The sequence below is a fragment of the Rattus norvegicus genome, chromosome 19 (assembly GCF_036323735.1).
Source record: "Rattus norvegicus strain BN/NHsdMcwi chromosome 19, GRCr8, whole genome shotgun sequence".
Classification (NCBI taxonomy): Eukaryota; Metazoa; Chordata; class Mammalia; order Rodentia; family Muridae; genus Rattus; species Rattus norvegicus.
In genome coordinates, this window is record NC_086037.1 from 62,745,530 (window position 1) to 62,817,227 (window position 71,698).

At 46.5% G+C, this 71,698-nt stretch overlaps 1 protein-coding gene across 4 annotated transcripts; it reads right to left on the reverse strand.

Moving 5' to 3' along the window:
- Positions 1–23,379: 23,379 nt before the first annotated feature.
- Mphosph6 (M phase phosphoprotein 6) lies at positions 23,380–33,345 on the reverse strand. 4 transcript variants are annotated; one of them, NM_001129881.3, is made up of 5 exons: positions 33,241–33,345; positions 28,941–29,053; positions 26,172–26,262; positions 24,425–24,522; positions 23,380–24,050 (listed from the first exon to the last, which is right to left on the reverse strand). In NM_001129881.3, exons 1-5 carry the CDS (start codon positions 33,289–33,291, stop codon positions 23,918–23,920), a joined length of 486 nt encoding a protein of 161 aa, NP_001123353.1. In that variant the 5' UTR covers positions 33,292–33,345; the 3' UTR covers positions 23,380–23,917. The 4 variants fall into 4 exon arrangements, with proteins under 4 accessions (NP_001123353.1, XP_063134347.1, XP_063134348.1 ...); XM_063278277.1 differs by having other exon boundaries at positions 23,381–24,050; positions 33,077–33,322; XM_063278278.1 differs by lacking the exon at positions 33,241–33,345 and adding an exon at positions 31,826–31,964 and having other exon boundaries at positions 23,381–24,050.
- Positions 33,346–71,698: the final 38,353 nt, after the last annotated feature.

Sequence of the window (71,698 nt, forward strand, 5' to 3'; positions counted from 1 at the left end):
TTCCCAGTCACAGGGCTGCTGGTTTCCCCCCCCGCCCCCCGACAGACATCCCCCACCCCCACCCCATGTGTTGCTTATCTCAGGTTCAAAGCAATGAGGCCAACTGTTTATTGATCGGAAGCTCCCAAACTATGATCCCAAACAGTAATTTCTGTTTTATAAGTTGATTGTTTCAGGTGTTTGTTATACTCCAGGAAAATATGACTCATACAGTTGGTACACGGTATGTCAGAACCAGGAGAGTCAGCCCTAAGGTTGGAGACATTGTTTCCTAATTTCGTTATTGTGTTCATATATTTTTTATCCCACACACCCTGATAAGAATGTAAAATGTGTTTGTTCTGAAACTCCTGGCTGCTCCTCTATTTCAGTCTGACCAGGGCACACATGCCAAGTCAGGACCTGGCTGTTTCCTTAGCCCATGTGACCCTGAGACAGGAAGGAACCAACTTTTGATTCCCCATAGCATTGCTAGCTCCTTTTACCATACAAGTATTTGTTTTGAGACAGAGTCTTGTTATGGAGCCCAGGCTGGCCTCAAACTTGCTATCCTCCTGCCTCAGCATCCTGACTGCTGGGATTTCAGTGTGGACTATCACACTCAGATCAACGAGTTTCTCTGTCTGTCTCTTCCTTTCTTTTGTTCTACCTAAGAGTTAACTTTATATTAAATTGTGTAGGTAGGTGTTAAGTATTTGAGTGTAGATACCCACAGTGGCCAGAAGAGGGCGTCGGATCTCTTGGATCTTGAGTTGCAAGCAGTGGTGAGCAGCCAGGCACCAAAAGGGTCTTTTCTACAAGACCACAGTTCCTGCTCTTCACTGCCGAGCTATTGCTGCAAATCCAACAGGATTTTCCTTGAGCATTTACCTTGTGTGAGCCGAGAACAGGAACTCTAGGAGCCCAGTAACCCGTTCCTTACTTTAGCTGTTTCAGCAAGAAGTTGGAGGAGGACCGGACCTTCGCACAACATTCCACCCACCAACCCGGCCACCGCTGGTGCTTCTGCAATGAACAGGAAACACTCGCACTGACCAGGACCTGTAAGAGAGCTAACAGGTCTCCACGAATGACCGCGACCTTTCAGGATGCCAGGGAGGCTCTGACCCAGATATCCTCTATGCTTAGACATACTAGAAGTGACTACGGCCTGAATCTGAGGAACCAGGCTCCATTCAGCCCAGACTAGGATGTTAGCACCAGGTCTGCGGGCGCTAGACCACAAGGGGGAGCCAGTGTTCTCAGGTGAGGAGCAAGGTCAGGATCGCGAGCACTTGGTTTTGAAATACCAGAGTGTTCGTGTGGACAGGCAGGAGAAAGTGAGGGTGCGCCTGGCCCTTAGGAGGGAGGGTTGGGACCTATGGAACAGAAGCTGTGACTTATTTCACGTGATTTCACTGTATTTCACAGAGCACTGAGTGATGGGTAACCTTGAAAGCCAGCTCATTCCTTTCTTTGCCATGAAGAGACACCTACCTGTACAGTGATTGACTCTGCTCTGGCCGTCTTGGTCTCTGAGATTCTGTCTGTCTCACAGATTCCAAATCCAGTCAAATCCAGAGTTCCTTCCTATTCTCCCCACATTCCAACACAGCCCCAAGCCTCTGTAGTTCCTATTAGAAATTAGTAAAAGGGGGTTCACTGGAGGGCACAGTTCCAAGGATGCCTGGCTTGGTAAGGAGTTTAGACTGGGGTCAGGCTCTCCTTAGCCTTCGTGAAGAGACTGAATGTAGGGGAGGAGTTAGCTTATAAAGCAGGAAGATGAGGGGACTTGGCTGCCTAACATTGAACTTGTGTGTGTGTGTGTGTGTGTGTATGTGTGTGTGTGTGTGTATGTGTGTGTGTATGTGTGTGTGTATGTGTGTGCATGTGTGTGTATGTGTGTGTGTATGTGTGTATGTGTGTGTATGTGTATGTATGTGTGTATGTGTGTGCATGTGTGTGTATGTGTGTATGTGTGTGTATGTGTGTGCATGTGTATGTGTGTATGTGTGTGCATGTGTATGTGTGTGCATGTGTATGTATGTGTGTATGTGTGTGCATGTGTGTATTATATGTGTGTGTATGTATGTGCATGTGTGTATGTGTGTGCATGTGTGTGTGTGTGTATATGTGTGTGTGTGTGTATGTGTGTGTGTCAATGAGGGTGCTGAGGGTACTTGGAAGAGAATGGGGGACAAGAGACGCCAAGAAGGACCCCAAGACAAGAGTCTGATCAAGGCAACAATTTTATTTTTTCCCAAGGCTGAATTTATACCATAACATGGGTAACAGAGGGAGGGGGAAGTGTGAAACATTTACACAGGCCAAGGACACAGTGTTCGTGTGGTCAGGGAATCGGCTGATGTTGACAGGATGTTAGAAAGGTCACAGGTTTGTCATATCTATTAGTCAGCAGGATGTTGGTTTCTCAGAAAGGTCACAGGTCATCACATTGGGCATCTTGACGTCAGATGTATTTCTCAGCAAGGTCATAGCTCTGTCATATCATTATTCATCCTGACCACCAGGTTTGTATTAGTCTTCTGCAGCTGGCTGGGGATTCTCCATAAACCCAGTCACACTTAACGCTAACCATAATAATAACATCAATAATGGAGGGCTTCAAGGGCATCACTTCCAACATGTGTGTGTGTGTGTGTGTATGTATGTGTGTGTGTGTGTGTGTGTGTGTGTGTGTGTGTGTATCATCTGAGTGCACCAGAAGAGCTAGGGAGCTAGGGTCACAGGCAGTTGTGAGTTGCCCGATGAGGGTGCTGGGAACTGAACTCTGGTCTTCAGCAATAACAGCAAGCACTCAACTCCTGAGCCCTTTCCTAGGCCCATTAGCATCATGTCCTTTAGAGGCTGAGTAGTACAGAATGCTAAAGGGCTGGGGTGAGCTGGTTGTATTGTGTTGGCCACAATAGTAAAAACATGAAGAATAGCTCTAGCCCAGGGTAATACAAATCTGCAGGCATTTTCATTTTCTGTAACCAGTAAGTTTGCCTAAAATAAATGAAGCTGATGATCCAAGTGTTATTTGAGGGTGCAGGGCAACCCGGATGGTCAGACCTTGATGATGGCATGCTAGGATTTCCACGTGTCTACCGAGCACCACAGGCTGGGTGGATGGAAGAGTGAAAATATGACTGCTTGGGTTTGGAGGCTGAAAGACCAAGGTGAAGGAGTCAAAGGTTTGTTTTCTTCTATGATCGTTCTTGTGCACTTAAAAAATATTACTGCATATGCTGTGTGTGTGTGTGTGTGTGTGTGTGTGAGAGAGAGAGAGAGAGAGAGAGAGAGAGAGAGAGAGAGAGAGAGAGCAGGAGTATGTAGGTCACAGAATATCTATAGAGGTCAGAGGATTGCTTTCAGGTGTCGGTTCTCTCTTTCCACTGTGCAGATCCTACAGATCGCACCTGAGTGGCCAGGCGTCAAGCACCTTTACCCACTGAGCCATCCCTCTGGCCTTCTGTTTGCTTTTTTGTTTCTGGTGGCTGGATCCCAGACCTTGCATGGCAAGACAAATGTTCTGATACTGTGCTACCTCCCCAGCCCATCTCACCAATACAGGGTAGAAACTTTTCCTACCTCCGTCTCATCTGGCCTTTCCTGTGTGTTCAGACGTCCTCTCTTAAAGTAACGATGCCATTCACGCTGTGTTGCTACCCACCCTATTAACCTTAGTGACCTCTCCAGAGACATCACTGTAAGAAGGGGTCACATTCTGAGGAGTTGCTAACTGGGCTTCCGGATACGGGGCAGCAATGAGAAACTATCAGTAGTGTCTACCAAAGCTAAAAAGGACCACGTTTTAAATGGTAGTTCCACCTTTAGGTGTAGGCTGGAGAAAAATGCACGCCTATGGGTGCCTAAGACATCCTATGATAGTCACAGTGACAGGGACGTGACTCTGCTCTGAGAACTCAAATGCCCATGCACAGGCTGGGGAATACTCTATGAGGCAAAGGAATCAATGGCGGTCCTGCAACGCAGAACACACAGGAGTTACACAAAAGCAACCGTGGATGAAAGGAGTCATTTTTGTCCCCCAAAGACAAAATGTTACAGAGGGAGATGTGGAGCATGGGCAGATAACAGCTAGGGAAAGAGAAAGGAGCCACTAATGTGAAGCCTCAGACTACTTAGCCTGGTGCATCATGGGGCTGAAGGTGCAGAGTAGACCCCGGAATATAAGGAAGCTTTCATGATATAGGCAAGGGTCGTGTGGTGGAAGGCTTGAAAGTCATGCCAGAGAGTCAGACAACCCAGGAGCGTTGGTCTTCTTGAGGTTTGAACCCCAGGCTTTGCATGTGACATGTATGTGCTCTCTCCTAAGCATCCATGTGCTCTCTGCTAAACTGTGCCCTCAGAGTCAAGAGACCTCAGAAGAAGAAAACAGAACATTCAACCTCGGCCTCAGCGGTTGGGGTAGAATCATCTCTCACTACCCACCGGGGGTCCCAGGACCTCCATAGATAACAAACTCTGCCAGCTAACGCCTGTGAAACGCTGTGTAACAAGCAGTCACACAGTTTAGCAGCTTAAATGGTTGTGGGAAGTTTTTCTGGGGGGTGGGTGAGTGGGTGACTGAGTCACCAAACCAGTGAGATGGAGAGGAGAACGTTTGTCATGTCAGCTGGATGCATCCAAGATCATTGCCTAATGGCGTGTGGCGTGGGGCTGGGTTTCAGGCTCAGTAGGTGGGAAGGTGGAAGCGAGCGAGAAGAACAAGTACGGGGCTGTGTGTGTGTGACAGTAGGTGGCTGGGCAAAGTTAGAATTTTGTTACTCTACTTCCCCAGTGCCTCCAGTTTCCAGAGATCCTGCAAGTGGAGCAGAGAACTGTTCTGAGACTGGGGAATTTCTGTTTTTAATACACACAAGTTTGGAGAGTTCACACACACACACACACACACACACACACTCTCTCTCTCTCTCTCTCTCTCTCTCTCTCCCTCTTTCTTCTTCTTCTTCTTCTTCTTCTTCTTCTTCTTCTTCTTCTTCTTCTTCTTCTTCTTCTTCCTCTTCTTCTTCCTCTTCTTCTTCTTCTTCCTCTTCTTCCTCTTCCTCTCCCTCCTCTCCCTCCTCCTCCTCCTCCTCCTCTTCCTCTTCCTCCTCCTCCTCCTCCTCTTCCTCCCCCCTCCTCCCTCCTCCCTCCTCCTCCTCCTCTTCCTCTTCCTCCTCCTCCTCCTCTTCCTCCCCCCTCCTCCCTCCTCCCTCCTCCCTCCTCCTCCTCCTCCTCCTCCTCCTCCTCCTCCTCCTCCTCCTCCTCCTCCTCCTCCTCCTCCTCCTCCTCCTCCTCTTCTTCTTCTTCTTCTTCTTCTTCTTCTTCTTCTTCTTCTTCTTCTTCTTCTTCTTCTTCTTCTTCATGATCCTGTAGCAGGAACAACGGGGCCACCTTTGTGTAAATGCTGTGGGTTGCACAGCTGCAAAAGCATCTCCTACAGGAGGACCTAACTGAGGACTGCCTGAGAGACCAAGGATTGCTGGTGCAGACAATGCCAGCCAATCGGGAACTGCTGTTTAGAAGATGCTTTCGGGCTGGAAAGATGGCTCAGTGGTTAAGAACATTGGCTGCTCTTCCAGAGGTCCTGAGTTCAAATCCCAGCAACCACACGGTGGCTCACAACCATCTGTAATGGGATCCGATGCCCTCTTCTGGGGTGTCTGAAGAAGACAGGGGTAGTGTACTCACATACATAAAATAAATAAATAGTTTAAAAAAGATTTGTAGAAGAGATACTCTCACTGGGACCAATGGGAGCACCGGTGGTATTAGAGGGGCTTGCAGCAGTGTTCCGATGAGCTCCCCACATTTCTCACCTGCTCCTGGGTGTCTCTGACTCTGTGCTCCAACCCCCAAGGGCAGGTAGGGTCAGGCTGAGTAGTCTAGGGCACAGGCAACATGATCCCTTATGACCCTGCAAAAGGAATCCTCTGAGGGCCTGGATTCTAATTGCTCCTATCCTGTCTGGTGCTTAAGAGATCTATAAAACAAAAATGTCTCTTACCTGTAGGCCTCACTTGCCCAAGGACAGGTAACTTCCTGGAATGCTGGGGGCTGTCGGTCAGGTAAGGTGTCCAGCCGCGTGCTTCCACTTCTGTAGATAAGTTTGGTTGCCCTGACAGCAACAAGATGTGCTTGCTCACACGCAGAGGTATGTAGGGAGGAAGTATGCTAGGATGTACGCTTGTCCCTGATTGAGCAAAGGCTGGTAGTGTGTAGCTTTGTGGATTTGCAGTTAAAAGCTTCTGACTAACGTAACTGGAGTCATTCTCTGGGCATCGCAGGTGTGGACCTGGCCAGTGTCCATTGTCCTGGCCAGTATTTAATAAAGCTATAAATACCCAGTGGCATTGTTTCTGATTAAGAGAGAAGCTTTATATAGCAAGCAGTAGAGTCAGGAGAATTAGACCCAAAGGTCCTGTTAGGGGCATAGAAGGGGCTCTAAGAGGTCCACTCATCACCCTAGTAAGATCCTTCGGTCTTGTCTTTGGTCTTAATTCATTCTAACAATTGTCTAGCATTTCCTCTGCTCTCCCTGTTTGATTTACCTAGAGACAACATTCTCCTAGGAAGACACATATCCTACCCCCTTTTCAGCTGCCCTTAGGTCTAGGCCTCTATGGTTTTGTAAGACTGTGGTGACCAGAGATTCTGGTTCTGTAGGATGACTATACTCCGCCGGGCTAGGCTGAGATAGAGCTCCCTTCTGGCAGCTGGAGCCTGGCTTTTGAGGGCTTCCACCTCCAGAATGGGCTAGTCCTGGCTCATTTTGGTGGGGAGGGGGCTGAAGGAACAGGGGCTACCCAGAGAAAGCCCCTCTTGTCCCAAGAGAATACACTGAGAGGGAAATGGGAACAAGTCCTGTGAAAGACTTCAGGGCAGAATGAACCAGCATGTTACCTCACATGACCCACATGCTACATGGAGGACAATGCTCCCCGTCACACGTTCCAGCCCAAATCTAGAGATGAACAGCATGCTCCTCCCAGGACAAGGGTGTGCATGCAGGGAGGCTAAAGGACAGCATTGAGTCTGTCACCTACCATGAGTGGCCCCACAGGCCTCTGAAGAAATAGTTGTGCTGAGAGAAACATTGAAGAGGAATCAAATGCAACCGTTTCTCATAGAGTCGTAAAAATGAAATAATATTCACACCCATAAGATTTATACACCCTAAGCATACAACTCAAAGAGCCTTTTGCAGTTTTTTTAGACAGAGTCTCACATACCCTGGGCTAGTCTCAAACTCGCCATCAGCTAAGAATGTCTTTGAACTTACCTGATCCTTTTGTCTCTACGTCCAAATGCTAGGATTATAGGGATGTATTACCACCCCCAGCCATGATTTCTTTAAATACACCCTTAAGTATTTATATTCAGTTTTTAATATGAGCACTTGGGAACTGAAGGAAGAAAGAAAGGAAGAAAGTGGTTCAGGATCATTCTGAGCTACATAGTGAGTTTGAGGCTAGCCTCAGCTCCATGAGGCCAAGTCTCAAATAATAATGACTACAAACAACTCAAGATAGCAAAATAAGAAAAAGAGACGTGAAGAAGGATGCAAGACAAGAGTCTGATCAAGGCGACAATTTTATTTCTCCCCAAGGCTGGATTTATACCATAACATGAGTAACAGAGGGAGGGGGGAAGTAAGAAACATTTATGCAGGCCAAGGACACACTATTCGTGTGGTCAGGGAATTGGCTGATGTTGACACGATGTCAGAAAGGTCACAGGTTTGTCATATCTATTAGTCAGCAGGATGTTGGTTTTTTAGAAAGGTTACAGGTCATCACATTGGGTATCTGTTTTTCTTTTTTCTTTTTCTTTTTTTTTTTTTTTTCGGAGCTGGGGACCGAACCCAGGGCCTTGCGCTTGTTAGGCAAGCGCTCTACCGCTGAGCTAAATCCCCAACCCCCCACATTGGGTATCTTAATGTCAGATGTTATCACATGATTATTCGTCTTGACCACCAGATTTGTATTAGTCTTCTGCAGCTGGCTGGGGATTTTCCATGAACCCAGTCATATTTAATGCTAACCATAATAATAACATCAATAATGGAGGGCTTCAGGGGCATGGCTCCCAACATGTAGATTTCTTTGTAGTTAGGAATGGTGGTGCACATGTTTAATCTCTGCCTTTGAAGGCAGAGGCATGAGCAGTACAAGTTCGAGACCAGCCTGGGCCACACAGAGGGATCTTGTCTCAAAGCAACAGTAGCTATAATAAAACCTAGTCCCTGGTGTTGGGGATTTAGCTCAGTGGTAGAGCGCTTGCCTAGCAAGCGCAAGGCCCTGGGTTCGGTCCCCAGCTCCGAAAAAAAGAAAAAGAAAAAAAAAAAAAAAAAAAAAAAAAAAAAACCCTAGTCCCTGGAGTAAGACAGAAGAGACTTCGGAACAATTTGCCTTGTCCATGATGCTTCCCGCGTGATTTTTTTCTTTCCCTTCAAATTATTTTTTTCTTAAATTAAGATCATCGTCACCCTATTTTTAAAAATTAAGATCGTGGGGTTGGGGATTTAGCTCAGTGGTAGAGCACTTGCCTAGCAAGCGCAAGGCCCTGGGTTCGGTCCCCAGCTCCGAAAAAAAGAATTAAAAAAAAAAATTAAGATCGTTATCCTATTCATACTGAACGCATATTCAGACTTTTGCAGTTTTGTAACCAATGTTTTCCAATTACTATTGGATAACTTCTGTGCTCACCGGTGTTTCTGGTGCTGCCCAAGCTGTCTTCGCTTTGTTTTGAGTCTGGGCTTCAGCGTTTCTCACAGAGAGGGCATGCGCAGTTCTCAGGCTTTCCGACTTGGAAAACAAAGGTCACCGTGGAGTTCTACATCCAAGTGACAAGTCCTCCCAAGTGGTCCCACTTCTAAGATGGGCTTGCTGGCAAGTGCTTGAAATCCCAGAAGGCTGAGGCAGGGGGAAATCATGAGCTTGAGGCCAGGTTCATAGCGATGTACACAGTGAGAATCTGTCTGAACGCTAACACTGGCTCCCCCACCCCCACCCCAAACGCAACAGCAACAGACCAAGTAATCAACATAGCAACCAGCCAACAGAAACACCAGTTCCATTTCTAAATTAGACTCCAAGGTCCGGTTGCTAAGGGACCTATCTTTTCTGGGAGTCATCATGTTTGATTTTTGCTTTCCATTGTAGCCAAGTCCTCCTGCTGGTCATAGATACATTTTGTCTGTTGCGTTCAAGTTTGCCCACATCCAACCTTAGGGATAACTATGCGCGGGCTCAGGTCTCCACCGTGAGCAGGCAGGGTCAGAGTGAGGAACCGCCCCCTCCCTCCTCAGGGAGAGCACTCAGCAGGTGTGAGGCCCTAACGAGTGAGAGCTCCGCACTGACTGGAGGGAGGGAGCTCTGGAATTTGTCTACAAAGGCACAGCCAGACCATCTGGAGTCCACTGTGGACGTCATGGAAATCCATAAACATTTTCAGCAAAGCAAGGGCACAGCGGAGTTCCAGATTCATAAAGTGACTTGGCGCTCGCTGCTGGCTTCGCTCTTCTCTTTGCTTCTCCTGCATCTCCAGAATTCCTTGTCTTGCTTTCTATGCCTAGGCCTGTTTCCGCAGCCTCCGGGCATTTACATTTGGAAAATGCTTCCCACAATACAGATAAAAGCTTCCATCATTAGCGTGCAGACAAGAGAGCACCCCAGAGTACTGGCTTTAACCCTGGGTTGTAAATTGTCTTGACTCATAGCAAGCAGAGACAGAATTTGCATTAGGTTTGGCCATCTTCCGTTAAGTTAAAACACACACACCAACTAGTTATTCAAGGAACACGGGTGTGAGAGAAAGAGAAATGAATAGAGACCCATAGTTGAACGGAATCTTAAGAGAGACACCAGCCAGTCACAGCGCAGAGCCCTGACCTTAAGGTCTTAAGTGCCTTTTAATCTGTGAAGTAATGGTGTTTAGCAGATAATCCAACGCTGCTTGGATATTGTATGATGTGAGGAAGTCAGTAGTCACTTTAGTTGTGATTACTGTAAGGGCTTTCACAGACACAGGCACTAAAATACACGTATGACGTAAGTGGTTGGATTACAAATGACACAAGCCGGCGGTGGGTAGGTGACTGAGGTAAGGAGACGCCTGTGAGTGGGTAATTTTTGAAATAGAAAATTGGGGTGTGTGAAAATTTATCTTAGGGCATCTGTTCTTTATAGAGTTGAGATGGACCGTCATAAAAAGTCTTTGGAAGAAATTTGAAGCACTTTTAAAAAGAGATATGAATTTAATCAACATGAATGCCCAGACGAAGCATGAAGAATGTGGCTTCTTCCCAGTGATTCTTTTATCTTACTTTTGAAATTAATTTTTAACATTAGCATGGGTTTCATCTTGACATTTTCATATATATCTTCATCAGTGATTCTGTCCTTGATTTCTTCACTGATACCCCCTTCATTCACCCAACCTTTTATCCAACGGACCACCATCCATCTGCCATTTGCCTGTTCATCCACCATCTGTCCACCAACCCATCTGCTCATTCATCTGCTTGACATCTGTCTGTCCATCCACCCATCCATCCACCCGTCCGTCCATCCATCCATCCATTCATCCATCCATCCATCCACCCATCCATCCATCCACCCATCCATCCATCATTCGTCCATCCATCCACCCGTCCGTCCATCCATCCATCATCCATCCATCCATCCACCTATCCATCTGTCCACCCATCCATCCGTCATCCATCCATCCATTCATCCATCCACCCATCTGTCCACCCGTCCGTCCACCCGTCTGTCCTTCTATCCATCCGTCATCCATCCATCCATCCATCCATTCATCCACCCGTACATCCATCCATCCATCTGTCCACCCATCCATCCATCCGTCATCCATCCATCCATCCACCCGTCCGTCCATCCATCCATCCATCCACCCGTCCGTCCATCCATCTATCCACCCATCCATCCATCCATTCATCCATCCACCCATCCATCCATCCATCATTCGTCCATCCATCCACCTGTCCGTCCATCCATCCATTTACCCGTCCGTCCATCCATCCATCCATCCATCCATCCATCCATCCATCTGTCCATCCATCTATCCATCCGTCCATCCATCCACCCGTCTACTTAGCATATAGTACCCATTCATCCATACACCCATCCCCACCAACCCATCTATTCCTCATCCACCCGTCCATCTATTCCACCATATATTCATTATCCATCCGACAATCCATCTATCTACTCACCGACCATCCATCCTATCACCAATCCATCTGACTAGCCATTCACTTTCCATTCAGCCTACCCATCCAGGCACACTTTTATCTAATTATTCATTTATACTGTCTTATCTCTCCATAAATTAGCAATGAAGATCGCTACAATATTTGGCCCAGATTTTCTGTGTTAATTTGTGTTACTCCCACTAAAGAAGGTGTGGAGATGAGGAATCCTAGCAGCTTATTTTGAGGCTGATGGGAAGACATAGAAGGGATCAAGAAGGAAAAGCTGTCAAGAAGTTGCCTCAGTAAGGACAGCATCAACTGCAACAGCAGCAGTGGAAGAGAACACGTTATGCATACACGTCTCAAAACTATCCAACTGGTGGCTATGGCTGTTTTGATACAGCTTGTGGTCAGTGGCTGGTTGAGTGCCGTCCTGAGAAACTGTTTCTGGTACTTCTAGAATGCAGGGTTCAAGCCAACCGTTCCTCCATAACTCCGGGGAAAAGTTATTTTTTGTAATCTGATCGGTCAGATATTTAAATAAGGCATAGCAGTCTTTAAAAGGGTGTATCTATATCGCATGCAAATTACATCCCACTGCTGACTAAATCGAGCAATAATTCTCCTGGTTGGTTGACAGAGCTGCAAGATAACAGAGACCCTGTGTGGTGAAGATTTGGTCCTGACCTTTTCAAGGGTCCTGAGGATGTTAAAAACTTCAACCTGATGCTAGTCTCTTCCTTGCCCTGTTTTCTCAGAGAAGTCCAATGAAGAAAAGCCTTCCCCTCTCTCCTCCTCCCCCATCTTCCTCCCCTCTTTGTTGTTTTGTGTTGCAGTCTCCCCCCCCCCCCCAGTATGGCCTTGAGCTTTCGCTTTTCTTTCAAAGAATGAAATTCTCGCCTGTAATTCCAGAACTTGAAAGACAGAGGCAGGAGCTAAGGAGTTCAAGGCCATCTGGGGTATACAGTGAATCAAGCCTAATCTGGGCTACAATAAAACAAAAAAGTATTTACTCTCCATCAAAGAAATGAAGAGTGAATTAACTTATATTCAAATTTCTATACTAAGAGTTGACTTAATATGAATTAGAATTCTTGGAATCAGCTAGTTCCGATTCTAACACTTGAAGTTATTAAAACCAATAATCTTCCAACATGCATTATTCATACTTAAGAGCAACGTTTCCCTACTTTCATAATTACTACTTCTGATCGCTTGAATCTATTTAGTAGCTTGCCGAGTGTATGCACTATCTTTATTGATGAGAGCTGGTCAGCTCATGGAGACCAGGCATTTCTTGGTTCCCACCCTCACCTCTCTTAGACACAGATGTGGCAATGACCGGTTTCTGGTTTCAAAATGATCCGCAGGTGCTGTGGAGGGCGTGTTTCCAAGTCGCATTCTCTCAGTCTTAACCCTTAGGTGTGTCTGGCTCAGAATGAAGTTAGAAGGTCTTCTCCTCTTCCTCCTCTTCTTCCTCCTCCTTCTCCTCCTCTTCCTCCTTCCTCCCCCCCCTCCTCCTCCTCCTTCTTTTTCTTCTTCTCTCTCTGACGTATGAGATAGGGTTGGTCTCTCTCTCTCTCAAGACAAGACAGCAAACACACACACACACACACTCACACACACACACACACACAGAGAGACAGAGACAGAGACAGAGAGACAGAGAGAGAAAGAGACACAGAGAGAGAGACAGAGAGACAGAGAGAGAGACAGAGAGACACACAGAGAGAGATAAGTCAGAGGATGAGGTAGGTGTCTTTCTTAATCGCTTCTCTTTGAATCTCCGACTGAACCTGGAGCTCACTGATGGCTAGGCCTCAGGAATACTCCTGATTCTGCCTCCCATTGCTGGGGTTACACTTAGTTTGTATAAACAAACTCTCGATCCAGTCATTCCTTTGCCTTTTGCTGGATAGCCCCGGTCACTGCTGTTCCCCTTGCTAGAGACAGCAGGGACAACTTTGTGGTGTGCATCTGGCTCTTTGGGGATGGCAATTTCTGAAAGTTCAGTATTCCCAGAATGTGGGGGTGGAGGCCACCCTTTGTTGACCGATTCTGAACTCGGCTGCTGCGTCACCACTCTCCGCCCATGGATGAGATGGCCTGGGACTGACAACACTCGCTCCATCTACACAGTTCATCCCATCATGACCTTCTTTCCTGCAACTCTCGGGGCTCTCGACTCACAGTGACACCGGAGGAGCTCCAGGAGTCAGAGAAACGCAAGCGAAAGCAGTGAGGTGTTTGATGAGATGGTGACATCTGTTCTGAGAGCCTCTCACGCTTTAGTGTGTAACGCAGGCTGGCCTCAAACTCCTACTACCCCCGCCTCACCCTCTGACGTGCTGGGCTACAGGCATGAGCTCCTACGCCTGGCTGTGAACCTTTTAAAGTTAATGTTTCGTCATTTCTGGCTGTTAAAATTCTCCTCCAATGCTTTAAAGATGCTCGGAGTCCATCTTGTATGGATGGTGTGGTGGGTCTTGGTGTGGCTCCTCCGTTTTTCTGACAACTTAAGGGGTGGTCCTCCAGCTGCATGCTGGGCCTTGAGGATGTATGCCAGCATTCACCCCAAGACCCAGCATTACTGATGATGCACCAAATCTTCATTTTCTGTACTCCGGGGCCTTGGGTTTGGTTTAAATTCTTCTTTTAAAAAATGAAACAGCTCCCTCTGAAGTTAAACACCCCAACCATAGAAAACCGGAAGAAGCTATTTGTCATTTTATCTTTTGCCCTGAAATTCCTCTGGTCCAGTCTCACCACACAGGGAGAGCTCTGGGTTCATTTTTGGGAGCTTGGCTTGGATGCCTTGCACCCCCACCCCGCACTGCCCCTCTTCCCACTTTGCCTCAGAGTCGAATCCAGAGTGGAATGGGGACTCAGCCAGACAGGAACAGAAGGCTGAACAATAATGGCTCAGTCCCTAACAAGACTGACTCACTAGACCGAGGGTCCGAGAGCTCCATCCCAGAAGGCAGGCAAAAAGCTGGTTTGATAGGGTACACCTCTAATTACTGCAGGGGTGAGACAGAAGCAGACATGAGCAGCTCCTTGGAAGTTTCGTGGCCAGCCAGTCTAGCCTGCTTGGTGATGTTCCAGGCTAGTGCCTCTGCCTCAAATGAAAGATGTCCGACAGTGCATGAGGAGTGAGGTCTACACCTTCCACGCTCACACACATGTGCAGCATCCCCCAACATGAACATGTGTGCATGTGTGCACACGCACGTACACATGCACACACATTTAAAAGTATAAAAATTAAAAAGAAGGGAATTGTATGTCCCCAAATAATGAGGTTCTGATTTCTTGGGGGGGGCGGGGAAATGCTGATAATGATTCATTATAATTGGACCTTGAATTATAATGAATTTAATGGGGGCAGATTTTGAGTTTGTGAATAGACACCCTCAGATACAGGATTACCATAGAAACAGTGAAGGATGCAGAACCTTTGTGGAGCCCAGTACACACTAAATGAGTTCATAGAAGAGAGTCAGAAAAACCACTTGTAGTAGGTTGAGTAATGGAAGGTATTTCTCATTCCGTTCGCTATTACCTGGGAAAGCTCTGCTTTCCCAGAGGAAAGCGGTCCAGAGGGGGACCACTTGAAGAACTCAGGGGCTGGAACTGAATGAAGAGTGAGTCAGGACTCCAGCTTTCCAAAAGGGTCATATTTCACACATGATGGCCCGAGAACTTGTGATGATAAACGGTGATATGCCAAGAAAGCGCTCATTAAATGATTGTTTCTCAAGCTCCTTTTGGGTTGCCATAGATGCACACGCAGTGTTTACCATGGAATTGCTGGCATCGAGAACATCTTTGTCAAAATAATCACTGTGTCTGAAACAGCTGTTCACGTGAGCGGAACCCACGACATGGGTAGAAGGTCGATTTATAAAAAGGCACTAATGAAGGCTGGAGAGATGGCTCAGTAGCTAAGAGCGCTTGCAGAGGGCTTGTGGAGAACATGCTTGGTTCCCAGCATCCACGAGATGTCTCAAAGTAACCTCTAACCCCAGTTCCAGGGGACCCGATATGTTCTCTTGGCCTTTATGAATATGTGCACGCATGAGATAAACACACAGGCGCACATGCACATACATGCATTTTTAAAAAAAATAAAATAAATAATAAAATAAAAAATTACTAGCTATAGAAATACATTACGGGGCTGGGGATTTAGCTCAGTGGTAGAGCGCTTACCTAGGAAGCGCAAGGCCCTGGGTTCGGTCCCCAGCTCCGAAAAAAAGAACCAAAAAAAAAAAAAAAAAAAAAAAAAAAAAAAAAAAAAAACAGAAATACATTACGCTTTTAAAACAGAGTCTCCGGAGAGGACAGGGACTCTAAGGAAGACCAACAGAGTCAACCTGGACCCCTGAGGGCCCCTGAGACTGAATCACCAACCAAAGAATGAATATAGACTGGACTCCCCCCCACCCCCGACACACATATGTAGCAGATGTGCAGCTTGGCCTTCGTGTGGGTCCCTGGATTAGCTGCCTGCCTGTTGATTCTGTTCCCCTAACTGGTCAGCCTTATCTGACCTCAGTAACAGAGAATACAGTTAGCCCTGTAGTGACCAATGGACCGGGGTGGTTTCCCCTTCTCAGAGAAGGGAATGAAGCATCGGGCAAGAGCTGCAAAAAGCGGGGAGGGGGTTGGGAGAGATGGGGACTGATATTGGGATGTTAAGTGAATAAATAAATTAATTAAAAATATTGGGGTCTTATGAGACTAGGCTGTTTTGGAACAGTATCCTCAGAATATTTTTTCCCCTCCAAAAGTATGGCATGAACGAAGCATGGGGCTTTCTTGTCAGGGTTCCAGTCCTAATGCTCTGCCTTTGCTGTGTGGGAGCAGGGGCACCCAATGTCTCTGTGCCTCTTCGTCTTCCTGGGACAGAGGGAGATACATTTCATCCTCTCTTCTCATACCAGTCAGTCCCCGTCTCAGCGTTAGATCTAAGCAAATGATTAAAGTTTGAAATGCCCCGGCGCATGATACTACATCTCTTTCCCTTAGTCGTCACAGTGGGCTGCTCTTGGTCTTCGGGAACACTTATGACCGCAGCCGCTCTCCTCCGAGTAGCATCTCTGCCCCAGTATCATCTGCTCCCTTGTGGTTACGTGAGAGGGAGCTTGGGTAGCCAAGCGTGGCTCTGTGTACCGTCTCTTCGTGTAGCAGCATGGGGTTTCCGTTTCTATGGATTCAGAATCTGGTCTGTAGTTAAGACCAGTCTTCTGGGCTGGGGATTTAGCTCAGTGGTAGAGTGCTTGCCTAGCAAGCCCAAGGCCCTGGGTTCGGTCCTCAGCTCCGAAAAAAAAAAAAAAAACCACAAAAAAAACAAAAAAACAAAAAAACAAAAAAACAAAAACAAACAAACAGAAAAACAAAACAGTCTTCTGTGTTACCCAGAATTTAGTTAGGGTTTACTGCTGTGAACTGACACCATGACCAAGGCAACTCTTATTTATTTATTGGATATTTTTATTTACATTTCAAATGATATTCCCTTTCCTGGTTTCCCGTCCATAAGTCCCCTATCCCACACCCCTCTCCCTACTTCTCTAAGGATGTTACCCCTCCCTAACCACCCTCCCTTCCCGCCTCCCCTCCCTGACATTCCCCTACACTGCCGGGTCCAGCCTTGGCAGGACCAAGGGCTTCTCCTCCCATTGGTGCCTAACAAGACCATGCTCTGCTACATAGGCAGCTGGAGCCCTGGGTCAGTCCATGTATAGTCTTTGGGTAGTGGTTTAGTCCCTAGGAGCTCCGATTGGTTGGCATTGCTGTTCTTATGGGGTTGCAAGCCCCTTCAGCTTGACCAAGGCAACTCTTATAAAAACATTTAATTGAGGCTGGCTTACAGGTTCAGAGATTCAGCCCATTATCATCAAGGCAGGAACATGGTAGCATTCAGGCAGACATGGCGTAGAAGGAGCTGAGAGTCCTAGATCTTCATCTGAAGGCTACCAGCAAAATACTGGCTTCTAAGCAGCTAGGATGAGGGTCTTAAAGCCCACGTCCACAGAGATACACTTACTCCAACAAGGCCACACCCACAGCGACACACCCACTCCAACAAGGCCACACCCACTCCAACAAGGCCACACCCACTCCAACAAGGCCATACCCACTCCAACAAGGCCACACCCACTCCAACAAGACCACACCCACCCTAACAAAGCCACACCCACTCCAACAAGGCCACACCCGCCCCAACAAAAGCCACACCCACTCCAACAGGCCCACACCTTCTAATAGTGCCACTCCTTGGGCTGAGCATATACAAACCACCACAGAGGGTCAGAACCAATGGGTGAATGAATTTATCAAAAGAGGATTTATTAGATTGGTTTGCATGGTTTGGGGTCTGGGAAGTTCATCAGCGGTGACCTGCACACTGAAGAGGCTATAAAACTAGTAGCTGCTTAGTCAGTGAGGCTGGATATGATAGAGGGAGACATCGGCCCTTTCCCAAATGCTCTGTGATGGAGCTCCTCCTCCAGTGTGACGTCAGTGCCTAGCAGGCTGCAGGAAAGTCACGAGTTACCCGGCAAACTAGATTTAATATCCTTCACCTAATAGCTTTCAGGTTTCTCCCCCCAAGCCCTGGCACAGCCAAAGGTATCCATTACCTGGTATCTTGCGGTTCAATTACTTGCACCCGGTCCACAGAGGCACGCCCAAATGGCTGCATTTTAGTTAGAGATAGTCTGAGCATTAGAGGGAGAGAATCTGAAGATCTGATAGTGTTATAAAGCTGGGTGTGGCCACACACACCTGAAATCCCAGCAGAGTTCAAGGTCAGCATGGATTACATAGTGAGTTTTGACCTTGTCAAAAGAAAACCACAATCAAAACACAAGCCTTGGACCCAAGCTGCCGCCTGCACAAGAAACCAACTCCTGATCTACCAGTCAGGCAGCCAATGTGCTAAGCAGCTCACGCTTGCAGAAAGCCAGGGTGCTCCCTCTACTGATAACCTCGACACTCAACAATAGCTTAAAAAACATTCGTTTTTAAAAACTACAAATAGGTTTCATTATGACACTTGCACACACATGTGCTTCAAGATGGTTTTCCTGTGCTGACCCTTTCTGTGCTGACCCTTCCTGTGCTGACCCTTCCTGTGCTGACTGCTCTCCTTGGTCACCCCCACCCCCATTGGTTTCAGTGTCACATGTATTCTTCTTACTCCTTCACCCATAATCCTTTTCAACTTTGTTTCATGACTTCACACACACACACACACACACACACACACACACACACACCTAAAATCTATAATCTGCACGAGAGAAAAAAGCATGATGTACGTCTTTCTGATCCTGACTTATTAACACAATTACTTCCAGTTCTGTCCATTTTCCCGTAAATGTGCTGGTGTTGGTTTTTTAATTTTCATTACATTTATTGTATTCACTTTTACAGCCCAAACTCAGTACCCTCCCATGCAGATCCTTCCTGTTCCACCCCTCAGATGAACAGCTTGGTCTTCATGTGGGTCCTCCAACAACAGAAGCAGGGTCTGTTCCTAAGCCTGTTGCCTGCCTGCCTGTGGAGTCTATTGCCCTAACTGGGCTGCTTCATCTGTCCTCAGTGAGAGAGGATGCATGTAGTCCTGGAGTGGCTTGATGTGCCAAGGGTGGGGGTGGGGTAGTGACTTCATTTCCTTAACCTTGAGTAAAATTCCACCCTTTCATGTACCACATCTTCAGTACCCATTTGTCTGATGAACACCGACTGTCAACTCCATTTCTTAGCTATTATGAATTTGCCACCTTAAATACAAAAACAAACCCTCCAGATATACCTTTGATCAAACAACACATAGCCAGTACTTGAAAAAGTGTTCCACATCCTTAGCCATCGGGAAAACTGCAAATTAAACCGTGAGATTCCATCCGAAGGCAGTTTGAATGGTTGTGATCCAGAAAATCAGTAACAACAAATGCTGGAGAGGACACCGGGAACAGAGAACCCTTATTTCGTTGCCAGTGGGAGTGTAAACTGGTGTAGCTACTAGATCAGAAGGGAGGTTGCTCATAAACTAAAAACAGAATTACCATGGGACCCAGCTAGGTACTAGCTGTGGAACAGTAGGTCACTTGGGCCAGGTGAGGCCTAGCAGCCATGTTCTCTAGTCTTTGTCTCTGCCACCAAAGTCAAATATATGCCTTGAATCATTTGCGCAGTGTTCCTTTGCAGCTTCCTCATGCCAAGCAGCTCAAACAGGGCACACCTGCGCCTTCCCTTCCTTTACATGCTAATGCATTTCCGATCTCCGACCTGACTTTGAGGCTTTGCCAAAAATCCAAGTGGGTTGGGGATGACACAAGTTCAGGCTAAGTAGCTTTTGCTTCATTGCCTGGTTGGTTTTTATTTGCACAGCACTATGCCTTAATAGGTTTTGTGGGATTTATGCTTCATTTATTAAACAAGTATTTATGCCAACTGTGAACACACCTGCGATCTCAGCACGTCAGAGGCCAAGGCGGGATTGCCTGGTAACGGCCAGAAACACTGGCCTAACTTATTATTGCCCGTTGACATTCTTTTTCTCTTCATAGTATTTACCCATGGCCCATGTTTGAAGCTTTTGATGTTCTTCCCCTTTTAAACAGAGCCTCACTATGTAGCCCGAGTTGGCCTGGTACTTGCTATTTGACCTAGGCTGGCATTGAACTCACGATCTTGCTTTTGTCTCCTGAGTGCTGGCATTACCAGACATGTATTGCCCGCCCTGCCCAATAGTTTTAAGTTGGCATGTGAGTGAGAATCTTCACAAGGGAAGAGGAGTCTAAAGAAATGACCGGTGTGTGGTGTTAATAAACTATTTGGACTGAAAGCTTGGGGCAGGCTGTGAAGACAAATGGGACAGTGAAGAGCTAGGGTAGGGCAGTACGGATTCTGGTGACATTCTATGGGGAGGGTAGAAAGCCATGGGATGTCACTAAATGAACCAGGGAAATGGCGGCCATGTTTTCAGCTGAACTTCCGATCTGTTCACGAGTCCAGGGGTCCACGGCAGTTGGTGCTCCTCTCCAAGATCTGGGATGACAAAGGTTTATGTCAGGGATACTACAGTCCTAACTTCCATCCTCTGGTGACCGAGGTTAATTTCCGGCATTGTCACAGAAAGAACATTCTCGCCCAAACATTCTTCATGGCTTGCTGCTTAGGAAGGCAGGTCAGATGGCCCCTTCAAAAAAGTTGCAGGTCCTCAAGCAATTTCAGCTTGAAATAATCAACAGACCGATTTAGCATATTTTAGGATAGCTCCTTGGCCATCTTTACCTTAACAGGAAATGCAAAACAAAGAACTGGCCACTTTAGACTTTAGTACTAGAGAGAGAGAGAGAGAGAGAGAGAGAGAGAGAGAGAGAGAGAGGGAGGGAGGGAGGGAGGGAGGGAGGGAGAGGGAGAGAGAGAGAGAGAGAGAGAGAGAGAGAGAGAGAGAGAGAGAGAGAGAGAGAGAGAATGTGCATGCAGCTGGGAGAAGGCAGGGCTAAGTCTGCAGCGGGGGTCCACAGGGATTTCTGGTCTCCTCTCCGGGTGCTGTCGATATAGCGCAGACAGAGGGAGTCAGGAACCAGGGATGCATGGGTCTACCTTTCCTTCCCGGCATCTGCGTGCCAGGCAGAGAAGGGGAAAGGCAGATACCTGGGCAAGCAGAACCCAGTCTGATTTGGAGTGAGTGCGGAGGACGGAAGGGTTGGAGGAGAGGCGGCCTTTTCTCAGGAGTTTTAAGCTCAACTCTTTTAAGGTAAAAGCCTTCCCCAGTGATCCTTAATGAAGAGATGATCCTTGCTTGCTCATACTGGTTTATTTGATGGCGGAGGCGAATGCATACATTTATTGGGATGAACCAGGGATTAAATAGCTTTTAGGGGAAGAAATGCCCAGGAAGGGAAGCTCATTGGCTAAATGCTCAGGGGCTAAAATACCTCATGGGCACGAACTCCAGGTACTTGTGTTCCATGACTCAGTACCCCTGGTCCTCAGTGGGGTGTTGTGGTTATGTGTTCCAGAGCAGGTAGAGGCAGGCAGGGAATGACTCCACTCCCGCCCTTCTCAATTCGGAGGTTCCCAGGGTTTGAGCTCACTCAACCGTACTGTTTCTTGGTCTGTTTGGTAACAAGGTCCCGCATGCCTTACAGAGTAGTACAGGAAGGTATCCTGCCAGGAGCTGCCACCCGCCCCCACCCCCACCCAGGGGAGGGTAGAAGCCTGGATGTTTGGCAGCTGAAACTCTTGACATTGGATGAGATGCTGCTGTTCAGTCAGACCCAGGGCCTTGGTGTTGAATGGGGTGTGGTGGGCCATGATACCAGGCGGAAGTCATTAGAGTGGGAAGTGGATGCCTAGCGGTACTGTAACAAGCACTCCAAACAGCTTACACTAAAAATCACAGGAGCCCACAAGGGACCTAAAAGCAAGACAGAACATGGTACCTTTGCCTTCAATCCCATCGGTCTCTTTGGGGCTCAGCCTCCTGCTTGGGTCTGTAGAGATGCATGGAGCCTTGAGTGTCTCTACCTAACCCATCTCACTCCTGTTATAGCTGAAGGCACAAAGGCTAAGTCGTTATCTTAAACTGGAAAGTCACCGTAGATATCCAGATGTCCAAAAAAGTCTGGTTCCCACCCCATTGGGATCCTCCACGATGGTAAGGCTGCACCTTGGAGCAGAAGGGATCCCAGTGAAAATGGGTAAAAGGTCCAGTGACCCACAGTGTCTTCAAGGTGCTTCAGGCTAAAATAGCAAGAGCTCGGGCAGGGCAAGAGGTCTGAGTAGTTAGGTGGTCTGAGCTGAATCTGGTTCTACCAGGTGAGCCAGAGTTCTCGCTGTCCCCATGTCCCCTTTACCTGTTCCCTTCTCCAGGTGGACACACTGAATCAATTGCTTTTTTACCTGCTTTTTAACCATTTCTTCTCTTTAGTTGGTGCATTGGGATGGGCTACCAGAGCCCTTCTCTGAAGGGACGCCACAGGCTGTTTTGGTAAGGAGGACGAAGGAACAGGAACCAAGGCAGCGGTGTGAGAAAGAACTCTGTCCAGTTTCATCTGGTCTACTGATGCAGCTCAGAAGCTGGTTGGCATTGGAGAAATGGCAAAGGCTGGGTATGACTGGACACCTTTATCTGTGGGATCAGTATCCGTGATCTTCCCACAGTCAAACATTCAGGGAAGACGGAACATTCACATATTCTGTGTGGCGGCCCCCACTTTTAATCCCAGCACTGGGGAAAAAGAGGCAGGCAGATCTTTGTGAGTTTGAAGCTAGCCTGGTTTCCACAAAAAGTTCCAGACCAGCCACAGTTAAGATTCTGTCTCAAAATAAACAAGAAGGGAAGAAGTTGTACCTGTGTTGAGGGTGCTGACTTTGTTATAACAACACAGCGTAAACGTGAGGATGACGTCCACATCTGTGGAGGATGCAGCACTGTGTTTAACCTGGGGATGGGGCACATACTGCCCTATTCTCTTAGGTGCTTACACATTCTCAGATGTGGTACCCTCCAGAATCCCTAAAACAGAACCTTTCCCTATCAAAATATGACCATATAGAGAGGGTAATGTCTGCTATAGTTCAGCTGAGCCGCTCTCTCTCTCTCTCTCTCTCTCTCTCTCTCTCTCTCTCACACACACACACACACACACACACACACACACACACACACACACACACACACACACGGCTTCTAAACATAACCCATCTTTCTACTTAGCAGACTCCCAGCTGGTATAGGACAAGTTTCTAGGAGACCCGCTTTATCGCTCTGGTCACAGGCCTACCTGAGCAGTACTGAACAGCAAGGGTAACATACAACCCACAGAGCTGAGGTCACATGACCGTAGTCTTCAGAGATCCATGGAAAGGTATGTCCTTCACTCATCACTGATAACAAACTAAATGAATTCAATAATTGTCAGGATGTCTGCACAGATAACTTCATGTGCTGATGCACTTAGAACAGGGTCTAGCCTGCGCTAAATTCTATCTGGCTGTAGCCTATGAAGCTGGTAACTGTACATGACTGACAAAAGGAAACCTTTTATGGTTCAACCTCAGATATTAGGATATTTTCAGCTAATGGCTAGTCCTTATAAGTTATTACTGAGGAAGACTAAAGTTATTTCAAAGTATAAGGAAACAGAAAAGTATGTGAAACATATTTATTACAGAACATTAGAAAAATGATGCAGATGACTGTTTAAAACACACCCACCTCACACTTCTATACATGACAAAGGCCTAAGAGCACATAAGACTCTAGGCTGGAGAGCCATGTCTGTTCCTGGCCAATCACTTCTGAAAGTTCTCAAATATTTAAATCCAATGTGAATGGATTGGCTGACATGATTCACAAAGTGAAACATAACTGTGAGGGCAGTTACACCAAGGCAGTAATCAGTCTACAACAGTCCTTCCTGGACAGCAACTGAGAACATGTGTATGTGTGTGCATTCACACAGAATCAGGCCAAACATCTGGGGAGTGGCCTGTGCCCACATATTTAACGCCCCGAATGCCGTATAAAGGATGTATAACATCCATTATCCATCTGTCTTCAGAACAGCACACTTCCAAACCTATGCGTCTCTTAGAAGGGACAGAGTTTTAACCAGTACAGAGGATGAGAGGGTGAGTTCAGACCATGCTGTGCTCACAGCATCCACTGGATCAGAGGCCGCCATTTCAGTCTTGGGGCTTTAAGAACATCTTCTTAGTTTTAATGGCCTTTATATTTCCATTTTCATCTTCTTCGTAATTTGCTCGGTCCCTTTTCTTGGCAAACTTTTTTCCAATTGTTCCCACCAAAGTCTCATATCTGTTAGGAAGATACACAGCACAAATTTAATTTCAAAGAATAAAAAGAAAAGGAATCAAGACTTGCCAAAAACATCATGCCAAATGCAACAAGAAAAACAAAATTTATAGTGGAAAGAGACTGCATGACTTAAAAATCTACAGAGTTGGCTAAGGACAATTAAATTCTCTGCTGGTTTTGTTTCTGCATCCCCCAAACAAACCGAGACATATGTTTACTGTCACCAGAGCCAGCGATGGAAAGGGCCCTCATGGCCAACGTGCCCCAGCAAGAAGCCAATAGGCCATTAGGAGCAGGCAGAGTAGGCACACCTCCCCACTGTGCCCTAGGGTCACTCTGTAACACCCAGCATCCCCACGGCTCCTGGCTGTTACCTTCTTGCCATTTCTTCATCTGACACGTCGACCTCTACAGTCTCCTCCTCTTCTGCTGCCTCCGCTCTGTTCTTGGAATTCATCTGAAGCATTAACTTCTGAAAGACACAGCAGAGCACACATCAGGGAGGCAGGGGAGGGGCTGGGGTCAAGGCTGTCTTCTGGCAGAGTTTAGTCAGAAAGTCCCTTGTGACAATGGACAAACTGTGACATCAGTGCCAGGAAAGCTATCATTTACAACATGAACCCTACCTGTCACTCATAAGGGGCACACAGCTCACCATGAGAGGACAAAAGGAAATAACCGTCTCCATTTCCTCTGAGTGCACCCCTGAGCCAAATGGAAAAAGCAGGTCCAAGGCAGTAACTGTAGATCCATCCATGGGGGTAGGGTGGTGGGGGTTAGAGCACTTCATCTTTCTTCACACTGTACTAACCACACGTGATTTTCTGACAAACTTTTAAACAATTGTTTCTTTATAGCAAGGGGAGGCATTCATGAACACTTTCAGGACTGATTGAAATCTCTGCTGAGAGACACCATGTCCAGAGACCTGGGCCATTTTCTGAGCTGTTAAACCCAAACCTTCCTACTGAGGAAGCACTTTGGGAAACTTATCCACACAAACCCCAATCTTCCGCCAACAAACTCATAAATCCCAAGTGTTTGCTTCCTTTTGCCTCCCAGTTTCCTGCCCATTTAAAGCTTGGAGGAGGCTGAGCAGACAAAATGGACACCAAACATGGCTATCGTGGACTCTGCAAATATAACACGTTGATTACATGCACACCCTGTGTCCCCCACTACAAATTCTACCTCCCAAACCAACTCTCCATCTTTAAATAAACTTTGGTGTGGGACTGTGGCTTTTTCAAGAGGAATCCAGAAAAATGACTGTCATCTGGGGAGGTTCTGCCCATCAGGGGGCAGATGACAATAGCCAGAGACAGTTTTAGTCACCCCTTCTGAGTTGAAGAAAGCAGGTGTGACACTGGCATTTAGTGGGTGGAGGCCAAAGCCTGGGGGTAGCCTGGACAATCCTTTAATGTCCAGGACAGCCAACATATAGGACAGCCCTAGTGTCACTGCACAGATTGAAGAACCATGGCTAAGCTGGCACAAACTGAAGTTCACACCACACATCTGCATAGACCAAGGCCACAGGAGGGCTCTCAACAAAGGCACTGGAGTTCTTATAATATGACAAAGGCCTGATTTTCTGTGAACTCGAGTCAGGAAAGTCAACTGACAGCCCAGTTACAAGTGAACATTCATTTTTCAAACAGCCTTTTGAAGGGATTCACTGGGATAAAAAAAAAAAAAAAAACCAACAATCTATTTACCAGCTTGGATTAAAACCTGTCCATTACAAAGTCAAATGATACCACTCTTAAGTAGCATTTTTCCATTAAGAGAGAGACATTTACAGATGCCGGAAAATAACTTCTCATAATAGCATCGCATGAACAGTCCTGACATCCCAGTAAAAGACCCAGTTGAAACTCTAACAGTGGCTGCGTCAGGGACCGCACACCGCTATATTAAATTACCCACTCAATTCTTCCATAAAACCAGACTGCCACGCTGCAATTTCTTTAAATAGCTATGGCAATATTTCAAGACTTGTTATTTTTTATATAATGAAGAGAAATGGTACCTGGTGGGGAGAGACTGAAGCTCAAATTATTGGCAGGAAGAAATTCAATTGGAAAAAAATTTTAAATTTGAAGCAATTATATTTAATACCTCAACTTCAGGATTAAACCCCCTGAATGACATCCTTCCGTAGAGAAGATCTTCACACAGGGAGAAGCTCTGCTCTTCTATGATGAAGCTCCTGCACGGGAAACAAACCACGTTAACAGTGCATTTGCTCACAACCAGGCACAGAAGGGGAAGGAGGTCAAGCCTGGGTGGAAATCCATCTTCTGGGTCTTGGAAAGGAGGAACAAGCAAGAGCACAGTGAGATCTCTACCCGGGAAAGGCTGCTCCATCTGGCCAAAGGCACCGGGAGACCGAGCCATGGCCTCGGGCAGGCTTCCTCCCATGTCACACAAAAACCCCGGAATTCTTGATAAACTTGAACTTTTCATAGCTGAAGCAAAACATCAGACTCTGTGACCCCACGTAGTCATTAAATATTCAGGAGAGCAGAAGAGCAATTAAAGCGCATGGCAGGGAACCAACATCAGGTCTGGGCGGCTCTCACAGAAGGCCTGATTGGCTATAAACACCAAAAACTGAAGACTGGCTTCAATGGCTCCTGTTTCAGCATGAGCTTGTGATTTTGGAAGCGACTAGCAGGCCTGGAAACATGCTTCAGAACAAGCTGCAGCGGCTGAGAGAACTTATCAGGGAAAGCACAGACATCATGGACACAAATGCTCTCCTCTTGGGAACAGACCACAGTATGTCTGACTCTAAGAGTGACTCTTTAGCCTTTGGTTGACCAAGTCCCAGGTCAGCAGGCCAGCAAGGGCCAGGCCTCAGACTCCCTTTATGGAGTCCTGCTCTGCTTCTCATTGAAAACTATTCCCTCTGCCAAAAACACACAGGTGAGTCGGGGCCTGGGGAGGCGCAGCCAGGAAGGAAAGAATGGACAATCTGGTCCAGATATGATGCCAAAAGACACTTCTATCACACAGGGCAACAACACAAGCCATCCCGTTCCAGGCCGCAGAGGGAGGGACTGCACTCAGTCAGCACCCCCACCATAGCCAACAGGATAAAACCAAACACAAGTGTTTCCACAATGAACCACTGACAGCACAGGACCGTGACAACTGTGAGGAAATGCCAAGGAAGCAAACTCTCCTTTGGGACCAGGAAGCGGAGCAGAGACTGGCCTTGCTGAACCGGGGAGGCAAACTCAAGACCATGGAGGGGGCTGATACATGGTCAGGAAGACAGAAAGGGACTTGCTGCGAGGTCCCTGTGACTCTCTGGTGGAATTTTAAGTTGCAGGCTCCTGGGAGGACAGATGCTCCCAAGGACAGAGCCTAGATTAACAGCAGGATGCTGTCCACCCCCAAGGTAACCATGCTGCCACACCAGGGCTCTGTCCTTGGGAGCTCCCTGCTCCCAAAGGAGTTTGCGTCCTTGGCATTTCCTCACAGTTGTCACGGTCCTGTGCTGTCAGTGGTTCTTTTTCTGTGGCCTCTGTTAAAAGGTGCTGTGCTTGGTACTCCAAAGGCCCATGTTGGGGAGGTTTGGTCTCCAGTGAGGCCATGGGAGAGTAAGGCCTGGTGGGAAGACACCAGGGACACTGTATTTAGAAAAAGAAACACTTTCTAGAGTTCACAACAGTGAGCATTATGGAAGCCAGAGCCTGACCCCAGTCTCCTGCTTCCTGCCTCAAGACGCTCTCTATACACCGGGTTCTCCAAAGAGCTGAGCGGATACCAGTGTCATGTCCTTGATCCTCCCCAGAATTCTCCAGCTAAACAAATCTCTCCTTCTTCACCCAGCCTCAGGCCCTTCATTATAGCAATGAAACCCAGACTTGCATGCCAGAAAACACAACGTTTGGAGTCCACCTAGATAATCCAGGATAATCTCTGGAAGATCCTTGACTTCATCACAGTAGTTTGCCATTTCTGCTAAGGGTATGTATGTATTCAAGAGTTGAAGTCCTGGGTATTTATTATTTGGGGCAGAGGCATTTTTCTAGCCTACTCCATCTGGGAAATAGTGAATCCTGCCATGTACATTGGACAAATACTGTAACAAACGTGCACAGAACAGGGAGATACTTGAGTTCTGTCCAGCCAAAGAGAAGAGATCAAGCCGCATCCCTGTGATATGTAGCAGAAAGGCCCTAACTAGGAGTATGGCTAATTTAGCCAGAAGCAAAGATGAGAAAATTCAGTGTATCAGAAACACCGGCATGTTAAGCAATTGTCTAGTGGGACAAAACTCAACACTTTATTAAGGAAAACAACTAAACTCAGAGAGTCAGCCCCCCCCCCCACACGCACACACGCTCGCGCGCACACACACACACACACACACACACACACACACACACACCCCTCCCTCCCACTCTTGTTCACACCATCCCTAGGATTGGAAGTAGAAAACCCACCTCTGGTGTGACAGCCTCAGTCCTCTCTGAGCGGGTGACTCAGAGCAAACAACCCCCCACCCTTAGCCCCAGTGCCAGGTCCTCCACAGCAAAACGGGCACCGTGGTGCTGAGTACTCCTGGGTTTCCGTGAGTATGAATTAAGGGATAAGGAATGCTTAGCCTAGGGCAGACTACCAATGCGGCAGTGTTTGTGACATGAATGGGATTAGATGTAGTACTGATTAAAACAGACAGACAAACATCCCCCAGGCTGCCAAAGGACTTACAGGAACAGAGCTGGTCGGGCCTATGCATTAACCCACCCTTGGGACTTGGTGTCCCTGTGGAACATACTCAGGGTGGCAGTTTTTACAACAGAGAACATGGCGCTACAGGACGACTTGGCAGGCATCGCAGGGCTTCCCGACAAGCGAACCCCAGGCACCTACTCTTTCTCCTTCAGCTCCGGCAAATCCAGGTACCAATGCTCATCACTGATCATCTTCCGTTCCTCCTCTTCTAGCTGTTTCTTGGTTTCCGAGTCCAGGCCCCTCTGCATGAACTGTTAAAACAGGAGCAAGCCAGTGTCAGTGCGCTGGCTCATGGGTGGCCATAGGTCCCGGGGCACAGTAACGGTTCTCTGAGCTTCAATGATCCTGGATGTGTGTTAGCTTTCCAGGCTCCCCAGTGGTTCGAGCACAGGCTCTCATGCTGCCCCTGACATTCTTGGTGGCAAAACCTGTAGACCTGAGTAACCGCCCCCTCTCTTCAACTTTTACCTCAGCAGATACATGAAGGCACACAGTCACACATATCTACACTGGACAGAGAGGACAGAACATGGCTGTGAGCCAAGCATGTCTAGGGTTAGGAACACCCCAGGTCATACTCTAAAACTGGCAATTTCACCTCCCTCAAAACAGAGGGTTCAGAGCAGACTCTGGGAAACTACAGTTCTCAAGCTGGACCAGTAACTGTCTAGGTTTTTTTTTTTTTAAGGTTTCCCAGACAGAATTTCTCAGTGTAGCCCTGGCTGTCCTGGAACTCAAGAGGCCTCTTCAGTGATGGGATTAATGAAGCATTGTGATGGTTTATATATACTTGGGGCAGGGAGTGGCATTATTTGGAGGTGTGGCCTTGTTGGAGTGGGTGTGTCACTGTGGGGGTGGGTTTAAGACCCTCACCTGGCTGCCTGGACATGAGTATTCCACTAGCAGCCTTCAGGTGAAGATGGAGAACTCTCATGCCCTCCTGCACCAGGCCTGCCTGGGCGCTGCCCTGCTCCCATCTTGATGATAATGGACGGAACCTCTGAAGCTGTAAGCCAGCCCCAATTAAATGCTGTTCTTTATAAGACTTGCCTTGGTCATGGTGTCTGTTCACAGCAGTAAAACCCTAACTAAGACACGTATGTTTTTCCTCCAGGCCCCAAGGCCCCACAAATAATGACTCCGAGACTCAAATATAGTTACCAATACCTAGGCCAGATAGCTAGCTACGTTCCCTGACTCTCTCATAACTTAATAATCTCATTATTTTATTCTAAGTTCTACCACATGGCTGGTTACTGGGACCCAGTTACATGCGACCATCTTCCTGTGTGTCTGGGGTCAAGTCCCCTGTGCTTCTCTCTATCCCAGAATCCTTTCTTCCTACCAGACCTCCCACCCCCTGACTAAACTAATAGGCTAACAACATTTTTTATTGATAGGTGAATGCTTTTACACAGTGCATAAGAGATTATCTCTACAGAGCACAGTCATGTTGACTCAGTTCTGAGCTAACTGTAGTCAGCTGAGGAGGGCAGTGGGCCCTCACTGGCCTACAAGCCTACAGCACTTACTGTCTTGGCCTTTACAAAGTGCACCAAACCCTGTAAGGTCCAGAAAGAGTCAAGACCACAAACCAATACTGTTCTAACCAAACCTTCTGCCCACATCCTTCTCTCCCACCAGAAGTGCCCCATCCTTGCTATCTGCCCCAGCCAGAGGAATTCAAAGATGCTGATAGGCAAGATGGCTCTGTGGTTAGAGGCCCCTGTTGCCAAAGCTGACAAGCTGAGTTAGATCCTCAGGACCCACTTGGTAGGAGAGACAACTCCTGTAGGTTGTCCTCTGACCTCTGTGTGAGCGCGCGCACACACACACACAAGAAATAAATGCATTAAAGAGAAGTCGGAGGAGTCTAAAGAGGTGGTTAAGTCCTGGGGGGCCTAGGTTCGACTCCTAGGATCCACCTTGGGGTCCACAAATCCCTGAAACTCTAGTTCAAGGGAACCTAACATCCTATTCTGGCCTCCTTGGGCACCAGGTGCTCACATGGTGCAGACACACATGTGGGGAAAACGTTTTAAGTAAAACAGTGGAACAAACAAACCCAAAACGCCCTGAAAGCAGGTGAGGGAGGATTGAGTGCTCAGTGCTCTCCCTCTTGCCCCATCAGCTCCAGCTGAACAGCCACCTGAGCTGTGATGGCTCCCACACCCCCTGCCTTCTCCTAGGGCATCCTGGTTCTACATATGCTCACCGCCCTCCATCCCACCAGCAAGGGCTCTGTCAATCCAGCCGCCGAGGCAAACGCAACCCAGGCAATGCTCTCTCTCACACGCTTGTCCTCTTAGATGTTGTCCACTTGGGTGAGGAAGAGAACGGCTTTAGTTGTCTTCATGGCCAGGGCCAGATCTTGAGTGTCCACCCTGACTTCCCAGCTTATCTGGCTTCTGCCCAGAGCTAAGAGCACTTGGTGCTTCCCAGACTCACTTCATTTCTCTGACATCACTGACTACAAATTGCACCGACTGCTCAGGACTCTGATTTTGCTCACACGCAGAAAGAAGTACTTCCCTGACTAATTTAGGGGCAACTGCCCACCCTCCTTCCCCATCCTGCTCACTCCCCGACCCTGGACACAGCACCCGCTCGTGCCTTCCTTCCTTTTCTTGGAGACATGTTCTCTAAGATAGTTTTCACTTCACCATAAGCACCGACAGCCCACAACTTCTCACAGCGTGGCTTAATAAATCACCTTTAAGATGGTGGAGATCTGACACCACCCATCAGAAACAGTACTCGGAATTCCGATCGTTTCCTGGGCTAGCAGTATGTTAAGAGGAGACTCTACTGGGGTGCTGGGGAGCAGGGGGCCACGGCTCCCAGACAGCTATATCATTCTGGGGGTAAGCTCCTGAAACTCTACAGTGTACTGTGTACTGAAGTACACCATTCCATAGGTAGGACAGCTGTGTTCAACACATTTTTATGACACTGTAAAGCCAGGCTTTGTAATCAAGCGCCCCCTGAGTGTTTAGGGACAGGTGCTAGACACTAATCATTACCATCGAAGGCTCTGGGCCTGATGACCAGTCTTTCCAGCTGTTACTTCTGTTTCAGACCTCAGATGTCATCAGAGATGAAGACTGTTATGTGAATTAAGTGGTCCATTATATACAATACACTGAGAACAATGTCTAAATATAGAAGGACTGTAAATATGTTCTACGAGTATTAAGCTTCGAGATTTAGCTTTTCCCTATTTTTAACTCCGGTGTTCGTCTGCCCTTAACCTTGCTCTCCTTTTAAATTGTAATTAAATTGATTCCATTTAAAACAATTTTTATTGATTCCATTTTTATTGTTGTCTTTTTGACATCTGAGATAGGGTCTCCTACCTATCTAGCCCAAGCTGGCCACAAATTTGCTAAGCTCCTGCCTCCACCTCCGAAGTGCTGGGATTACAAATGTGTGCCATCAAAGCCACTTCAGCTAGTTCAAATTGGTTCGGTTTCAAATTTGAAAATCATGGGACAGGAAGGTTGGCTCAGTGGTTAAGAGCACCCTTGGCTCTTGCGAAAGACCCAGTACTTATACCTGCTTGCTGGCTTAAAAATCCAGTTTCGGGGGCCCCAACATTCTCTTCTGACCTTTGCAGGCAGCTGAACACACATGGTGTTATGTACAGACGCACATGTACACACAAAGAAAAAATAGCATAACCCCCTTTAAAAACTCATTTTGTTTTTAAAAGTTAGTGGAGAATCATTGCCCGCACCCCCATTACTGAAACTTTCTCCATTCCCACCACTAAGACAACGTTCACTCAGAACACAGGAACTTTTAGCTGGTCCCTTTGACTGTAAGCTTATGTGTTGCAGGGTGGGCCTTTCTGATTAACTATCATCCACAGTACAGTTAAAGTAGCCTTTAAAAACAACAACTCAGAAGACAGTTCCTTAGTGCTTATGAGACATAGGAACGAAACTTCAGTCTGGCTTACAATTTATTGGATGTTGTGACCACTAAGTTTTCAGACTCGTTTTACTGCTCCATGTCTTTCAGACGTCTGAGCTGCCTTTCGTTCTTAGAAATGTCCCAGATTTTCTCTTCTTTCCCCTCCTTAGGCTTCTGGACTCATTTCCCCTCAGTTTAGGACACTACCTGACAGCCCTCACGTTGTTCCTACTTAAGGACCAATTCTCGCGAGAAGTCTTAAGTTCTCAGGCGGCCCAGCCACCACCGCACTCAACACTGTAGGTTCTTATTTACGTTGTGCAAGCTCCCTCCCCACAGCAGGCTAATCGAAATCTCACCCCTGACGCCCAATGGCCCTCAGGCTGAGCGAATGAATGGGGTGATGCTCTGGCCGCGGCCATTCAGAGCCAGTCTGCCCGTCGCTTCCGCCCGAGTCCCACTACGGGACTTCTCGGAGCTCAGCCTCCCCGCCAGACTCCCCAGCATTCCCCGACCCCAGAACCTTCATGCGCAGCAAGTTCTTGGATAACTTAGTCTTCCGCTCCGACGCCATGTTGGACACACTTTCAGAGGCTTCCCGCCGCACCGCGCTTGCGCACGGTCAAGAGCGGAGCGAGACGTCGCGTTAAACGTGCCCCGCCCTCGCCACGTCGCCTCCGGGAGTCGCAGATTATAGCTCCGCCTCCACACGTTTGCCCCGCCCACGATTAACCACACCCACCGTGTTGCCCCGCCCCAGCACCCGGTCTTGCCCCGCCCACGTGCCTAGTGCTGGGCGCTGCTTCTGGCTTCTCCCGCTCTCAGAGCGCACGTCTCTCCTCAACGAGCTGTGGTAAGAACTCTGGCCGCCGCGGGGCGACTGCAATCTAGGGTTCCAGGGCTTACCTCAGGAAAGATGATGAAGGGGAGGATGCTGGAGCTGTGGTTGGGGCCTCTATGACACCCGAGGACTCCCTAACTATTTTGGAGGTTCCTTGTGAGTTCCAGCTGAGGCCAGTAAGGTTGCTGCTGGAGTTTAAAAAGTTTTAAAACCACGAATGGTGAGCTCCCCGTGTAGCTTGTTTTCTAACACTCTCAGTAGCCGCTGGCGTCGGTATGCAAGCTCAGTCACATTGTGAAGGGGACCACAAACCCAGGCTGCACAGCAGCTGCACGGCTGCACAAAAAAAGCGCGCTGAAGACTGATAAAATATGCATACACCTGTTCGCTGTGCATCTTTGAGCCTCAAGGATTTCCTTCCGAAACAGGAATAATGGCAGGAACTACCAAGAGCTGAATGCAAGGAACAGCGACAACCTGTCAAGGGGCCGGGGGTGGTTTAGTGGCTGAAAACACTTGCTAACAAGCCCGAGGGTGTGAGTTTGATCCCCGGGACCCCCATGATGAAAGGGTGGAATGGACTTCTGCAAGTTGTTCTCTTGACACTTCCACACATGCCTCACCTCACAATAAATAAATGCAAATTATTAAGAATTGAAAAAAAAAACACCCGACACCTTGTTTTAATAAGCCGAATAATTATAATGGTAAACATAGTATCTTTGGTACTTTCTGTTTAGTGCTTACCGTACCTTCTAAAGACTCTCCCCCCCCAACCCCCCATTCTCAGGTTCCACACTTTAGAAGACACACCTAATACCACTTCAGCTATATGCATGCAATGGTTGTCGGGGTTTTTTTTTGAACTGTGTCTTGTACCACTTAAGAACACTGAAGGACACCATCACTGTCATGTAACCTGCCGGAAAAGTGGCAAAGCCAAGATTCATAAAGCATTCCGGATATTAAAAGCCCTGCAGGTTTTCTCAGTGGAGTAAATAAAGACATAATGTGTTAAGTGGTTACAGAAACACATTTACTCATAACTGTGAGTGAGACGTTGGTGAGCACCGAGGGGCTAAAAACACATTCCCACCCTTTCCTGGAGCTGGCGTTCTGTATGTTGGAAAGTAGTAAATACCACAGAAGGAAGAGAGCAGCTGCAGTGAGTGGCTTTTAGGGTCACTTTAAACGTAGTCCAGGATGGCCCTCTTCAGATCAAAGAGCGAAGGCTTCAAAGTCACGAAAATATCATATGAAGCCTCGGAGGTAGAAAACTTGTGAGCTCACTGGAGAAGTCTACATGCCAAGGAAATAAGCCCTAAAGAAGCCCAAACTATGACTACCTTGGTCATAACTGTAAGAAATACAAGTAGCTGACACCTGACACTCCCCCCCACCCCTGAAGAATTTCATTATGGTGGCCATAGAAAAATGAAGCGTTCACATAACTGTAGATTACAGTTGTGACAAGAGCCTGCTGATCAGAGATGGGATAGCAAGGGTTCCCCAAGCCTCTCTGGCCTGGCAAAGGTAGTATATCCCAAATGGTGTGACATTTAATTACTTCAATAATCCCTTGTCTTCCTAGCCCTCACCCTTCCTTACCCCTCTGACCTGTGTTGGGTTTTATTTTGATATTTCCACCCCACCCAAAAATTTCACTCCAGTCACTCCAATGATACCTCTTCTATTTAAAAAAAAAAAAAGGAGAAATTGTGGGATGTAAAACCATGCCAGGAAGTTTGGTAAGGTAGAGCAGGTTGAAACCTGGAGACTCGGTGGGCACACATCTGAGACTTAGGTGACTCACAGCTCCCTCCCAGATTCCTGGCCTGGTTTTATGTCCTACAAGTTAGCCCAAGGAAAGTCATTCTCAGGGCTGTGTAGTGTATTCCTTTGCTGCAGGTTACCTACTCCCCATCTTGCAAACCTCAAACTCTACCAAGCAAACAGTAAGTACCAAGCGGTCATACCCACTAGTGTACTTCCTAGAATTCTGACTTTTGACTCCTGTGCAGGATTTTGAAAGAAGTGCCTGAGAACAGAGTCTTAGTCTCCCCATCTGTCTCCAGGAAGCTGGGGGGCAGTGTTGAATTAACTCTTGAAGGATGAGTCCTTTGGGGTTAAGAAGAAGAAAAAGTCCTCCTTTGTGGATAGAATAGCATCTGTACAACCAGTAAAGGCTGACACAACCTCCGTAGCTTCATTGGGATCTCTATGATTTTTTTGTCTCCCTGAGCGCCGGGTGTTGATTTGTTTCCCTGAAACACCGATGCTCTTGTCTCAGTTCTTCAGCTCTCGTTTGAGGGATGAAGGCCAAAGTTTCCAACCAGTCCACTCAAAAAAATTCCGTATTTTTATTTGACGTTGCAAATACTTAAAATGAGTATCGAAAGGTCCTACGTGAGTAGTAATTTAGGACTAAGAGTGTAATTGTGGCCTTGAGTTACTCCCCACAGAGAAGATGACGCCTTTCGATGGTATTAAATTATAGAACACAGGATAGATGCCGAACTCAATAACCTGTTGTGATTATATACAATAAAGGAATCATTGTTTTGTGGTCAGAAATATCTTGAGTAGGTCTTCACATACTTCCAAGTCATGTCGCGATGAAGTTTGTTGGATTTGTCAAAGCCAACTATTAGATCCATCCAGAAGAGGACTCCTCTGTCCACATTGACTCCCCCTACCTCTTCCCTCTCTTCATTTCTTCAGCACTGATTTCAGAGCTGCTGTGACAGCACACACCTCCCCAGTGCAGGAGCTAGAGTGGGCGAGTCTGGGGCCAGCAGTGGATGCTCTCACGCAGTGACTCAAAGCAGCTGGTATATTAAGTACCACACACTATTTTTGTTCACGCGCTTGCAAGTACCAGGTATGAAGGGATGTATACAAAACAGATCGATTAGGATGCCCAATTAGTTCATGGAATTGATGAGGAGGCTGAAGAAGCAAAGGGAAAAGGGCAGAAGCCAGGACTACCAAGGAATCTTGGAAGCAGGGATAAAGGTAAACTGTCACTGAGTGAACATGAACACCAGCAGATTTCTCAGCTCTGAAGACTCTCTGCTCATAATTTCAAAGTCACGGAGAGTCTCCGTCTGTCCCGGTTTAGGGGAGGACTTGATTCATAATCCCAGCGAGACGAGACTACATAGTGGGGAGAGTAATGCTTCAAGGAGAAATCCCACTGTTCCTCCAACAAGAGACAGTCGTTATGTTAGCCCGAATGGCAGTGGCAAGGACAGACACCAAATAAAGCAGAGAAGGGGAGGGCGCTGTGGAGACAGTCCCAGCAGACAAGGAATTGAAGTGTTGATTGGGAAACCCATAATATCCAATATGACGTCTGTCTTTTCTCATAAATTCTGCTCCCTCTTCCTGCTTCCTTGATTTGTTTGCTAAACAGATACTTACAGGCTGGCTTCCAGGAACATGTAAATTGCGAGTCCGGGGCAACCAGCCTCAAAACTGAAGCATTGCAGTGCACTCCTTCTGCTCTTGTGAGAGATTACTCATTAAGTTCTATCAGCTCCTTATCTAGACATGGCTTCACAGGTTGTATGGATAAGTACTTTCTAAACACCTCTTGACCGTGGAAATAAAATGACAGGAATAGTCGGAGGAAACCAAAGCACATTAAAAAGGAAAAAAAAAATGTTTTCTTTCATGGTTCTTTTGACACACTTGGGAAGAGAGAACCTCTGTTTTCAGGATAGGGCCTGTGGATTGCCTCCAGTGCATTTTCTTGATTGCTAATTGATGGATGTGGGCAGCGCCACCCCTTGGCTGGTAGTCCTAGGTTGTGGAAGGAGGCTAGCTGAGCAGAATCAGTAAGCAACATTCGTCCCATGGTCTCTGCCTTGGTTCCTGCCTCCTGTTTCTTGTCTTGGTTTCTCTCAATGGCTAGACTGTAAACTTGTAAGCCAAAGAAACACTCCCAACCTCAGCTTGATTTTCATCAGAATGTTTTATATAGTTTTAAAACCACAAGACATAAACTAAACTAGGACAGTTATCTCACCCAACCTCCACACAGGACAACACATGCACACCCATGCGCACACACACTCACACTACTGCTGTGTGGAGGTTGGAGGTTAAGGTCAGGTATCTATCACTCTTTGTCTCATTTTTAAATGGTTTCTCAGTAAATCTGGGGCTCGCCATGTTAGATGGACTAGCTAAACATCAAGCCAGTGATCCTCTTGCCTCTTCTTCCTATGCACTAGGAAAGGGCTGCTGTGCATGGGTAGTGTGTGTTCGTGTATGTGATATGTGTGATGCGTGTCTGTGTGTTTACATGGAGGGTGTCCGATGACATCTGGCACTGTATGCTATCACCCTAATCTTACTCCTTTGAGGCAGGGTGTCTGACCAACCTGGAGCTGAGCCAGTGACTAGAGAGCCTCACAGGTCTTCCTGTCGCTGCCTTCTCACAGCCCTGGTGCCATGCAACACCGTGGGCCTTTTGTTTGGTACTGCTGATTTGAACTCAGCTCCTCATGCGTGCTCAGCAAGCATCCACCGCCGAGCCATCTTCCCAGGCCTTGTGCTTGAGCTTAGGACCTTGAGGTAGGACCTGAACTTCACTGACTGATTTCTCCAGCCCCTGCTGGGGTGGATCTAAGGAGCAGTTAGGATTAGGAAACCGCTAAGCTAGATGGAATCTCTAACTTCATAATTACATAAAATACACTTATATTTTATATTTAGAATATATGTAGACTTATACCGTCTTCATTACTTTTCTGTGGCTCTCATGAAACACCATGAGCAAGAAAGTTTATAGGCAGGAGGATTTATTTGGGCTTTACCATTGCAGCGAAGTAAGAGTCCATTGTCGTCATCACCATTTGGAGGCGTGAAGGGCAGGACCCTAAGCTCTCAAAGCCTACCCCCTAGATGATATGTTTCCTGTAACAAGGCCATCCCTCCTAAACTTCTCAAGCTGCCAGCCATTGGGGACCAAGTGTCGAAACACATGAACCTCTGGGGGACATTCTTACTCTAACCATCTCACTGTGTAGCCAATTGGAATTAGATTCATTCATATTTTATTTAGCTCTCTCTGTACCCTGTTCTCTGTCATTCTTTCGCCTTTTCTTGAAGTCTTGCCTCAATGATACTTTTTTTTTTTTTTTTTTTTTTTAATGACTGGCTGCCATATCTTCATCTTTTTTCTCTGCCTTCTTTTCACTTTAACAAATCCCTTTTGGGATCTAAGACATTTCCAGTTCCAAGAGTAGGGGCTAGATAAATCACTCCTCCCCCTACGAGGGGTACCAGATAAGCCCTCGGGCCTTAGAATTGTTAATAAGTTGTTGGGAAACCTGATTTGGATTTGAGGAGCTTTGAGAGACTTGTTTGAGACCCTAGGAGGAGTTAGGAGGGCAGGAAACGGGAAGGAAGGAGTCTTTCGGCCTGCTAGAAAGGGTCTGAATGGTGCTAGAAGGGTTGGGCGGCTAACAAGTCTGAAGAGCAAGCTAGGCCTGGAGTCCAAAGGCCGCGTGTTGGTAGGATTTTTACCTCAAGTCTCTGTGAAGCGTTGAACTGTTACAAGCCAGAGAGTGAGTCCCTTTTGAAGTGACACAAAACTGCCATGTTTAAGACCACAGTGCTGGCTAAGAGCAGAGGAGGGCCGTGGAGGAAGGGAAGGCACGATTAAGCAGAGAGGTGTTCAGGTGGTCCGCCGTCTTCCAGATTGTTTTACGTCAGTCTTTCTCCACCACTTTTAGACTGGTTTCCCACTTTACATGAGTCTCCTCTCACCTGTGAGATAAAATTCAAACCCGTGTCAGGATTTGGTGGTCAAGTCTATACTTGTAGCTTGTAGCTTCATCTCCTGTCTTCTTAGCTCTCTCCTATATATCTCCATTTTCTCCTTGGTAGCTCAAAGACCCTACAGATTCTATGTAGATGGGTACTCAGGAGCTGGAGGAACGCCCAGAGCAATGTTTCCCGTCTGTTACCTTGCAGACCCTACCTACCTGTCAGTGTTTGGTCATATTTCATCTTTCCCTTGCATTAGAGGAAAATGGTCAGGCCGCGTTACAGTTTCAGGGCCCAATTGCACAGCCCCTTTTAATTTTGTCTGCCCCGACAGCAAGCACAGTTCCTCGGTTTTCTATGTACCTGCGTCTTTCAGAGCTTGAAGCGCCGTTCTTCATCTACTTAATACACACTGAGTAAGCACAGAGCTGCTCTTTAAAGTGGGCGAGGCAGCGTCTTTTAGAATTCTACACATCCTCTACCCTCACTCACAAGCCGAGAGAATGCTCCAGCAAATTCTGCCCAGCTGAGTTTTTAGGTTTTTATTTTATCTTAAAAAAGAGGAGAAAGATCAAGGGTGAAATGAAACCAGCTACTCCCCCTACCCCCCATAATAATTTTATCAGAACGCTCAGTTCAGTTAAAATGGTATCTTTAGAGCTGTTCAGGGAGTTTCTGAAGAAGCTAGTTGCTCAAAGGATTATGAAGAGAAATTATTTTCTTTAAAAAACAATCACCAATTTATTCAACCACAGGCCTAACCCTGCAGTACAGTCGTCGTGGGAGATGGGGATGGTTGTCTAAGAATGAACGAGAATGTGGGCATACCGTTGGGGGAACATGATTTTTTTATTATGTGGTTGTAGGTGAATGCAAGTGTGGGGTCTACGGGCATGCGTGTGCTTGTGTATATGTGTGTGCATATGTGTGTGCAACGTGTGCATGTGTATATGTGTGCATGTGCATATGGGTGTGTGTGTGTGAATATGTGTGTGCATGTGTATGTGTGTGCATATGCGTGCACATGTTCGTGCGTGCTTGTGTATGTGTGTGTGTGTGTGTGTGTGTGTGTGTGTGTGTGTGTAGAGGCCAGAGGTCAATCGTAGGTATTGCTTTTAAGTTGCTGTCAACCTTGCTATTTTGAAATGGGGTCTCTCACTGGGATGTAGGGTTCACAGTTCCACTAGGCTGGCTTGTCAGCAAGCCTCAGGGATTCTTCCCCTGACTCCCTAGCTCTGGGATCACAAGTATGTGCCCACCCTTTTAGGTGCTGCTGAGAAACCAGGCTCAGGTCCTCATCTGTGCACAGCAAGTGCTTATCTGTTGGACTCCACCCCCAGCTCTGGGAGCACATGATGATTATAGAACTCAGTTCCCAGTGGAGATGGGTGTTTAATTTCCCCCTAGAGGGTAATTTGTGTGTTTGTTAACAAGGAACAAAAGAAAGGTCTCAAATTGGAGTTCCAGAAAGAACAGGCGTTCTTTACCTCCAAGTCTTAATGCTCAGAAAACGAGACCAGAATAAAAGAGTCAAAGCCAGTGGACAACGAGGGGGCTTTTGTGATGAAACCTTGCTAGGTACAGTGGCCTTCGGCTCATTGTGTTATCTTGCCATTCAAAGAATAAGAATTCCACCACTGTGAAAGCACATACACAGTGAATACAGCCCATATTTCTCGTTCAAGGATGTTTGTTTGTAGCGGGCTTATGATATATATATATATATATATATATATATATATATATAGAGAGAGAGAGAGAGAGAGAGAGAGTAAGTTTTATTTGAGATACTCTTGTGCTTTATGGGTTTTTTTTCCCTGTTGTAACTTTTAAAAAAAGGAGGAGGAGGTGGAAGAGGAGGATGAGGAGAAAGGAGAAAGGAGAAAAGAGGAGGAGGAGGAAGAGGAGAGGGAGGAGAAGGAGGAAGAGGAGAGGGAGGAGAAGGAGGAAGAGGAGGAGGAGAAAGAGGAGAAAGAGGAGAAGGAGAAGGAGGAAGAGGAGGAGGAGAAGGAGGAGGAAGAGAATAATAATAATAATAATAATAATAATAATAATAAAGAAAGAGAGAAAGAAAGAAAGAAACAAACCACACTGCACCTTCCTTGATTGCTTCCTGTATGTTGAGAGCATTTATGCCTGAGGTCTTGATTTCCCTGTGACCAACACCACCCCATGCTCACCACATGGTGGAGGTTGATGGAAAGAGACCGTTTAACTCTGATGCTGGTTCTGAATCTCCCTCCGCCTAGTTCCTCTCCCTGATGATCTTACAGTATGTAGATATTCCTGGCCACGGTGGCACAGGCAACCTTTGACTTTCTAACAAAAGTGAGTTAAAAAAAATAGCAGTTCTCTCTTTGAATGAATCCATTGGAAACATTAAAATGCAGTTAACTATTTTGTTAGCTAGCAGCAGGTGGGTATTTTTGACAAAGAGGGAAAGATTAATTAGGTATTAGTTTCCTCTGATTAAGAAAGGGTATGTTTTCTAAATAATGTTTTAAAAGTTATTCATTTCCTTGTTGTGTGAAAAAAAAGACATTAAAAAAGAAAGGAAAGGACATGACCGTTCTTAGACGTAGTGGAGGAGAAAGTTTATTGTAGATGTGTGGAAGAGTACGGTCAGAGGCAGAGGCGTCTGGGAGAGTCCAGAGTGGGCAGGACCAGACTGAGCTGGGCCATGTGTGTGGGGGGTTGTGAGAAGGACGGGGAGAGAAGAACCAGGGGCAGCAGCCAGGAGGCCAAAGGTACAGAGGGTCTGGTAACCAAAAGCTGGATTGTATAGGGATGAGTCTCTGAGGGGAAAGGCAGTCCAGGCCCTGGGCTGGATGGAGAGTTCAGGATAGAAGGAGAGGTATGCCAGCCATACCCTGTAACAGGTAGGGACTGAGGGATGCTGGGAGAACCTGGTGGCCAGATCCACTTTGATATGTTAAATAGGCACCCGGGTATGGAAAGTTAACACGTGTAACCCATCCAGAAACGAACAACGGAAAGAACACAGGAGACTTGCTCCCTTTCTGCTTCAAGTCCTATTCCTCAGAGGCAGCTTTTATTAAGTCCCGCAATTTTCAAAGTTTATATTGAGAGCATACTCTAAACGTGTTGATTCTCCGGTGATTCGATTTAAGAGAGACAGGTGTGGCTCATGAGGCTTCGGAAGGTGTTGTGACTTCCCCCCCTCACGTGTGCCTGTAAATGCTGCTTTTCTGTGTGGTATAAAGTTTGGCTGTGACTTCGATTGACCATCGGGTGGCAACCTAGATGGGATCATGGAAGAAGTGAATTCATGCTTAATAACAGGCTGGGCACAATCTGTCTGAAAAATTACAGCTTTGCACAGATGTTTCAAAGGGTCTGTTTGTGTGTGGTGGTGGTGGTGGGCGGGGGTTGGGGTGGAACTGCCAAGTAGCAAGCTGTTTGAGGGACAGTCCTCTTCTCCGTTAAGCAGTCTCACTCCTTGCCCATCTCCTGAGCCACTTCAGAGCCAATGAATCCTCTTCCTTCTGCGAAGATCATGTGAAGCAGGAGACACAAAACCGAGTCACTGGAAGTACACAGCTGTGCAGAAGTACACAGCTATTATGGTATGGAAGGGGGTTGCTTGCTTTATGGCCCCTTTCGTTGACACGGTTGATTTTAAGTGGCATCCTTTGAACTATTCATACTGAGTATGCATGAACTAACTTCCATACACGCAGAGGTGTCAAACCCGGTATAGATCTTCATTCTCCTTAAATCTACTCAAACTCAAATCCAAGATCTTATTTTTCTGCTGGGTTGGCAGGAATTAAGTGTAAATACTTGTTAGTACTTTCCTGCTTCAAACATGGTACAGCGGTGACAGTCTTCGGGGGTGTAGGTAAAGTGCGTGTGATCACTGGTCACTGGGATGACAACATCTATCCATGGTGTCCTTTTGGGCTTGTTTCTAGTCCATGTTTGGATTCAGGGAGGCACCGGCACTCAGTATTTCTGGAGTACCGTCTCCAGAACACCTCCTTGTCTTGCCGTATCTTGTATCATTGGATCTTCTGAAGGTTGAGCTCTCCTCGGCATCGGGGAGGGGGGATCCCATTCCCTCTTGCTGTCTAGGAAGTAATAGTCTCTCTCATCTGCCTCTGGGCTACGAGCACCACCCTTTTCAATGAGTGTAGGTTTAAAAAAAATAGTCAGAACTATAAAAGATAGGCAGTTTTCTCTTTTTGCCACACACAGGGCTCTGTCTGTCCTTGTTGGATTTCTATCGCTATGATTAAACATCGTGACCAAAACAGACCTGGGCTTTCCACACCCACAATGGCATTTGCATCTGTCCCCCTTGTACATCTAATGTTTGGGCAGTCACATTGGTGAGATTTACAGGCATTAGGGATGCCTGATGTCATTAGGAGACACAGTTTCATGGGAAACTCCATGATCCTCTCTGGCTCTTACAATCTTTCTAGTCTGTCTTCTCGATGTTTCCTGAGTCTTAGGTGTGGGTGTGTTTTGTAGATGTGATGGGTTGTGGTTTTCTGGGGGTGGTCTCCCCCTGTTGCAAAGAGAGGTTTCCTTAGTGAGGGGAAAGGACTTCACTTATCTGTGGGTATAAGGACACATATTTATAAACTGTTTTAGGGATTGTGTGGTTTAGAAAGTTAGTACCTGTAGATTCTCCTCCAGTGACTATGATTTCATTAACACAATGAACTGCACGTGACTGAGTAAAACTGGAAGCAGGAGAGCTGGTCGTCCCCCGCCCCCCCAGAAGACCACATCAAATGGTCATCCTGGAAACCATACCTACAGGTAACTTGTGGATTCAATAGGAAACAGGCATCCACCCACGCACTCACGCACACACGCAGGCAGGCAGGCAGGCAGGCAGGCAGGCACTCACTCAAAAACAACAATTAAAGAGGGGCCCTGAGTTTGAAGGAGAACCGGGTAGAATTCTCCACGGAGGCTACTTACGAAGGGAGAAAATGTAATTAAATTACAATCTCAAAAATAACAATGTGTCAAAACAAAACCGAAAACAAAATCACAAGACCTGGGGGAAGAAAAGTCTTTGTCTCAGCTTACAGTTTGCAGTCGGTGATCCAGGGGAGGCAAACCAGGAACTGTAGCCGAAATTGTGGAGGAATTCTGCTGCCTAGCTTGCTCCCCATGGCTTGCTCAGCTTGCTGTCCTGTAAAACCCAGGACCAAGTGTGGCACATTCCACAGTTGGCTGGGACCTCCCTTGTTGATCTTCAATCAAGAAAATGGCCCCCACAGACATTCACAGGGCAGCCCAAAAGAGGAAATTCCTCAATGAAGGTTCCTTCCTCTCAGGTGTCTAGTTTGTGTCAAGTTGACAAAAGCCAGCCAGCACAGCCTCCTTCCCTGCTCCGGCAGGAAGTATAAAAGGTGACAACTTTGCTGGAGCTGCGCACAGAGCAACACCTAGATTAAAATACGGACCCCACTAGCATCGCACATGCTCAGTTTTAGTATGACAGAATTTTGCCGAGCACAGTCCAGTTTATGTGTGCCTATCCTGGTGAGGAGAAAACTCAGGAGTTCCTTTGTTAAGTCTTGGTTGTATACAGACTAAGGATCCCTTTTCCCTTTCTCATCCCTTGACATCCTAATATGAGAGAAAAAGGAAAGCACTTCTTTGGTAGTTCTCCAAGCAGTAATTATAATAGTGTATTATTTATACACATCAATAAATGGCTCCCGTAACGTTACTGAGCGTTGCTTCTCCGTGCTAGCTATTGGGGTGGGAATTTTAGAGCATCGTCTAAACCAGGGGAGCTGTGCTGCCTTTCGTTTGTTTGTTTGCTTTAGGGGACAGGTGTTAGGAGTGATTCATTGTCATTAAATTATCATTGAATCAGTCGGGAATTAATGACTGTGATTTAAAGGTATGGAGGCTTGGCATTTAGCAGGTAAATGATGAGAGAAGATGTTTAAATTTTTTTATTATAGAAAATTCCCTCTCTTCCCTTCTCTTTCATCTTCCCTTCCCTTCCCTTCCCTTCCCTTCCCCTCCCCTCCCCTCCCCTCCCCTCCCCTCCCCTCCCCTCCCCTCCCCTCCCCTCTCCTTTGAGACAGTGTCTTACTACCTAGCCTAGGCTGGCCTCAGACTCATGATCCCCCTTGCCCAGTCTCCTGAGTGCTGGAATTTGAAATGTGTACACACCCAGGCCCAGCTAACAATTTCAATAACAGCCAAAACTAGAGATGAGAGAAGAGTTGTATTAATCAATCCAAAATCGTTACTGTTGGAACTTAACTTTTCAAGAGGCGATTCAGAATTTGCGTGTAAACATTTCAGGGCATAGCCTTCGAAGATGAGAACCAAAAGCACACTGACGATGCCGTTACCACACTTCGACATTAAACAGTGACGGACGCATAACAGCTTCCTTATCTTTGCTTAAGGATTCGTTTAGGTTTAGTGCAGTATTCCCATCAGCAGATTCGATGTACGTGTGCCGTGCTCACATATCCTACAGATATCTGGGGTGTGCTGGCAAGAAAAAAAAAAGCAATTCATAGTGTAATGTTTTAAGATGACCAAAGCCAAGGGTAGTGGCTGTGTTTATAGTCCAAGTGCTTGAAAGGCTGAGGCAGGAGGATTACCATGAGTTTAAGTTTCAAATTTGAAGCCAGCCTTAACAACATAGTGAGTTCAAGGCCAGCCTGGGATAGCCAGACTCTATCTCTCCCAGCTCCACTAGAAAAGCTACACCTGTGTTTAAATGTGAACAGGTTAGAGGCATAATTCTTCCGGCTAAGAACAGAAGCTATGGGTAGGAGGGGTGGCCAAGCAGGTGAAGGTGATTGCTATAAAGGCCTGGTCACCTGAGTTCCATCCCCATGAAACCATATAACTGTGGAGAGAAGGAATGACTCTCCAAGTTGTTCTCGAACATGACCATACATATATCACGGCATGGATACACACACACACACACACACACACACACACACACACACACACACTTTTCAGAAGTCGGGATGAGTGCATTTGATATTGGAGGTGAGGGTAAGCCTCTCTCGTTTAACCTATTGAGTGTTTTTTAATCTTAAAAAATGTTGGAACTAAATTTTCAAAGGGATTCAGGAAAGGAAGAACTTGAGTCAGTTATTAGAATGTGAGATGGGAGACTTCTCAGGTCAGAATATCATGACCAATTGCTGCCCCTCAATCGGCTGGCCCTCTTTTCCTGGGAGAGACAGGGCAGCAGCTAACATGGAGGGCTGCTGAGTGCCAGGTGCTTTCCCTCTGATGACTTAATGCTCAATGTATCCCTCCAGGGCAGGCGTTGCTGTTCAGATTATTCAGATTAGGAAAGCATCCAAGGAAATCAGTGGTTTGGAGGAAGCCGAGTGTGGCTGGGTTCTGAGCTTGAGGGAACAGCTCTCCATGACCTCAGCCCTCCTCGGAAGAGCTCACTGGTGCAGGATTAAGGTAAAATCATAACTGCCTCTCTTTGTTCAGTTAAGACCTTGCCTTAGTGAGGGTTTTACTGCTGTGAACAGACACCATGACCAAAGCAAGTCTTATAAAGGACAACATTTAATTGGGGCTGGCTTACAGGTTCAGAGGTTCAGTCCAGTATCATCAAGGCAGGTGCAAACGGAGCTGAGAGTTCTACATCTTCATCTGAAGGCTGCTAATAGAAGACTGGCTTCCCAGGTAGCTAGAATGAGGGTCTTAAGCCCATGCCCACAGTGACAGACCTACTTCAACAGGGCCATACCTCCTAATAGTGCCACTCCCTGGGCCGAGCATATGTGAACCATCATAGACATTATAGCAGGTCCTCATGTTTTTTTTTTTTATCTCCATCATAGACATTATAGCAGGTCCTCATGTTTTTTTTTATCTCCATCATAGACATTATGGCAGGTCCTTATGTCTTTGTTAACCTGTAGCAAACTAGAGTCACCTGGGAAGAAGAAGCCTCAGTTAAGGAACGCCTCCATCAGATTAGCCTGTGGCTATGTCCATGGGGGGAGGCATCTTCTTTCTTTTCTTAAAATTATTTTATTTATTTATGTTCCAGATATTGCCCCCTCCAAGTCCCCCCTCCCACAGTTCCTCATCCCATTTCTCCTCCCCCTTGCCTCCAAGAGGGTGTTCCCCACACCAGGCAGCCCCCTTCCCTGGGGCCTCAAGTCTCTTGAGGATTAGGTGCATCTTCTCCCACTGGGGCCAGACCAGGAAGTCCTCTGCTATATATGTGCTGGGGACCTTGGGTCAGCCCATGCATGCTGCCTGGTTGGTGTCTCAGTCTCTGGGAGCTCCCAGGGGTCTGGGTTAGTTGAGACTGCTGGTCTTCCTACGGGGTCGCCTTCCCCTTCAGCTTCTTCAATCCTTCCCTGAATTCAACCACAGGGGTCCCCGACTTCAGTTCAATGGTTGGGTATAGGTATCTGTGTCTGTCAGATGCTGATAGGGCCTCTAAGAGGACAGCCATGCTAGGCTCCTGTCTGTAGGCACATCATAGCAACAGTAATAATGTCAGGTCCTGGTGGGAGGAATGAGATGGATCCCAAGTTGGGCCCGTCACTGCACTGCTTTTCCTTCAGCTTCTTCCCCATTTTTGTCCCTGCAGTTCTTATAGACAGGAACAATTCTGGGTCAGAAATTTTGACTATGGATTGGTAACCCCATCCCTCCACTTGATGCTGTCTTTCTACTGGAGATGGACTCTTCCAGTTCCCTCTCCCCACTGTTGGGTGTTTTGGCTAAGGTCACCCCCATTGAGTCCTGAGAGTCTCTCACCTCCCAGGTTTCGGGTACTTTCTAGAGAGCCCCCCACCTCCTACCCCCAGAGGCCGCATATTTTCATTCGTTCTCCTGTCCCTCTGGGTTTCTTTCCTGTCCCCCCCCCCCAACGCCTGATCCTGTTCCCCTTTCCCCCTCCCTCTACCCTCTCTCACCCAGATTCCTCCATCCCTCTGCCTCCTGTGATTCTTTTGCTTCCTCTTCTAAGTGGGATTGGAGCATCCTCACTTGAACCTTTCTGCTTGGTACACTTTATGGCCTATGGGTTGTATCCTGGGTATTCTGTATTTTATAGCTAATAACCACTTATCAGTGAGTACCTACCATGCATGCCCTTTTGGGTCTGGGTTACCTCATTCAGGATGATATTTTCCTAGATCCATCTATTTGCCTGCAAAATTCATGATAGCCTCATTCTTAATAGCTGAATAGTATTCCACTGTATAAGTGAACCACATTTTCTGTATCCATTCTTCAGTTGAGGGACATCTGTGTTATTCCCAGCTTCTGGCTATTACAAATAGAGCTGATATGAACATGGTGGAGAACATGTTCTTGTGGTATGGTGGAGTGCCTTTAGGGTATATGCCCAGGAATGGTATAACTGGGTCTTTAGGTAGAACTATTTCCAATTTTCCGAGGAACTGCCAGATTGATTTCCAGAGTGGTTGGGGGCATTTTCTTGATTGCTAATTGATATAGAAGAGTCCAGCCCACTGTGGGCGGTGCAATCCTTAGGCAGGGGAGACAAGGTTGTATAAGCAAGCGAGTGAGCAGTGTTCCTCTGAAGTGTGGCTTCTGTTTCCATTCTCATCTCCAGGTTTCTGCTTGAGCTCCTCCAGCCCTGGCTTCCTTCATGGTGAACTGTCACACAGAGCCTATACCAAGTAGATCCTTTTTTACCCCACCTGGCTTTTGGCTCAAGTGTTCTATCACGGGGATAGAGCAGCAAACTGGGACAAGCTTCATGTCTCTTCTGTTTTAGGAAGCATTTAAACGCCAGGCAGATGGTGTTTGTCGTTGGTGGCTCTCTGCATTGTTCTCCAGCTGCCTAACCTTTCCTTCACAGAGACTATGATTAGGCTCTTCTCAATCTATCTGTCTATGAAAACAGGAAAAAAAGAAAAGAAATTGCAACAACAGGAGAATTAGAAGGGCCAGCACTTTGATTTGACATTCCTTCCTAATCAGAGATGCAAACACGTGGCTGTAACTTTAAACAGTTATGGATTAGCTCCTGCAGGTCATTCCTTTTTAACACCATGGCTCTCTATCCATATTGCTTTGGCCTTCTCAGGTCACATTTTTTTTTTTCAGGAATAACAAATTAACTTTATTATCTAGTAGAAGAAGAATGAGATTTGGAAATCAAATTAATCTATAAAGCAACATACTCCTCCGTCTCGCTGTTACCCAGGAGTTATTATTTTTGCATTTGCAACACTGGCTTTTCTTATCTTGGGGAGATCACTGAGATAATGAGGTACACCGCAGACATCCTAGTCCTGCCTGAAGAGGTGGCTGCCCCTTACAAGATGTTGCTTCAGCTGTTTCTTTGGTGGTGGGCAGCTGGTTGGAGGAAATGCCCCTGACAGTGTAGGATTTCCAGAGCTTAGATCCCTCTTTGCACACAGTGAACAGGCATAGCCAGGATGAACGGCCCCACCGATCCCAGGAAGACATCGTACTGCCGTGTGTGGCTGTTTGTCTTCAAATAAGATTGGAGACTTCAGTCCTTCAGATTTAAAATTCCTCCCCTCAGCCAAGTACAGTGGTAGGCTATGCTAGTGGGTGGGCAGTTCGAAGTGTTCAGAGAAAAGTGTTTAATATTAATTCTTCTGCAAATGCATGTACCTGTCGGCTTCGTGTCTCTGTGTTTGGATACTTCGAGGAGGGTATTTTGAGAGTCTTGTAACTATGCTCATTGAATTAGTTTAAAAAATACAATCCTGTCTCCTTTAGGGCAGAGATTTCCTTGAGAGGGGCAGTTCCCACAGCCTAAGGTTGGGGAACATTGCAGCTTTCTCAAAAAGACCTTAGGCCAGGAGCTAGGTGATAGGGAACCCAGTTTTGTAGTCTGCCTCCTGTATAGGTCTCCAGTGTCCAGGGCCTAGCTGATTTAGGATTTTGGCTTTCTTGTTTTAATCTTCTGAGTCACCTTGAAGAAGTTTCTAGATATGGGTTTTGGTTGTATCATAAGCATCCTGCAAACCAGTTGGTCGAGAAGACCATCTATAAGGGTTACAAGTTCTATGATGTTTTAAGGACTAGGGTTAGAACTATTCTTTTTTTTTTTTCCTTCGGTTCTTTTTTTCAGAGCTGGGGACCGAACCCAGGGCCTTGCACTTCCTAGGCAAGCGCTCTACCACTGAGCTAAATCCCCAACCCCAGAACTATTCTTAAATACCTCCTCTGCCTCTCCTAGTCAAGCTCATTAGGAAACGGAAGGCCCAACGGTTCTGAGCAACCAGTGGCAATTCCGGGGGCTAAACAGTTACTGAAGCAGTGATGTGGTTTGGGTTTGAACTCACGTAGTTTGAAACCTGCCTATCCGCTGTGTGACCTTAAGCAAGTTAGAGAGCCTCTCTGTACTTCTGCTCCCAGGTCTGAAAACTAAGCATGACACTAAGTTGAAGGCTTACCGTCGGGCTGAGACAAAAGAAGGGCAAAAGAACCTCACAATCCCTGACACACCAGTCAGTGCTGTTGGCCTCCTTGTCTCTTACTTGATCGCTGTGCAGTTGTACCCCATCTTTCCTGACATAGTGATATATCTTATTACTTCCATTTCTCATTAGAGCTGATTGAATATTTTAGAGCACACTTTACGATGTATTATGTTAGCCAATGTTTTAAACGAGGGAGATGTAATAAATGAGGAATTTAGAATCGAATAAAAAATGAAACAATGCATGTCTGAGTAGAGTCAGGTGATGTCAGATAATATGTTCTTTTTAATACGGCTATGATTCAGTTACTGATTTGCATGAAGAGTGGACCATTTTAGTAGCTCATTAGATAAATTTGGTCCAATTAACCAATATAAACTTATTAAGAACGCACATCTGGAATGCCACACTGTTACTGGAAATTCAATGGAACTCGCACTTCCAGTAAAGGAAATCCTTAATTTTTCAATCGAATAGGAAATGTCTATTCTGAGACCATGTAGACGAAAGGATTTAACGATGATTTGTGCCTCAATTACAATCACTTAGTGCCTCTTAGAGAGAGGCCCACAGATTGCCAGGTCTCTCTGAAGACATATTGTCATACCCACCCTGGCTATTCCCAGGCATACGGTACACCTGACGGATAAACAGCATCAGCCCTGTGCACTGAGAGAAGCTTTCTCTGTGTGGGGCAGAGGCCTCAGGCTGTCTACTAATTCCCCCAAGCTACTTCCTTAGTAGATCTCTGATTTCTTCAAACATTGTCCTTATGTGTTTAGGGGGTGCTGGGGTTTTCTTCAGCTTCCAGAGGTGGTGAATCTTGAGTGCTCAAAGCTAGACACTCCAATGGCTACCTTTTCAGGTACTGATTAACCCAAGAGTCAGAGTTTGGCTAAGGAGACCTGAGGGAGGGTTCTTGGTGGGGGATGGAAATAAAGGTAATTCTCCATGTAAAATTTGCACTTAGAGACACCCCTGTCCCTTTGATCCTCTTCATTGGACTCCCAGAGTTGGGGAAGGGGGGCTTGCTTGAGGGCAGGGGGTGGGCGTCTGACAGCCTGGGGAGAGCCAGCCTCAGAGGAAAATACTGTGCTTATGTTAGCAGAATGGAGGGAGGAGGAGACTGGGTACTGGTTGTTGCTGGTGAATTACCACATGAGGGGCCGGTGGGACTTACTGCTTTGTGATACAGTAAGAGTCCTTGTGTAAGCTGGCCTTGATGGTCTTGAGTTGTTAACAGAAAATAAAAAGCTAACTAATAGCATGTGCAATCATTTTATCTCAATTTCTCCTAGGATCCATTGATCCTAGTTTCCAATAAGCTGGATCAGTAGAACCAGCCATAGCCCGTTTTCGCCTGCTTCCAGGTACCAAGGGACACTATCTGTGTTTGTGTCATTTCTTCTTCCTTTCCCTCCCTCCCTCCCTCCCTCCATTTTCCCTCCTCCTTCCCTTCCTTTCTTCTCTCCCTTCTGTTTCTCTTTCTGCCCCCTCTCTCCCCCCTCCTTCCATCTCCCTTTCTCTCCTCCTCCCCTCTTCCCTCTCCTCCACTCTTCTACCCTCTCTCCCCTCTCTTCTCATTTCCTTTCTTTTAAGATAGGGTCCTTCCCCGAATCCCAGGATATCTCAAACTCGTGATCCTCCAGCCTCCGGGCTGGATTGCAGGCGTGTACCACTACCTCCAACTGTAATTCCTTACTCCTGAGTTAGTTTTCTGTTCTAGCCTGCGAACATTAAATTATAAAACGGTTGTTAAGCACACGGGATCTCTTTCTTTCTGTTGCAGTATCTGGAGCTCTTTGGGCATTGTCATTTGGGGGCATAGTGTACTGAAGCACATCGGTCTGAACAGAGGATTACCTCAGTTAGTGGAAGCACTGACACCAAGCTTTTGTTACATTAGCATAGCCATCTCCTTAGAGCCGATGTCTTCCTAACAGACACACTTAATTTAGACATCTGAAAATTAACTTTCTGCTTCTCTACCGTCTTGAGCACAGAATCACACCGTGGCAGCTGTAGATGAAGAAAACTGAACATATGTGAATTGAGATCACTGTTGTGTTAAATGGAACCCAAATTAATTTGCCATATATTTAACATATATTCAATTTTCTGCTAGATAATTACCAGACATAGCTGTTAACTGATTCATGTGAATCACTAGGGTTATAGTTTATAAGAACCTTTTAAAGTAAATGCAAACGGTTAATTATCGGGTCTAGAGGGAGGTTTGAGTGCCTTCAGAACCTCTTCCCCAGTTTTTTTCTCTCTCTCGACTCAGCTATTGTTCTGCGGCTGCCATCGCTCTGAAGGTCCACATAGGTATAGTTCCTGATATTAGTTGTTGGGGATAGAAGGCTCTCTATAGGTCAGTTTATGTTCAGACAACATGGTGTTGATGTGCATAGCCCAGTGGGCCAAGATAGGTAATGCTGGACATCTCAGAGGTTTGAACTAGCACGAAGTGGCTGACATGGAATCCCTGGAAATCCCAGAGTTAGTAATGATGCAACCTGCTACACACACACACACACACTCACTCTCACACACACACAAAGATATATATATATATATATATATATATATATATACACACACACACAACTATATATATGTGTAGCATGTGTGTGTGTGTGTGTGTGTGCATGTGCACATGTTCATGCATGCATACTTGCATGCCAGCATGTATCTGGGTGCCTGCTGGTATATGTCTGCCTGTCAGTCTAGGTAGTGACCTTCTCCCAGAATGAATACAATAATATGTCTTATGTCTCTACAACTGGACATTCCTTCAAACTTCTGCCTCCCCATGCCCCTCTCCTCTTTTGGCATCAGAGCTTGCACCCCCTTTACTCTGTATCTGCTTTGAATATTGGGGTTTTATGAAGAGATTAATCAATGAACCCACTAAGGCCTGAAACGGGAGTAGGGGCTAAGGTTCCCCCTCAGAGCAACACCATGCAATTCTGGATTTCTATCAGTCATCTAGGCAAAACAGACCAGAGGTGAGCTGAGTAGCAGGGGTCTCTCTCTCTCTCTCTCTCTCTCTCTCTCTCCCCCTCCCTCCCTCCCTCCCTCCCTCCCTCCCTCTCTCCCTCTCCTCCTTTTCCTTTTCCTCTTCTTCCTCCTCCTCCTTCCCCCCCCCCTCTCTCTCTCTCTCTCTCTCTCTCTCTCTCTCTCTCTCTCTCTCCAGGAACATCCCTCAGAGGGGCCTCACTCCTTGGCATTGGCTCCCAGTGATTTCTTCTTCCCCTGTAACAAATACACTAATTAGACTGTGATCATCCTTTTTAACCCAACAGCAGAATGCCTGTGCCCCCTTCTGGTAGACACACTCGTATGCCAATACTGAGAAAGAGAACAAGAAATGCCTTACATAAAACTTAAGTTAGGCCTTTGTAAAGTCTGCTCATTCTGAGCTCCCCCTGCCTGCTGGCCCTTCTTTTTTTTTTTCTTTTTTTTCTTTTTTCTTTTTTCTTTTTTTCCGGAGCTGGGGACCGAACCCAGGGCCTTGCGCTTGCTAGGCAAGCGCTCTACCACTGAGCTAAATCCCCAACCCCCTGCTGGCCCTTCTTGTGGTGTGCCTCTGAGGAAGGACTGTGGAGAGACATCATTAATCCTTATGATAAGGCAGGACAAGGGGGTGACTCATGTCAGCATGGGTTTTTGCTTTCTGCCTACAGAAACGCAAAACCTTCCTCAGGACTTTTGGTCTGCTTACTGGGAAGCCCTTCTCCGGCTCAGTCTCCATAGGGATCTGCCTGGAGGGTGAAACTCCACTCGCTCTGCTTTCCTCCCTCATGAACAACACCAGCCTTGAATCATTAAAAGCCCCACCCTAGGCAAGGCACTAGAAAATATGTAATACTGAGATGGTATTTGGCGTTATATTCGATAGAGGCTAAGCATATGAATTCTTTCATGAGCCTCTGTCTCCCAGCATCCAGGAATTTACTCATTGTGATACAGAGTTAATGCCGGAGAAGAGAGATATTTCTGAGAGTGCTAGAACAGGCCTTACAATTCTGTCTTTAACTACACTCATGGTGCTCACAGCCTGTCTGTCTTGAATCAGTAACACCTTTGGTGGAGAAGAATGTGGATATTTGGAGAGACAAGAAGTTTATGTAGTGATTATTTTGGTCTCTTCTAGCTGATCTGCCAGGCAGTGGAGGCAAACACCTTTAATTCTAGTGCTCTCAAAGTGGAGGTAAGTGGATCTCTGAGTTTGAGTCGAGCCTGGTCTACAGAGTGAGTTGTAGGACAGCCAGGGCTGTACAGAGAAACCTGGTCTAAAAAAAATTGGCTTATCTGCTTCCATGAGTCTTCCACGATGCGTAAGGCAGTCTCTCTCTCTCTCTCTCCCTCTCCCTCCCTCCCTCCCTGCCCCCTCCCCACACCTCTCTCTCTGTTTCTGTGTAGTTAATTGGTCAGCAACTCTGCATTGGTCTATTTTCCATTGCTATAATAAAATACCAGACACAGGCTAAGTGTGTAATCGAAGAGGTTCACTTAGCTCACAGTTCTGTTGACTAAGGGCCTGGCACCAACATCTGATGAGAACTTCATGGTAGATGGCACAGTGGTGGAAACGAGAGAAGGAGCCACACTCCCAACCAGGAGTTCACAGTGCAGGAGCAGGACCTCATGACAGTGACCTGTCCCTGCGTCCTTTGGAGGGGAGCCTCCCAGTGACCTAAAGGACTAGGTCATACTTCTTAAACAGCTGACCTCTCTCTGTCCTCTCTGAGGACCAAGTTGCCACAAATGCATCATTAGGACACATTTAAGCCATTTTCAGGCCTCAGCATCCTTTATCTCTTCAGAGAGCTCCTTCAGGTGTCGGAGACAATCCCGTTTCTTTTCAGTTTTAATAAAGTGTGTGTGTGTGTGTGTGTGTGTGTGTGTGTGTGTGTGTGTGTGAAATTCCAGTGTGGTGACATATATAAGAGTGCATTTTACATGTGCCGCATGCACGTACGTGAACATAACCTCTGCTCAGCAAACACACCTACATTCTAATCCTTTTTTGTTCTTTTTGTTCTTTCGCACATGTCTACAATGAAATACGATTATGCCCAACCCTGCTTCTCCCTGCCAGCTTCCTCTGTGTCCCTCTGAACACTTCCACTTCCGTCCTTCGCAAATCTTTTCTTTTTGACACAGGATCATACGCTGTAGCCCTGGATGGCCTGGAATTCGCTAGGTAGACCAGGTTGGCCTTGAATTCACAGCGCTCCATCCCCCGCCCCTTCTTGGATGCTGAGATTAAAGGCATGTGCCTCGTACCATTAAGGCACTAATTCCAATTAGTGATGCCCCTCGTGGCTTGGGTCTGATGCCATCCACTGGGACATGAACGCACCACAGGTTTGTGGCCACACTGTCAGCTGTGGCATCCGCCAATAGCTTCTAAGGAAGAGGTGGGGCCTGGAGAGAGTCTTCCCGCGTATCCTGACTCTATTGTTCTTATAGCTGGCACTCAGCGCAGGCCAAAGGGTTCTGTAAACCCTCACAACAATCCAGCTTTAACTAGTCTCTAAGACGGTTCTTGAAAAGGAGCAGTTACCAGCAGGGGAAGTCCTAAGCCCTTCCAGAGCATTGTTAGGGGAGGACATTGGCTTGGTTGAATTCTGCCCATGATTTTCCCTCGATAAAAGCCAACCACAGATATAATGTAAGCAACACAGCGTTAGTCATCATCTGGGCTGCCGAACTGTCCACATGCAACACGACTTAATCTATAAAATGGTCCGCGCACGCTCTTTTCTACTTATTTTTAGATCACAGGCGACCTCCTGTTTTCTTTTCTGCCCCTATTCTAGTTAACAGTTTAAATGCTCAGATTTTCAGCTCATTCGAGAAAGATGTGAAACAGAGGGGCTAGGATTAGGTCCTTGAGGTATCAAGATCCCTCTTTCTCTTCTTGCTTCTTGGCTCCTTGGGTCGACTCTTTGGCCTCTGTCTCTAGAGTGATAGCTGCTCTTGGAGATCACTGAATGGCAACCAAGGGGCCTTTACTCTTGGGGATATGCACAGATCTAAGGCTGCAGCCAAACCTAGAATCAGGCATAGAGATGAATAGTTCTGCCTTGGCTAATGAATATCCCAGATGGAAATACTCTTTCCAGTCCCCTGTGGACATGCTGAGATTTTAGAAATGATACTATCAATCAATCTGTTCTAACAGAGAAACAGTCGCAACTATGTAATGGGGAATTTCTGTGGACTAGAAAACAAACCTTTAACTAAGCCTGATTTTTTTTTTTTTTTGAAGTTGGGAAATGTTGCCAGCCTGTTTTTGATGTAATTGAAAATGTTTAGAAGCGTTCCCAAAGAGTTGATTAATATATCAAAATCAAAGAAGTCAATTTTGAGTCTAATTTTGTTTGTTTACTGGGTATTACATGATTCTTGGCTTTGAAATTCTGCCACGCAGGGTGAAAAATGACTGTCAGTGTGAAACAAAGTAGTCTATTGAACAGAACATTGTTTCTAACAGGGAACAGCTGATACCAGCCCCATGCATGATATCTGGGATTACAGCGTCTTAATCAGTCGGATTGCTTCCGGTGGAAACAGAGGTGAGCCCAGATCTGCCCATAAGGCAGTCTTTGCTCCACCTACCTCTGTTGGGGAACCCTAGGATGAGGAGGGGTTAGGGAGACACTCCTGCCCAGGTGGGAGGAATATGTTATTTTGGGATCTAGGGAGGAATTCTCCAGTATGTCCAGAGCTGCAAGTAATATCAAAATGAAGGGTGAACATAGCTCCTGAGAGAAGAGTCGCCATTTCATCATTTCCCAGGAAGTCTTTTCCTTCTTCAGGGGCGTCTTGATTTTCTAAACCCAAATAGATTGAGATTAATAATTGTATATTGAAGAAAGAAATTCACAGAAACTTACTCTCTAAGAAAAATGGATGAAATCTTATGTGACTCCTTTAATCGAAACATGAGGTGATGTGGGGGAAAGGAGAGGGATCCCATTGTTTTCACATCTTCCCAATTTCATATACACCCCACCCCCCAACATCTCAATGATTGATATCTCCTGGAAACTGAGGTTTTGGTGGCTTTATCCATTAGACTTTCTTTTAAACCCAGGAGTCACACAACAATCTGTTACAGGCTTGTAGGTGTTGGCTTACAGTTCAGAAAATAAGGTCTCTAGGTATAGATGGAGCTTGGAATGAAACATTTAACGGAATCAACCTAATTGCTTAGATCTTAGGATGGACTCAATTTCTAGGTCATGTAGCCTCTGAATGGTTGTCTCCTAGATAAACCCATGCCTTTGGCCTTAGAAGGCTCTGGTTATCAATGGGTTTTGTGTCCTGAGCTGTTCTCTTATATTCCTTTGGTCCTCTTGTCTCAACAGCTCTTCCGAGTGAAGGTAGGTCTCTTACCTCTTTGTCTTCTTTCTTAGACCAAAGTTCTAACTCTTCAGTTACTCACATATGTATGTAGTCGCATACACACACACACGCACACACACGCACACACGCACACATACTGAATTACCATTCAATAGCCTGATACTCTATTTTACCTTTGGATTTCCTGGTCTAACAACTATAGAACTCAACTAGAAACTTGTTGCCTTGTTGAAGCCGCTGACAATACAGTTAAAATTGTTTTAGTTCATTTGTTAGCCATTTTTCAGTGTTAGCTCATTACGAGCTCATGGTCGGCTGAGGCCTCTTAGTCTATGTTAAATAAATGACTATTTCCCATCCACTGTGCACTCATGTATTCGACTTTAAATTGCTGTATTAGATCTTATCTTTATACCTAACTTGCATATATATTTTTTAAATTTCTGGCCTGCCATTCAAATCTGTCACAGCCTTACAAAATCTTGACTTTTCATCTGTGTTCCAGTTTTCTTGCCAGGTGCAAATTAAATAAGACTCCCGTGTTTCCGTGTTATCATAGTATTGTAAAGGATAGAGTATTCTTTGCAGCGTGACATATCTTGGATTTTAATCCTAGCTTCGTTTCGTGCCTGTTGTGCGAAAGTGGACAGGCTGTTTAAATTCCCGGAGCGACGTCTGCTCACCTGGCAATGGGAAGGACCGTCTTCCCTGTGGGCGTGTTGTAAGCATCTGCAGCAAGATGAGTCTGCCTCAATGCTGTTCACACGCTGGGCTGGTGAAAACACCAGCCGTGGCACTTTTCTTCAGCAAGGACTTGGTCTTGTTATTTTTCTTCTTACCTGGATCTGAGTTAATCAGTGACAGAACCAAGTAGCTGGTCCGTTAGAGAACATTCTTCAGGTCGACCTCCATCACATTAGACACATGTTACGGTATAACAAACATGTGGTGAGCCTGTGTTCTCTACTGTTGTATTGAGGAGGAGAGTGGGAAGAAAGGAAGGAAGGGAGGAAGAGAAAAGCAAGCAAGCAAGCAAGCAAGCAAGCATTTATCCTATGGCACTGATGTTCTAAAAGGCAAAGATACAAGGAAAATACCAGTCACATCTCCAGGAAGAAGGCAGCAGCCTGTGTGTGTGTGTGTGTGTGTGTGTGTGTGTGTGTGTGTGTGTGTTTCTGTGTGTCCGCGTGTCCATGTGTGCATGTGTGTGAATGTTTGTGTGATAGGTACATAGACACACATATTAATGAATCAATTTTGTATATCATAATGACCGCTAGGGATAAGAGATAAAATATAGATCATAGATGGGATCTATGCAGGAAAATAAAGGAACTTCAAGAGTATGGTAAGGGCAGAGGTTATATTCTCTTTAGTATAGTATTTGTGCTGGCTAGTTTTATGTCAACTTGACATAAGCTAGAGTTATCTGACAAGAGGGAACCTCAATTGAGAAAATGTTTTCATAAGCTCCGTCTGTGGGGCATATTCTTAATTAGTGATTACTGGGGGAGGGTGCAGCCCATTATGGGTGGTTCCATTTCTGGACTGGTGGAAGGAAGGCTGAATGAGCCATGAGGAGCAAGCCAGTAAGCAGCACCCCTCCATGGCTTCTGCTTCAGCTCCTGCCTCTGGGTTCCTGCCCTGCTTTACTTCCTGTCCTGGCTTCCTTCCATGATGGACTACAATGTGGAGGTGTAAGCCAAATAAACCCTTTCCTCCCCAACTTGCTTTTGGTCATGGTGCTAGGTCCCAGGACTATACACCTAACTAGGACAGTGTTTTTATTTTTGGAGAATTTAATAAAATGTATTTTGATCATATTCACCCTTACTCCTTTCTCTAATTCCCCCCAGATCCACTCACACCTCCTTTCACCTTTGCGTTGCCTGCTTGCTTTAAGTGAGCCACTGTGTGTGCCGCTCAGATGCTCAAGAGTGTGGGTCCAATCATAGGAGTGCGATTGACCTCCAAGGGGCCATATCCTTAAGGGAGAAAACACTTTCTTCTATGGTTAAAGACCCCTGTAAGGAGATGACACTGGACAGGGTCCTGATTGCATAGGATTGCATAGGTGATGCAGGTCCCTGAAGGAGAAGGCTCGAGTTAGAAGGACACCCAAATCTAATGCAAAGGGTTGATGCTGTGAATCCTCAGCAAGACACTTGTATCTCACTACCAATCTCCCTAAAAATATTTAGAGACTTGGAAAGCCTCATTATATTAGTTACTTTTGTTGTGAAAAACACCCCATAGGAGAACTTTAAGGGGACAAGGATATATTTTAGCTCATTTACTTGAGGGCATGTAGCCCCTCATAGCAGGCAGGCACGATACAATGTGGAGGGCATGTAGCCCCTTATAGCAGGCAGGCACGATACAATGTGGCCGCTGGTTAGGTTGTCTACAGTGAGCAAGCAGGGAGGGAGGAAGGAACAGGGTGAGAGGAAGAAGAGGGGAGGGGAGGAGAGGACCGAAAGGAGATGTCCATTTCATTCATTTAGGGACTCTAGCTGGAGGATGGTGTCACTTACCTGTAGCGTGGGTCTTTTCCTTTTAGCTATGGCTCTCTGATGGGATCCTCACAGATACACTCAAAGGCATTTCTCCAAGGTATTTTTAAACCCAGTCAGGCTGACAAGTTCACCCCTTCTCAACCTGACCCCAAACACGTTCTTCAGTGTAAATCCTAGCAATTCCACCCTGTCCCCAAAGTCTCACGATGATGGCATAACATGAAGTATTTTTAGTTTATCTCTAAGAGCCACCCCCCCTCCACCCAATTTCAAGTTTAAGACTCAAAGTTATCTGTTAATTTTGAATCTCCGGAAAAACTAAAAAAGTCACATACTTCCAACATTACAGTGGTATAGAGGGAACACTCCTAGTCTAAAAGGGAGGGATGGAGCATAGAAAGGAGAGAGTGGACCAGTCTGAAGGCAGCAGGACAAACAGTAACCCCTGCATCTCCATGTCTGGCATCTCGTGTTTGTGATAGCATCACCTGGGCTTCAGAGGTCTTGGGTGGTCCTGCCCCTCCAGCTCTTTGACCTGCAACATGATCTCTTTCAGGCCAGCATGACTCATTGTCTACAGCCTCCCCTTGGATAACATGTTACCCTTCTGGTGTTTTAGTATCTCCAGTCTCCACTGAACCTTAGGCTTTCCCTTCCGGTTCATGCACAGTCCACACACAAGCTCCATGCAGAGATGGCGAACCCGCTGCATACACGTTTTCTGGCTGCGATGGCTTTCTGAAACATTGGCACACACCTTCATGGTCCCTCCAGTCTTTCGGTTTTCATGTTTACAATATGAAGACCGGGTGGACAGCACCAAGTTCTGCTGCCAGCTCTAGGTGTAGCCTGGCTCCTTTGAACCAGAGCTATATAAGCCCCCATGTTCGGAAGTCCCTGAGCATCTGGTTTCTAGCAGAGAACCCTAAAGCCCTGTCCTTTTCAGACACTCTCAAATGAATTTACGTTGTTACACTCTGTAGGTCTTCTGGTGACAGGGCTGGTACAAGGTCCGATCACAGCCATCTTGTCTGAGCTTGCCTTTAACCAGACTTAAGTCCCTTCCCTAGCTGAACTGTATATTTCTATTTGCACCTTGAACTGGGCTCATGTTCCTTTCCTGTCAAACTGCCCGATTTCCACATCATTCCCCTCCATTTTCTGCTTTCTTCCACCTTGTGTCTGAGTAAATGCCGTAGTACGTTTGGTGACCAGGCTGCATCCTGCATGTTTGTACTGTCTGGAACTTTCTTCCACCAGACAACTTAGCTCATTATTTTTCAGTCCGTTCTCACTCGCTCCTAGAATCCTGTTACCCTCTGGACTTGGACGCTTCCCCCTCCCGACATGAGCCCAGTCCTCACCATCTTCATCCATCAGCATGTTGGCTTTTCAGACTCCCACAGAAGGGCCTTTCAGGTTCTCCTTCCAGTGTTCGAGGGCTCCCGTAGACCACAGTGCCAAATTCTTCATTATTTCTCCCACAGCCTAGGAGCACATGGTCTGGCTTTGCCTGACAGCTGACCTCCTTAGCACCACTTCTCTGGAGGACTCTTATGTCTGTGCAAACCCTGGCAGACACAGCTTAAGGCCAGAAGGATTTCTTTCACTTCGTGACTTAAGAGGGGATGCAGTGCATTGTGGTGCAAAGGCATGGCAGGTCGAACTGGTCACACTGTATTGGTAGACTGGAAGCAGGTGGAGGGCTGTGAGCGCCGGTGCTCATTAGGCCTCTCCTACTTCATTGAGGTAACCAGCCCAGTCCATGTCACGATGCTATCTGTATTTAGGACAGGTCTTCCTTACTCTACTTAAACCTGTCCCCAAAAGCTCACATAGACACGACCTCAGGTGTGTCTGCTCTGTGATTCCAAATCCCGTTAGGCCGACAATGAAGATGAGCTGTCACACTTGCTCTCACGGAGAAAAGTTGCACGTGGATCTGAGCTTGTCTAGGAGACTGGGAAGATGTGAGAGTTGTTCGACCTCATCCCTAAAATACCCTTTCTCTGAGGAAATGCTTAGCTTCATGGAGCTTCAAGGACAAAGGGGGCCCTATTTATTTTCCAGCACTGTTATTAACAGAAACTCACGAGGTCTCTGTCACATCCCTCATGATAATCCAAGACACCTTGGCTCTCACCAGTCCAAGTGTACCCTCAAGAAGAGATGTGCAGGGTCTTTGTGAGTTTTGCATGCTGGCTTCGTCAGTGCTCTCGCCTGGGCTCCCAGTGGTTGTGATCCTCTTTCCTCAATACTCTCATATCTGAAACATTCATTTTAGAATGTTTTCAGGCTTCAAAATCGATCCTGTAAGTCATCGATCACGGCTACACTTTCTTTCCTCATGTATAAAAATCGGAATGCTATGTTTCTAGATCCATTTCCCCAGCACTCTTTTCCCGTTCTCCACGATTCCTCAAAGATTCCTGACAGCGATGCCTCGATTAAATCTGTGAACTCTCTGGTACTCTGGGTTTTAATTTGTTTAGGCCTGGAGACTTGATCTCATTTAAAACAGCAAGACGGTCTCACGCTATCGCCTTACCTATCTTAGACTTCAATTTCTTCTAAACCACATTTATTTAGCCCTCCCGAGTTTAAAGATTTCTCTCCTTGATAAAGAAGACAGAAATACAACAGGAGTTGAGATGCATGACTTTCTCTTTGTTGATTGCTAATGTCTTGTCATCTGCCCCAGGCACTGAATCTGTGTACTTTTGATTCATCTTTTTACTTTGATTGTAGCTGATAATGAGTGTTATGTGTTTCTGAGCCCTTAGATGAACATTTAAGCTCATTTTATATCAATTTATTGTGGGGGGGGGGGGAGAAGCTCTTCCATCTTGTGTGTTCAATTTAACCCAGCGTCCATCTTGAGGGAGGGCTCAGAAACCATCTTGGGTCGGTGGTAGCCATCCCACTTCCTGCCTCAGCAAGACCACAGGCCAATTACTTAGCATCTCACAGCCTGAGCTCTATGCCTATAAGATAGGAAGTCCGGTGACTCGAGAGTAAGTGATTCAGGGCACACAAAGGGCTGAGTGTGGCACATTCACACTTTGCTCACTGCCACCACTGCCCGCCACCGCTGCCCACCATCCCCTTTTTTTAAATTTTTTTTTACTTTTTCTTTTTTAATTAGTGCACATTGCTTTTACATATGTTAGGTTTCATAAACAATTTTGTTAGTATACAATACATTTTGAACAAGTTGCTCACTGTATCCTTCCCTTCCTCCTTCCATAACATGATGTTATTTTGATTTTTTGTTTTTTTGTTTTTTTCTTTTTTCAGTTGAACTTTTTTTTTCATCTTTATTAACTCGGATATTTCTTATTTATATTTCGATTGTTATTCCCTTTCCCGGTTTCTGGGCCAACATCCCCCTAACCCCTCCCCCTCCCCTTCTCTATGGGTGTCCCCTCTCCATCCTCCCCCCATCACCACCCTCCCCCTAACAATCACGTTCACTGGGGGTTCAGTCTTGGCAGGACCAAGGGCTTCCCCTTCCACTGGTGCTCTTACTAGGCTATTCATTGTTACCTATGAGGTTGGAGCCCAGGGTTAGTCCATGTCTTTGGGTAGTGGCTTAGTCCCTGGTAGCTCTGGTTGCTTGGCATTGTTGTTCATATGGGGTCTCAAGGCCCTTCAAGCTCTTTCAGTCCTTTCTGTGATTCCTTCAATGGGGGTCCCGTTCTCAGTTCAGTGGTTTAATGATGGCATTCACCTATGTATTTGCTGTATTCTGGCTGTGTCTCTCAGGACCACCATCCCTTTTTAATGTAATCCGGTCATCTTTCACAAGTATTTATCTTTTAAAAGTCTGGGCTCATCTGAGAGCTTCCTGGTCAGCCATCGTGTGTCTCATAGTTAGGGTACATGAGCCCTATTCTTCGTGTCTTCTGTCTCCACATGCCCAGTAACAAACGTAGAAACTAATTTGAAAGACAGCGAAATGAGACTCTCAGAGGCAGAATAGCAGACAGTGTGCTCGTGGCAGCATTGAATGAGGGTGTCCCACTCGTCTCAGTACGGTTGGAGACAGATGTAGAAAAGGACCGGGAATCCACAGAATCAGAGCACCCATTTTAAATCCCACTCTTCTCTGGCTTGAGTTGAATGGTCAGCGAGAAATTTACCTTGGTCCATAGACAAGGCCAAACAAATCTGTCACACGTCATGCAGATGGTAAAATATTGATCCACCACAGCAAGGAAACGTGAATGTGGAATCACAGAGTGACATGAGCCTCTCAGCCTCTCAGACATGGTACGGTGGTTGGTGTAGCCTTTGGCAGACTTGTGTGGAGAGGCCCAGGATAGATTTCTTTTGATGTGAAATTCATCACAGCGCTGGGCTTCTCTGATTGGAGAAGGAATCAAATGGCCCTCCCTTCTTCATTGTCAGGATATTGACATGCTGGAAAAGTGTCACCGCCTGGTGAGAAGGGTCCCACATTATCCTAATGATGCCTGAGGCTGACGGGCCAATCTGCCCGATGGGGAAAGAGGGTTTGTACCCGATTCCCTAGTCAAGTTCTCTAATCAGCCTTATTGGTTCTAATCACAAAGCTGATGTTTTAATCTCGGTCTCCTCAGTAGCTCTTAGCTTAAGACGGGAAGTGGGGTGTATTTTTATTGATACTCTCCTGCCTCATGTATTTCGGTTGGTATGAGTGGGCCAAGGTCAGAAATAGCGATCAGCTCTTTACCTGTAAGTATCATCCTGATTAGGAAAGCAGAGGAATAATCTAGTTGACTTTACTCCCAGGGAAAATCTGCTCACTCTTCTACCTTTCATCACAGTTAAACAGACAGAAAGACAAACAACCAGGCAAGACATAAATCTAGATGCCTGGGATGAAAAAGGAACTGTTGGCAGCGCCAGGCAGAGAGAAAAGAGGAGGTGAGCTGACTGGAAAGCAGCTCTCATGGACTGGTGCAGAAGGCTCTCAAAACATTGTTTTTGTCTTTAAGAGTTTTATTTTTAAGTGTGTGTGTGGTGTGTATGTGGTGTGTATGTGTGTGGTGTGGTGTGTGTGTGGTGTGTGTTTATGTGTGGTGTGTGTGTATGTGTGTGTATGTGTGGTGTGTATGTAGTGTGTATGTGTATGGTGTGTGTGTGTGTGGTATGGTATGTATGGTATGTGTGGTGTATGCGTGTATGTGTGGTATGTATGTGTGGTGTGTATGTGTGTGTGTGTGGTATGTATGGTATGTGTGGTGTATGCGTGTATGTGTGGTATGCGTGTGTGGTATGTATGTGTGGTGTGTATGTGTGTGTGTGGTATGTATGGTATGTGTGGTGTATGCGTGTATGTGTGGTATGCGTGTGTGGTATGTATGTGTGGTGTGTGTGTGTGGTGTGTGTGGTATGTGTGGTGTATGCGTGTATGCGTGGTATGCGTGTGTGGTATGTATGTGTGTGTGTGGTGTGTATGTAGTGTGTAAGTGTATGGTGTGTGTGTGTGTGGTATGGTATGTGTGGTGTATGCGTGTATGTGTGGTATGTATGTGTGGTGTGTATGTGTGTGTGTGGTATGTATGGTATGTGTGGTGTATGCGTGTATGTGTGGTATGCGTGTATGGTATGTATGTGTGTGTGTGTGGTATGTGTGGTATGTGTGGTGTATGCGTGTATGCGTGGTATGCGTGTGTGGTATGTATGTGTGTGTGTTTGGTATGTGTGGTATGTATGTGTATGTGTGTGTATATGTGGTATTGTGTGTGTGTATGGTGTGTGTATACAGTGTGTATGTGTATATATAGTGTGTATGGTATGTATGTGTGTATATATTGTGGTGTGTGTATGGTGTATATGTGTGTATGTGGTATGTATAGTGTGTATATGTATGTATGTGTGGTGTGTGTGTGGTATGTATGTGTGTGTATGCATGTGTGGTGTTTATGTGTATGGGTGGTATATATGTGTGTGCATGTGTGGTGTGTATGTGTGTGTGTATATGTGGTGTGTGTGGTATGTGCATTGTGTTTGTGTGTGTGTGGTATGTATGTATGTGATAAGTGTGTGTGTGTTTGTGTGTGTGTGTGTGTGTGTGTGTGTGGTGAGTATGTGTGTGTGCATATGAACGCAGAGGTCTCCAGAGTCCAGAGGTCTTTGGACTCCTTGGAGCTGGAATTGCAGGTGGTTATGCATGGCCTGATGTAGAGCGCTAGAAACCAACCTCTGATCCTCTGCAAGAGCACTATGAGCTCTTGATTGCCCAGCCTTCTTTCCTCTCCTAGTGTGAGGCTTTTTAAGTGTAGAAAGTATAGGCATGGTGCTACTCTGGGGGGAAGGGACAAGGATCTAGGTCAAGAGCACAGAAGTTAAGGTTGCTAATGCCCTAGTCTTAATTTAGTACAGCTACCCATCCTGGGCCAGCGATTTCTTCTCTCCACTCACTTGTGCACACCAGATCAATGCTTGTTGAGAGGCAGGGAGCTGGAGGGCATTCTGTAGAGTTGAATATGAAAGACAGTCACATAGAAGGTAGAGTTTGGATGTGAAGAACTTCCCAAATGACAATATTTAAAAACTAGAATAAAACGGCCCAAAAAGAGGAACCACAGAGAGTTCTGGTGAGCTGCAAAGTTAATACCAGGGAGCCCGAGTGTGGAGCACTCTTTAGGATTCCGGTGGGAGACTGGTATTTCCAGAGGCCAGACACCATAATGAAATCTCAATCCTAGACTAATGAGACATTTATTGGTCAGTTGCTCTGTGCTGCCGCTGTATTGCTGCTGGAGATGCCCTGGGCCCCACAGGAGATGGAGGAAAGGGAAGAAGAGAAAGATACAGCGTTAAGCAATAAGGGATGATGCGGTGGTGCCCGCTGTACCTGACCGAGAGGAAGGTTGGGAAATCTCATGGAAGAAGTTATGTCTCAGCTGGAGGTTGAAGTGCAAGCTGCAGATGGTTGCTTAAGAACGGAGGAGGAACAGCTGGGACATAGGAAACGGGTCCAGATGCAGACAGGGCAGAGGAAAGGGCTTAGACTGCGAGTCAGAAACTTACAGGTGGCCAGCACCTCATCCACAAAAGTGACTCCGAGTCTGTCGTGAAGAAAGGAATCAGTTGTTAACTGCCTAGAATCCCAACAGCTGGGAGGCAGAGGCGGACGGATTGTGAGTTTGAGGAGAGCCTGGGCTACTAGAAAGACCCTGTTTCAAGAACAAAAATAAAATTGAAAGGAAAAGAAAAGGAAAAAAAAAAGGCCTTGGTGGGCTGGAGAGATGGCTCAGCGGTTAAGAGCACTGACTGCTCTTCCAGAGGTCCTGAGTTCAATTCCCAGCAACCACATGGTGGCTCACAACCATCTGTAATGGGATCTGATGCCCTCTTCTGGTGTGTCTGAAGAGAACTACAGTGTACTAACATATAAATCTTTTTTTTTTTCTAACATATAAATCTTAAAAAAAAAAAAAAAGAAGAAGAAGAAAAGGCCTTGGTGATGTCACTAGGCTGGGGAACTTTCCTGGGCATCTTGTTTTTAAGACTGAGAAGATTGAGGCAATTTAAAAAAATAGTTATTGAAGGTCCCCAGGGACTCTAGGAGGAAGCCCATGGCGCATCCTCATAAGGAGGTGAGTGGGGCAGGGGAGGAGTGTGGGAGAGTCTTCTAGATGTTTGGGGGGCAACATGGCGTTCCAAGCCCTAGAGAGAGAATAAGGCTAGAAAGGAAAGGGAACCCTGCACGGTAGCCTGAGGGGAGGAGGGGGGAGAGGGGAGATAGTTTAGTTTTCTATGTTACATTTTAATAATAGTCATTTGTAACTGCATAATGAAATTTGTGAACAAAAGTTCATTTCCAGAAGAATAATCTCTAACTGATAGGCAGCGCCTGGGTAGGATTTGGCCAGGTTTTAATTTCAGTTTGAATAAATAATGTAAGATACTAGGCCGGGCGAGATAAAAGCGCTTTCATCTTTCCGTGATGGAAATAATAACTACTTTATTTCAAAACAAGTTTCCAATTAGTTTCTGTGAAATATTATTATCCTCCCTTCCCAGATATTGTAGCTCATTTTGAAACTTAATTTTGATAATATATAAACATTTCTGAAACTTACTCTACAATAATGACAGTTATATTTGGAAGGAGGAATGGGCTGCCGGACCATAACTGTGTTATTTGGAACCATTTTTAAATAATAGTAAAAATAATGAAAGAGAATCAATCAAAGCTTCGCTCTTCTTGACCTTGTACGGACTTGTCGACACAGAGCATAGATCTGGGCTACTTTCCCCAAAGGTCACATGGGTTTTTGTTTGCTTTTTATTTCTCTTTAAGAACAGTTATACTTCATGTGTCAACTTTATTTCATTTATGAAGGTGATGTTATGGAAATAATCGGTACATTTGCATGGTAACGTTACTGAGTACCAATGGTGTGCCGTGTGCTGGGATTTGTGTGGCGTGTTAAGACTCGTGATCTCTGCTGTCCAGAGGATCTCTGAGGAGGCTGAGGGATTACAAATGTTTCCCCCGCTCACATATATACATTTAATAAACTCATAAGGTCTGGGTGGGGAAGAATGCATCAAATAGGAGCTCGGACTGGTCACGCCAGATGGGGAAAGCCTTTGATAGGATTCAGTTAAGATGGGATATAGAGGGGCCAGGATACAAGCTGAGCTCCTTTGACAACTGTACTAGAGTCCAGCAGCCTCAGTGAAATAGGCCACTTTCCCACCTGACGGTCGGGAGGTGGGCAGCTGAAGGTTGGCGGGCAGCTGTGTCAGCCTCAGCCCTTGGCTTCTACAGATGATCCTTTGAGGTTCCACATGGAGCCGGTGGGGAGAAAAATGGCGGTGTCTCTCAGGAGACGGGTTGGGAAGTCAGCAGCACGTCCTTGTTGCTCAGCTGGGCCAAGCCCAGCCCAGGTAGGCATGGAGATGCCAGTAGCTGGGAAGGTACAGAGGAATGAAATGAAAGGGAGGTAGAGGGGGGCTGTCTGTCACAGAGACGCAGGTGGGAAATTGCATGTGCTAAGGCAATAGGACCAAAGGGAAGGCCACAGGCCTGAATCTGAGGGGAAAGTTGTGGGCGAGAGGTGAGGAGACAGGCTGTAAGAAGCCTGGAGTTTAGGGAAGGAGAGAGATGGGAAGCTACTCAGGGTGGATGTTGAGGAGGGGACCGATCTTTGAAGAGATGTGAAGAGACTGTTGTGGTTTGCCCTGAAGTTATCTGTATTTTGATGCTAATTCCACTGCCCCAAGGACAGCTGCTTAGTCAAGTACTCAGGAATCAGGTGGCTTCACCAGAAACTTCTCCCCCATTGAATTTGTAAAATACAGGTGAGGGGCAGGTACAGGATAGAAGGAGGCCTGTCATTGGAGGAGAAGGAAGGATGGGCGGGAGAGAAGTTTGAAGGAAGAGGAGGAGACTAGGAGAAAGGAGGAGACAGGAGGAGAGAGGAGAGGGGGAGAAGCCATGGCAGGTGATGTTAAGATTCTGTTCTGTGTATTTACAGGTTGTTATTAATGTTCTCAAGGGATGGATGGTACCAGGCTTTGTATGTTTAAGTGGGCAATTATATCTTATCAATTGGATCTAAGATTATTGTGTTGTGTGTTCTTTTATGTGAGGGTTTGAGTGTAGGAAAGTGTGCGGCGGCAGGAGACTCTGGGCCGCTGAGGAGTTGGGATGTGTTTCCGCCAAGATATCTAGCAGATGTCTTGGGACACCCCGGTGCCGGACCTAGTGGATAAAAGACAACCGTACTTTATTTATTTTTATATTTTTACAACAACAGAGACCACGAGCCACAGCTGGGGTTCTGTTGCTTGGGACACTGTGCATCGTGCAGGACACAGGCCTGTCCATCTCTGCCCTCCTGGCGTCTGCATTTATGAAAGGGAAGGAGCTATCTCAGGGGTGGAGGATCCGGAAGGGAAGTATCCATGGAACCCTGCCTCACTCGAGCCGGAGAGGCCCCTGCTTTGTCTAAACTGCAGTTCCTGTCTTCCCAACATGCTTACCATGGGTTCCATCAAGATGACCGTGCATCCCACTGGGGCAACATTTACATAAAACACCACTTTGCAGTCTACAATTGAGGGGCGTTCCCAATGTGGATAGTAACCCTGTCTCTAGTTCTCAGACATTGCCACTCAGGAGGAATCTCCGTGCCCATCATGCAGTTCTTCCCCACCCACCCTAGCCTATGTCAACTGCTTGTCTGATTCCTGTCTACAGATTTATATGTTTTGGATATTTCAGATGAATGGACTCTTCTGTCTTGTAACCTCCGTTGACTCAATTTCTTCACTTAGTATGGTGCCTCTGAGCTTCCTATATGCTAGCACGCATCTAACCTGTTCTGCCCTTCTCATGGCTAAATAATGCATGATGCCAAGAGACGACATCTTATTTGCTCACTCCCTGATGGAGGCATAGATACTTAGGCTCTTTCTCCTTTCCAGTGATCGGGAACTGTGCTTTGGTGACCACTCATCACCACTAACTTAGTTTAGCCCAAAGAAAGTTTCTTATCCTTTATGGGAGACGAGGCAGAAGAACTGGGTTCTGGGCTCACTCAGTTACACACTGGTACCTGCTTCTGTCCTGCCTCAGGGTATATATAAGCCTCAGATCACTCTTCCCACCCCTCCGTCCCCCGGAGCATCATGGGTTCCCCCTCTTTACCAGTTTCTGTCTCTATTTCAGCTCTTGGGATTTTTCACGGTCTCCAATAGCTTCTCTGTCACTCACTCCTGGGATCCCTGCCTCCCCAAGTGGCTTTGTGCCGTGTGTGTACCACCCGTCTCAGCACAGTTTCATTGTTTGAGGGAGTTGGAGTAGGGAATGGGGAAGACTCTGCTGCACAGCAGGGTCAGTTGGCGCCTCCTTTCCTGGTCATTCCTTTACTCCTCTTAAAAATACCGATCCAATACCCCCTCCCGACAAGGGCGTATTAAGACCCTGTTCTGTACAGAGAAATGGCCTGGTGGTAAGATGCTGACCTGACTGAACGCTGGCTTTTCAGAGGCTCGTACAAAAACTGCACAAACGAAGAA

Coding starts and splice junctions, on each gene's coding strand:
- Mphosph6 (XM_063278277.1), bottom strand. CDS start 33,139: ATGGCCGCGGCCAGAGCATCACCCCATTCATTCGCTCAGCCTGAGGGC. Junction 26,263..28,940: donor CCGGAGCTGAAGGAGAAAGA/GTAGGTGCCTGG, acceptor TTTCCCGTGCAG/GAGCTTCATCATAGAAGAGC. Junction 24,523..26,171: donor GGTTTAATCCTGAAGTTGAG/GTATTAAATATA, acceptor TGTGTCTTTCAG/AAGTTAATGCTTCAGATGAA.